General features: G+C 45.4%; 2 protein-coding genes and 2 pseudogenes across 7 annotated transcripts; 1 reads left to right on the top strand and 3 right to left on the bottom strand.

Annotated features, from left to right (window-relative positions):
• Positions 1-20,647: 20,647 nt before the first annotated feature.
• LOC136460872 (uncharacterized) lies at positions 20,648-28,333 on the bottom strand (annotated as a pseudogene).
• A 595-nt stretch (positions 28,334-28,928) lies between these two features.
• On the bottom strand, positions 28,929-31,185 carry LOC136460871 (uncharacterized; annotated as a pseudogene).
• A 4,736-nt stretch (positions 31,186-35,921) lies between these two features.
• LOC136458742 (uncharacterized) lies at positions 35,922-38,812 on the top strand. Of its 5 annotated transcripts, none has more exons than XM_066458678.1 (9): positions 36,012-36,254; positions 36,353-36,439; positions 36,514-36,900; positions 37,335-37,406; positions 37,669-37,730; positions 37,841-37,976; positions 38,068-38,148; positions 38,243-38,350; positions 38,488-38,812. In XM_066458678.1, exons 3-9 carry the CDS (start codon positions 36,598-36,600, stop codon positions 38,557-38,559), a joined length of 834 nt encoding a protein of 277 aa, XP_066314775.1. In that variant the 5' UTR covers positions 36,012-36,254; positions 36,353-36,439; positions 36,514-36,597; the 3' UTR covers positions 38,560-38,812. The 5 variants fall into 5 exon arrangements, with proteins under 5 accessions (XP_066314774.1, XP_066314771.1, XP_066314772.1 ...); XM_066458676.1 differs by having other exon boundaries at positions 36,184-36,254; positions 36,506-36,900; XM_066458677.1 differs by lacking the exon at positions 36,353-36,439 and having other exon boundaries at positions 35,922-36,254; positions 36,506-36,900.
• A 1,200-nt stretch (positions 38,813-40,012) lies between these two features.
• Positions 40,013-47,439, bottom strand: LOC136456395 (uncharacterized). 2 transcript variants are annotated; one of them, XM_066456246.1, is made up of 7 exons: positions 47,040-47,439; positions 46,073-46,201; positions 45,176-45,364; positions 44,465-44,561; positions 41,458-41,561; positions 40,714-40,765; positions 40,013-40,583 (listed from the first exon to the last, which is right to left on the bottom strand). In XM_066456246.1, the coding sequence occupies exons 1-7, from the start codon at positions 47,312-47,314 to the stop codon at positions 40,371-40,373; spliced, it is 1,059 nt and encodes a 352-aa protein (XP_066312343.1). In that variant the 5' UTR covers positions 47,315-47,439; the 3' UTR covers positions 40,013-40,370. The 2 variants fall into 2 exon arrangements, with proteins under 2 accessions (XP_066312343.1, XP_066312344.1); XM_066456247.1 differs by lacking the exon at positions 45,176-45,364.
• Positions 47,440-72,089: the final 24,650 nt, after the last annotated feature.

Genomic DNA, 72,089 nt, shown 5'->3' with positions numbered 1-72,089 from the left:
TTATTTAATTAATTAGGGGAAATAGTAAACATATATGAAAACTATACCATTAAATCTACAAAAATTACAGTAGACACTACATGCCCTAAGTAGACTACCATAAAAATTTCACACCATTTGAGTAAGTATAACAGCCTACACAAAAATGATAAGGCATAATGGCTTAAAATGGCATAATTAGGAAACCTTAGTGAAAAGTGTCAAGCAATAGATTTCATATTGTTCCTAGCATCCTTAAGGTACTAAGATACTACCCACCAAGTTTCATGGTCATATGATTCCTAGATAATTTACAAAAATTCATACAAGTATCCATCAATAATAAAAGGAAAATATATAACTCAAAAACTACACATGCAATGACTCTTAAATTTTAACCAGAGCTTCTACTAAGCAAGACTAGCTTACCCACAAAATTGCACAATTTTTGGATCACAAAAACTCAAGATATGATTTAAACAAGTTTGCATGCATTCAAAAACACCTTTCAAGTTCCTATTTAATTCATCCAAAATTTCTACATCATGTGCTCAAGACATATTTTTATTAAATACTAGACCTCACTATGAGTCTAACAAAATTTGAATCACACCATTTGGATCTACACATTGGGAGTTACAAAATTTACAAAACAGCATTCAAAACTGAAATTTTGAACTATCCTATGGACAGGCAGTCGCTGACGTGTGGGACCCGGTTGTCAGCCGGACCCGCCTGTCAGAGAGACGAAACAGGGGAGGCGGCTTCGACGGCGCTGAACACGGCAAAGCTCACCGACGGCGACTCCTCCGGCGAAATGGAGGACACCTACGTGATCTATGTGACAAGACACATCGATCAATGCTACTATTGTGACCTAGGTTTAACCGAAGGTAGCTCGTCACCGGTGATGGCGGCACGGCAAAGCTCCGGTGTGAGCTACCAGCGATGGCAAGCCATGGCTGGCTTAACCGAGCACGGTATGAGCTATAGGAGGTCGCCACGGTGCTATCCCAGCAAAGAGAAGAGGCGGGAAGGTTCCTAGCTACCCCGACCACGGCGGCCTCAACTCCGGCGAGGACACGCTCATGGCGGCGGTGGCTAGAATGGTCACTACGACCTTACCAAAGCTCAAACGGTTCAGCTAGGACGTGGAGAAGGTAGAGGAGAACACGGTGAAGCTATTGATGAGCTAGCCAACGTGTTTTTGTAGTGGCGAGCGAGCTAGGCGATGGCGAAGCTCGGTCGGCAATGGCGGAGCTGCTGTGGCTCTGTCGATGCGCGTGGTGGAGGTGAAGGAGATGTAAATGGAGCTGACGAACTAGTCGGGCAGGCGTGCGGGGTGTTCACGTCATGGCCAGCAGCGCTAGGACAGCCATGGCGCGTGGCCGCATGGTCAGACGACCGGCGATGGGTGGCACCACGCGTCGGACGTTTTTTGAAAACGGTCATCACTGTAGCTTGCCTGAAACACTGATTCAGTGATCCATCAACCGACTGACAGGCGAAGTTTGACAGTGATTAGCTCATAAACCGTGATGATATAGCTCAAGGTACAATTGACAAAGTTGAACATCTACATGTGAACTACAATTTTCACAATTGGAGCTCGAGCTGGTTTGGCTTTGTTTGCAAACTACAGAGCTCTAAACTAGGGTACCTGAAACTGAAATCCAGTTATAACACTTAGAAAAATTCTAAGTGTCAAATACAACCCCAACACTGACTTGTGGGTCCTTTTTGAACATGTTGTGCACATTTTCATCACTTGACTCCTAAACAAAGTTTGTTCCTTATCAAATTTGCTACAACTTTGTTTTAGGTTGCTCAGACATGCAAACATCCTAAGCTACACTTTTTAAACAGTCAAACAAAAGGGGTTCAGGGGTCAAAATAAGTCAAACTACTTTTTTAAATCCTAATTAGGCAACATGATCAATATGAACAATGTTCCAAATGGCATTCTAGGTGTCACTAAGTTGTTTAAAAGAATTATTAGCCACACCACACCTTGGTCACACAAGAATCAAGCATTGTATGTATTGAAACAATGAAAAACACCTGAAATGTTATAATTGTTTCATAGTCATGTTTCACATGTTTCAAGATCTTGTTGCATAGTATTAACTAACCATATGTCACCAAAGTGAGTGGCACATGTTGCACTTAAGTGTTGCACACTTTTCATTTCATAATGGAAACAACACACATGAAATATAACGATACGTTGCAATGTTTCAAAAACATGTTTCAAGCAACACAAGCTTATGAATGGATGAATGATGCTCATGCTCATTAAATGCAAGTGCAAATGTGGAAGGCAAACACCTAGGGTGTTACAACTCAAGTTTGTAAGCAAGTTTTCCAATCCTCTTGCGGATCTTGTATGGCCCAACAAATCTAGGGGCGAGCTTTCCTTTCACATGGAATCTGACAATTCCACGTAGCGGGGATACCTTGAGATAGACGAAATCTCCCACATTGTACTCAAGTTCTCTTCTTCTTTTGTCAGCATAGCTCTTGTATCGACTTTGAGCAATTCTCAAATTCTCCTTCACTTGAGCAATTCCTTCTTCGACATCTTGAATCTTAGCGGAGTCAAAGAACGATCTTTCTCCCGGTTGGGACCACATCAAAGGTGTCTTACAAGGTCTACCATATAGAGCTTCAAATGGCGACATCTTGATGTTGGCTTGGTAGCTATTGTTGTAAGAGAACTCTGCATAGGGTAGGCATTTCTCCCAATCAGAGCCATAATTCAGTACACTAGCACGAAGCATGTCTTCTAAGATCTGATTCACTCATTCAGTCTGTCCATCTGTCTGTGGGTGATAAGCAGTACTGAAATCAAGTTTGGTTCTAATGGACTTGTGCAGGACTTCCTAGAATCGGGACATAAACTGAGGACCATGATCAGATACAACACTAGAGGGACCTCCATGCAGTCTGAGAATATGCTCAACATATATATCTGCTAACTTTTTGGCATCGGTATTGGTCTTAACTGGTACAAAGTGAGCAACCTTGGTCAAATGATCAACAATCACCCAAATGGAATCATTGCCTTTCTGTGAACGGGGCAATCCAACTATGAAATCCATGGATATGCTCTCCCATTTCCACTCGGGAACGTTAAGAGGCTTTAACAATCCTATAGTCCTTTAATGTTCAGCCTTGACTCTATTACAGGTGTCACATCGTGCCACATGTCCTGCAATGTCTGTCTTCATGCCTTTCCACCAAAAGTGTTTCTTTAAGTCTTGATACATCTTTGAACCTCCAGGGTGAATACAGTACTTAGAATCATGAGCTTCTAACAGAACTTCCTCTCATAGTGCTGGATCGGAAGGGACACATATTCTGTCCTTGAACCAGATGGTTCCTTATTCATCTTCATGGTGGTTGGTCTTGTAGCCTAGTTTCATCAGACCACGGAGATATTCGATCTCTTTAGAATTTTTCTGAGCTTGATGAATGCGATCTATGAGATCATACTATATGCGAAGCTCATTCAACAAGCCATGCGGTAGCATCTCAAGTTGGAAATCATCAATCTCTTCCTTGAGTTTAGGTGGTATGGATTCTGTGATCAGAGTGTGACAGTAACTCTTGCGACTAAGAGCATCTGTGACTACATTAGCTTTTCCTGGATGATAGTGAATTTCTAGGTCATAGTTCTTGATCAATTCTAGCCATCAGCGTTGCCTCATATTCAGATCTTCTTGAGTGAAAAAGCACTTCAAGCTCTTATGATCGGTATAGATATCACACTTGTTGCCTATCAAGTAGTGCCTCTAGATCTTCAAAGCATGCACAACTACTGCTAACTCAAGATCATGAGTGGGGTAATGGTTCTCATGTTCTTTCAACTGTCGAGAAGCATAAGCTATCACTCTTCCACCTTGCATCAATACACAGCCAAGTCCTTGACGGGATGCATCACAATAGACCATGAAATCTTTGCTGATATCAGGCAATGCTAGCACAGGAGTTGTGGTAAGCTTCTGTTTCAATCCCTGGAAGCTTTGCTCGCACTTGGGCATCCATTCAAACTCCTTAGTCTTCCTTAGAAGGTTTGTCAATGGACGGGCAATCTTGGAAAAGTTCTTAATGAATCGGCGGTAATATCCAGCCAATCCTAAGAAACTTCTGACTTCAGTCATGTTACGAGGTTGATCCCACTCTTTCATAGCTTCAATCTTGGCTGGGTCAACTGCAACACCTTCAGTTGATAGTATATGGCCTAGGAAGGCAACTTTCCATAGCCAAAACTCGCATTTGCTGAACTTTGCATAGAGCTGATGTTGGGCTAATTTCTCAAGCATAGTTCTTAGATGATGTTCATGTTCTTCGATGGTGGGTGAATAAACAAGGATGTTATCAATGAATACTACCATGAACTTATCTAGATCATCCATGAAAACTTTATTCATCATGTTCATGAAGTAGGCGGGAGCATTCGTGAGTCCAAAGGACACCATAGTGAACTCAAACTACCCATACCTAGTCACAAAAGCTATCTTCGGGATGTCACTCTCTTGAATCTTCATCTGATGATAGCCAGATCTGAGATCAATCTTGGAGAAATACTTGGCACCTCTGATCTAGTCAAGTAGATCATCAATTCTTGGCAGAGGGTACTTGTTCTTGATGGTGACTATGTTCAAGTTCCGGTAATCAATGCACATTCTCATCGAGCCATCCTTCTTCTTAACAAACAGAATAGGGGATCCCTAGGGTGAAGCACTAGGTCTGATATACCCCTTCGAGATGAACTCATCAAGCTGTTTCTTGAGCTCGGCTAGTTTGTCAACTGACATGCGATAGGGTCTCTTGGCAATGGGTCCTGTTCCTGGCAAAAGATCAATGATGAACTCTACATCACGGTCTGGTGGCATACATGGTAATTCTTTAGGGAATACATCAGGATAGTCTCTGACCATAGGCACATCATGAACTGTCTTCTCCTTTTTTTGTGATTCTGAACTAGCTTTAAGGGCACATAGGATAGAAGTGGACTTTCTGGACTGAGGTTCACACCTAATAACTTGGCCTGATGGGTGGGTCACTTGGACATATCTAGGTGAACATGATATGATACCTCGGTGAATGGTTAGCCAATCCATACCTAAGATGACATCTAGGCTCGTGGAAGGTAACAGGGTTAGGTCGGCTTCAAAGATAAGACCCTCAATGGTAAGACTCACTCCCTTACAGATGTGGGTGCACTTTAGGTCTCCTAAAGGTGAGCTAGTGATGATAGGCTTTCCACATGGGGTTATAGGCAGGTCATGCTCTCGTGCGAACTTGGATGATATGTAAGAACAAGTTGCTCCAGAGTCAAATAGAACTGATGCAGTATTGCCATTAACTAAAAACATACCGTACATAATGTCAGAGGCAGCCTATGCTTCCTCAGCGTCCAGATGGTTGAGACATCCACGAGTAGCAGATCCCTTGAACTGAGACTTCTGAGCGGCTAAGTTCTGAGGGCACTCAATGGCTTTGTGACCCGGTTGGCCACAAGCGAAGCAGGTGAAAGGCGCACCGCCTATAGGGGTTGGCGCAAGTGCCTTCTAGTTTCCAGTGCTTGGTGTAGAGCAGTTCTATGCTGGGCATTCATTTGCTGAGCGGGGACAGTTGGAACGGTCCTGAGTGTTGCGGTCCTAAGCATAGCGGTCTTGGGTGTAAAGATCTTGAGTAGGGCGGGAGTATTTGGTGGTGTAGCCTCCACCATCCCTACTCGATCTAGGGTTGTCATCCCTGTTGTGGCAAGAGCGTTCCCTAGATGGTGCATCTCTATGGAACCTCTTGCGATCATAGTCACAGAAGGACTCCTTAGGCTTACACTTCCTCTCCCTATACTCCTCTCCAGCTTCAGCATAGTCCTTCTTGATCTAGATGCAGCGATCCACTAGAGCACATAGCGTGCTACTCTCAATACCACCAAACTTCAGCTTGATATGCGGGTTAAGTCCCTTGCGGTAATAGTACAACTTCTCCTTCTCAGAGTTCACAACATAGGAAGGTGTATAGCATAGAAGGTTGGTGAAGTGAGTGGTGTACTCAGTCACCCTGTCCTTTCCCATCTTGATGTTGTGGAACTCCTCAGCTTCTGCCTCCATGATACCCTTGGGAATGTGATACTCAATGAATGCTTCGGCGAACTCATCCCACGAGATGTTGGCAGGGTCCTCATGGGAATCACTGAAACTGTCCCACCAGGCACGTGATGCACCTATGAGCTAGTGTGTGGCAGCTCCAACACACTCATCGTCAGTGAAGGTGGTGAGGTCGAGCTTCTTTTGCACCTCCTTGAGCCAGTCATCGGCTACAAGCGGGTCAGGGTCGGTGCCATCATAGGTAGGTGGCCTTAGCTTTAGAAATCCCTCCAGCTTCCTTTGGAAGTCATTCTGCTAACCTCCCTAGTGATGGTTTGCTCTGTCTACAAGAGCTACAAGAAGCTGGGTCTGCTGCGCCATCACCTTTGCCAGGTTTAGTGGTGGTGGTGGCAGAATGTTCTCCTCAATAGGCGGCAGGGTATTCTCCAAGTTGAAGGTTATCCCTCCACGTCCATGGCCATGGCCACAGCCACGGTTGTTGCCACCATGCCCCCCATTTGGTTCAACTGGTTCGGGGGTGGGCGCACGTCCATGGTTCATTAGGCGAGCAGATCGGCGGTTCGGCATCTACAACATGGATCATAGGAATTTTAGTGTTTGTGCCATAAGTGCTTATAATTCAGTATGATTACATAATTTTGACAATTTAAAGAAAAACATTTATACTATCCAACACTCATTACAAAGAAGTAATAAGATCCATAAGATGCAATAAGATCCAAAACATTCATTACATGGGTTTTATTACATAGCATCATCTCCAGTAGCTACACTTGGAGACTCATGAGAATCGTACTATGCATAGTGTCTCATATTACATCTCATAAGGGGTACATCATGGGGTACAACTTATGGAAGCCACTGACATGACTCATGACCATGCAGGGTCATCTACTCTAACTCGTACACCATAGCTGGGATACGACTGTTCTTGATCTCGATCTCCTCGTCAGACTTGTAAAGTCGGGACACGTACTTCAAGGCCTTGGCGAGCTCCTCAGCAGGCTTGGCTCTAGGTAGGGTAGGGTAGGCATCTAGGTTGAGGCAAGTTGGGGCTAACTCAAACTCCTCTATCCTAGGCTTTGTCTTGCTGTGAATCTCCTTGGGTAGCTAATCCCACATACCCTTCATCTCCCTAAGGCGCTTCTTGTCAGACTTCTACCAAGCCTGCCAAGTCCTCTCACACTTGTCCTGTAGGTACTCGTTCTACCTGAGTGCCTCGATCAGGTGACCCTGGTTGTGAACGGCCTTCTTCCTAAACTCATCTAGCTCCTGAGTCATGGTCTTGTTCTGAGATTGGATTTTCAGCATATCAATCCCCTTGGACCTCTCTCTATCTCCTCTATGGTTGAACTCAGCCTTCTTATCATCCAACTCTCTCTACAACTCCAAGACCTTGCTGTCGAGGTAGCAGTTCCTATTGCCTAGGGCGGCGGCTTTGTCCTATAGGTCAGCGACCTCTGCACTGTGGACTTCTTCACGACGATTGAGCTTGTCCTATAGCTTGGCAACTGTCTCAAGCAGACTAGCTCGCTCCTGTGCTCCCTACGAGTCTCGCTCCTGGTACTCCCATAGAAGGGCCTAGTCCTGATGTCTCCTCTACTCAAGCTGGGTCACGTACCTATCCTACTCTAGTAGGTGGATAGCCAAGACGCGAAGGCATCTGTCCTCCTCGGCAAAGATAACTCTGCCAGCTGTGAAACTCTACTCACTAGGGGTAAGGCTAAGGTTGAGGACCTAGGGAAGTAGATGGAACTCTGTCGTCTTCAGGTGCTCGTAGTGGTCCCTCATTACTCTATGAAGTGCCTTGTGTGAGACAGCTCGCAGTCCCTCCTCAACTGTGTCCTCTATAGTTGACTCGGTGAAAGCTGGGACAGAAGGTAAGGTAGTGCTAGCTAGGAACTTGACTGAGGTGACAACCGGTCCTTTGATTCCTCCTTCCTGAGCTGACTTTCCAGTGTAGGTGACCTTGACAAGCTCGTCAGGGACTCCTAACGTGACAAGAACTTGGCAGAGGGTCTATGCAAAACCCCTGAGCTCACGTAGGTCGAAGGTAAGCTTGGCGTGGTCCAGAGGTAGCGGTCCTAGAGGCGGCCATTCGACGTTTGTTGCCATCTGCATGTTTTAAGGAAACAGGTGTTAGCAGGTCAATAAATAGATAAGCCTTGCATAAAAGTAAATGTAGGGTCGGTATATAACCGAAAGAAGGGTTGTTCATGTCCTATTCTATCGTCCATTTCTAAGGGTTTCGTCCTAGGGTCAAGTATGGCTCTGATACCAACTGAAACGACCTGATTTTTGCGAAGGGAAATCCACAGAGTCGAAGTGTATTATGACCATTGTAGATCATATTACCCAAATTCCAGTCGAATACCACATCCATACAATGATAATATCAGAGTACATAAAGTGCAGAATAACATAAATTATTACATCGCCGCATCGGCGGAATCAAAAGTAGCATTCATCCAGAATAGCTTAGAGATAAGATCGCCAAAACTCGAGCGTAGGAACGAACCCCTCTGTAACACCCTAGGTGTTAGCCTTGCATAACTTGACTTGCATAGCATGAGCATGATCATCAAGCAATCATATATCAGCATTTACACTTGAAACATTTAATTGAAACATATGCAACATTTCTTATTATTTCATGTTTCCATATGTATAGGCATATGATCATGAGTGTAAACATGTACTTGGTGGATGTGAGTCACAAAAACATGTAGCAACACATAGGTTAGCAAATAGGACATTATTCATGAAGGTCACCTTTTATGACCAAACACTTAAGATTTCATGTGTTAACCTAGATAACACTATGAGTAGCTAATACATGAAATGATTGTATGACCTTGAAATTAGCTTAAACATGTTTAGAGTATCATTATGAACAACTTTGATATTCATGGTTAAGGGTAAATAGATCCTTAAGCCCTAGTTTGAAGTCTACCACCATTTAAATGTGACATGTTTGACCAAATTTGAACTATATGTTAGAGACCTTGCATGGAGGTGGTCACTAAAGCAAAGTTGTAGTGTTTGGCAAGAGGAACAACTTTTATTTTTGGGTTATTGACTAATTTAGCTCCTAACATGCTTGAATTTGGATCACAAAAATCAGCAAATTCACCTTTTCAACACTTATCGAAATTTTTCTAAGTCCTATTAACTGATAGCGCTGACAGCCCTACTTTGGGAAGACATAACTTGGTTTTGGTCATGAATTAGCATGAGTTCATTGAATACGAATTGGAGCTGGTACATAGGACTACAAAAGTCGTTTAAATCATTTACGTTATGGAGCTACAATTTAGCAGTTAAATCACCTTGAAAACTCATTGTCAGACCTTACCCTCGAATGACTAACGAACTAAATCTGTTGATTCAGTGGCTGACCACCGGTAGGCTTCGTGCACTGTGTGGAGGTCAACAGCGGCCGCGCATCGCCGGCGTCCTACCCTGCACAGTAGAGCTAGGCCCAGGCCGGCTTTAACACCCCCAGCACCGCTCGCACTGAGATGTGCCCTCATTTCCAAATTTCTACTTCTCCTTCGCCTGTGCACGCAACCGCAGTGGCAGCGCAGCTCGCCGTCGTCGATTGCCGATCACCTACTTGCCTTGCCTCACTTCTCCACCACCGCAACCCCTCCACCATCACTCCTGTGATTCACCGCATACTCCCATGCTCGCTGACCACGCCCGGTAAGCCATCGTGTCGCGCTTGAGCTCACTGGAGCTCCACCGCCAAGTCCATCACCATGGCTAGAGAGCCACAGTCCACCATTCTTGGTGCTATCGTATGTGCTAGGTTCCCCGTAGTTTAGTGATGCTCGTTTGAGCTTTAGGTTGAGCCACCGAGGTCGTTGCCGGCATACCACTGCCATCCCGCTCCTTCGAGCCGCCATGGCCGCCGCCATCGTCGCTAGCGCCGACGATAGGGCCAGCCAAGAGGTGCAATCAATGCGCTAGGTCGAGAGGGTCATGCCGTGAAGATGTCACCGCTGGCAAACTCGCCGTCGGCGAGCTCTGGCCACACCAGCAGCGCGCAGCACCGCTGCTCTGCTTTCGGTCACTTACTAGTGGGGCCGACTGTCCAATGGGTCCCAGTCGTCAGTGACAGCAGTACAAAAGATAGTTCATTTGAATTCTAGATTTCATGTGTTTTGTAATATTTAGATCTCCAGTTGTATAGCTTTAAAAATTGTGAAATAAATTTGGTAGTGTTACTTAGGAAGTGTAGTATTTAAGAAAAATATGATCTTAACACTTACAATAGAAATTTTGGCAGATTTAAATAGAAATTTGAAATGTGTTTTTGAATGTATGCAAACTTGCTTATTTTATATCTAGAGTTCCTGTGCACCAAAAATTATGAAATTTTTGTGGTAAGCTATTCTTGACATGTATGAGCTCTGGTAAAAATTTAAGGATCTGTGCATGTATAGATTTGTAGTTATAGATTTTTCTTTTATAAATGGGTAATCCTTGTATGAATTTTTATAAATTATTTATGAATCCAATATTCATGAAATTTGTTGGAGGTTATCCTAGTACCATAAGGATGATAAGAAAAATAGGAAATCTATTGTATGAGCTCTTGTATGAGGTCACCGGCGAACCCCCGCGGTGGCGCTAGCGTCCGATTAGGGTAGGCAATAGCTTCCCCATGCCATGGCGACTGCGATGGTGGGGTCGAGGCGACGGCTAGGGCTTCCTAGGGCTCTGGCCATGGTGAACGGTAGCTCGGCATGGCGGTGCCCGTCGACGAGGCATCTAGGGGCAATTCTAGGGGTCCTGGTGCCCCATCTTCCTTCGGATAGTTAGTAGGGAGGCATAGTGTAACATCGACGACGACCATAAGGCGCAGTGGAGTCCGCACGCGGTGGTGGTGCACGGTGGAGCTCCGCTCGAGGTCCGATGAACGTGGCCAAGGCACTGTGGCTGGCTAACAGCTTCTTGGTCTGCACGGCTATCATCCAGGTGTCACGGTGGTGCTCTACGGCCACTCCTAGTCCAACGAGGCGGTCGGATGCGCATGTAGTGGCCACGCCATGGCGGCGGCGTTCCATGGTATAGTAGCTCTGGTGTGCCCCATGGTTAGGGTCTCTCCCATGCTCTCCTCAACACTAAATGGGTGCATCACATGTTCGCGGGCTTGGCGAAGCTTGGAGTGAGGTCGGTGTTGGCCGTGATGGCACGTAACCACACCGTGGTGGCCTCACCATGAGGTGTTGTGAGCACAGCGAGCGCGTGCCTTGCGATGGCGTTCCCGATGGGCTTGGAGAGGTCTCAACCAAGGTGCTCACCGTGGTGTGCTTGGCGGTGCGGAGTGGTGGTGTGGTGTTGACGGTGCGGCCATGTAGCGGTGCATGGTGCTACATCAGCTCGCGGAAGAAGACAGTGTCGTCTTCCTCTACTTCGACGGCGGCGTCCTTCTCCGCGCCTCTCCTTCTCCTCTTGTCCCTCGGCTTAGTGTGCTGGTGCGAACCGCATGGCGACGGCGAGGTGAATGGAGGGCTAGGGCTCGGGGTCCTCCTTTTATAGGCCGAGCTCCATGCTCATCCATGGCGGATGGCAGAACGGCTGGTGATGCGCCGAGCGCATCAGATGGCTCTCACATGTGGGGGTGGTTGCATGGGCACGGCGCTAAGGTGGGGGACAGGGTCATGCGATGTGCGTGACCCTGGGCCCACTCCTGCTCCACGGTCGGCTCCAGGTCGTGTGGTGGAGGGAGCATGGGGAAGATGATGACGCTATAGCTGGGCGGCTAATAGAGGGGGCCTGTTTGTCAGCTTGCCCTGATGTGGCGACGTGCTGTGCATGATGGCTGACGGGCGGGTCTGGCTCATCAGCGGCTTGTGCGCGCAGGAGCGGTAGGGTGTTGCTAGGCCAGCTTCGTGGGCCGCGTGCGCGAGTGGGAGAGCAGGCGGGCTCGGCCGGGCTGGCTCGCAAGGCCGAGCAGGCCTGGGCTGCTGCTGCTCCCTCTTCTTTCCTTTCTCTTTTTCTTATTCTTTTTCTATTTTGTTTCCTTTCTCTTTTATTTGTTGCCAATTTGGTTAGGGTTTGATTTATTTAGTTTCATGTACAAGTGTGCACCTTGATTAAGGGTGGAGCTTAGGGCTGGTTGGTGGGGCCCACATACTTAGGTGGTACTTAGGTGACTAATTTATTGCATAATAAATTAATTATAAGTGGTCACTTTTATTTGCACAACAAAAGATCAATAAAAGGCAACTCACTTGTTTAGAATTAAAATGCATGCAAGAATGTATGTGTTAGGGATTTTAAACACACACATATACAATAAGTGACATGCTATGCTTATGAGTTTGTTTAGTTGGATTACGACTAATGCAACACTTAGGGTTAGCTCCTACAAATGTCACTCATCATCACATGGGCTTTTGAAGAAAAAATTTTGTAGTTGGGATTTTTGGTGTGTGGATTTTTGGGTTGTTACACATACCTTTGCCTTGAGCCCACAAGAATACCACTAAGAAGATAAACAGCATGATGATCTTCATGTTGACCTCAATTGCCAAATAATCATGCTAGATACATTTTCATCTAAAGAACTACAAAGAATGCTAGATAAATTTGTTAGTCCACAATGGTGAAAAATAGAAACTTAGCTCCCCCTAAATAAGTGCCTCATGTAATTTGAATGACTTTCAACAAGCACTTTATTTTATTAAGAATTTGGGAGTCAATTTTCTATTCTGAATCACAACCAAATAATTTGCCATAAGTAAATTTGAGTATAAGAGATGCTCACAATCCACTTAGATTTGGTATACCACAAGCTTCTGAGTAAATTGAGGATATATCAAAATATACGGATCAAAGACTCAGTTGTAATTCAAATTGTGTTCTGGTTGCTGTAATTCAAAATATATGGAGCAAACTTCATTCATATATGATCGAGAGTTGAAAGTGAATGGAGGGTCAAATACTGACCGGACGCTGGCTCTAGTGTGACCGGACGCTGGCTTAGGGTCCGGTCAGTTCATTTGACCAATGTGAAAGCATCTGGAAGTGACCGAACGCCGAGGGCCAGCGTTCGGTCGACTCCAGTAAGGTCCTAGAGAGGGAGAATCCTGATCAGACGTGTCCGATCAATGCTAACTGGACGATGATTAGGTTTTGGCTACTTACCGAACGCTGCTCAGCAAGTGACCGGATGCTGAGGGTCCAGCGTCTGGTCAACTTCAGTAAGGGTCTAGTGAGGAGAAAACGTGACCGGACACGTCCGGTCAGTGCTGACCAGATGTTGGCCAGCATCTGGTCACCACTTAACCACTAGAGTTCGGGGTGTACTGACCGGAGCGTCCGGTCACCCCGCAGAGGCACATAACGGTTCGTTTTTCAGCTAGTGTTATAAATACAACCTCCACTCGTGTGTGGGGGTACTTTTGCTCATTCCAATAGCTGAGAAACATGTTTGTGAGTGCCAAGAAGAGCAAGGTCCTAGTGAGGTGATTGAGATTTGAGAATCCCAAAGAGAGCCCTCATTAGTGAAGATCAAGAGTAGCAAAGTGTGCATCCACCGTTCTCATTAGGCTTGTCGTGGCAAGTGAGAGTTCGTGCTTGTTACTCTTGGTGATCGCCATCACCTAGATGGCTTGGTGGTGATTGGGAGCTTGGTGATCATCCGGAGAGTTTGTGGATGACCCAACTCAAGTTATGAGCGGTTGTGGGTGATTCACCACGACGGAGTGTTGAAGAATCAACCTGTAGAGAGCACTTGATCCTTGCGCGGATCAAGGGGGAGCTACACCCTTGTGTGGGTGCTCCAACGAGGACTAGTGGGGAATGGCGACTCTCCGATACCTCAGCAAAACATCGCCGTGTTCCTCCTTCTCTATTTACTTTGAACAATTCAATTCTTGTCTTTACATTCATAGAATTGCCATGCTAGAGTAGGATTGGAACTTAGGTTGCAAGTCTTTTGTGTGGTAGAACAATTAGAAACACTTTCTAGGCACAAGGGGTTAATTGGGCTAATCATAGGATTTAATTATTTCAAAAGAAATTTAGAATTAGCCCAATTCACCCCTCCCCCTCTTGGGCATCTTGATCCTTTCAACCGCCACCGACAAGGTCATGCATGGTGTGCCCATGCAATGGCACGAGCACGCATGCGCGACGCCGCACACCCAAACACGGTGACCGCGCACAGTCTGAACGGCTACCCTAGGTGAAGTGCATGCATTTTGAAGCGCGTTTAAAAACTAACCTAACATAGTTCAAGCTAAACTACCCTGACCATGCTAACGAGGGTACATTAGTCTACCATAAGTAGCAAAAACATAGCATTGACCTTTAGCTAGATTTTTTAGAATTAATTCACCAACATGGCATTGTCACACTGTTTCTAAATTTAAAATTTCTTCCAAATCTTGAGCTGAATTTGACTTCAAGTTTCATTTCCAAGCCATTAGAAATACTAGCTAGTCATATTATTTTTCTACAGCAAGAGTTGCATTATCATCTACTATGGCAGAACCGCCTAATCTAATACCTCCTAGGAGTGCTCATATTTCCTTAGACACTAAGTACTCAGGGGAGAACACTAAATTACTCGGTTTCATCGGGTGCACCCCAGGGAAGAACAAAAAAATCCACATTTTTCATCAGGATCACAAATGAGAGAATAAAGCCTACATCATTCTTAATCATTTCTTACATCACTTTACATGTACATCAGAGTATAACATTTATTATTATAACAGCATAATGTAATCATATTATTAGAGTTATGAATAATTTAATGTAACAACGGAATATAAACATGTGATCAGAATTACAGCAGAAACAAACATCTATTCATGTCATGATGAAGCATTGATATATAAACTATGATAACAGATTATAGAACTTCCATTTATAAAAATATTTGATAAGAGTTATAAATAAAACTATAATCGCAGCATAAAGGAATCCTCTCTGAGCCCACTAGGAGGAGTCCACACACAAGAGTCAGCTCTAGCATCCACCTGGCACCTGCAACAGGGGAAATAAATCCTGAAGCACCCGATTGTACTCAGCAAAACTTACCCGATAGGAGGAAAGAAAAGACTCCAAGGACATGCAAGGCTATCTGGCTTGTGGATTTTATTGCATTTGCAGAAAGCATTACTAAGCGTGTGTCCTTATATTTGATTTTTACTAATAGCCGCATTGGTTCATTAACTAGCCATTCTATGTAAGCACCTGTGCTACTTTCAAGCAGGTGGTAAGCAATCAGATTTCCTTTTTCCATCTTTCATCTTTAGTTCTTACTACAGTGCTAGAGTTAAGACAAGTCATACCGACTCAGTGGCGATTCGCGAACCAATATCCCCAGCTGGGTACCCCAAAAACACATGCCCCGCTTGTACCCCGGGCACAAGCAGAACCAACCCATCACCCTCCTATCCTAGGTGTCCAGGTCCCCATCCAAACTAGGACTCCAAGCCCCCATCGTTGAGTCCTGGACTCAGTACGGTGCAAGGACCTCCTAACCCAAAAACCACCAAGACAATCGGTCTGGAAAGAGTTGGATCCATGACAAGAGAGCAACAAGTCTTCCCAGCGCCCATACACAAGTATGTGCTTGGGATAATAAGATCTGTGACTTGCCTAGCATCCATTGCAATGACCGGTCCTTAATCGACACAGACAAGAAAGCAGCGTAACCAAGCTATGCCCCGCGTCCACGGTGACACAACCTCTTACACCCACCAATACCCAAACCATATTCCTGCCTGGTCACCATTTTTATATATTCCAAGTGACAGTAATCCAATAATATATTTCCTATCTCTCACGAGTGACAACCATCACTCGACTTCTACCGGAGTCCTATAGCATAGCAATCTACATGATTCTGGCATACTAGTAAGACTCATAGGACAAAGATATATATGTGCAAGTGGGTTTCATTCAACTCCTTAAAACTTAATGCACAAATATAATTTAAACTGCAGAAAAGTAGGGGTTATGCACCAGGGCTTGCTTGGGTAAGATATATATTAAAAAGTTAGTATCTGCATCTTCAGATCATCCACCATCAACTAAATAGAAAGCCCATTGCATCATCTCCTAGAGAGAATACCATTACACCATCTTCGGATTCCCAACCATCCTTCACTTGATCCGTTGATCCATCATCTTACCTATATGATATGCATTGATGTAAATGCATAGATGTAAATAACCAACGATAACCGAAACTCTTAGAAATCTAATCATGCCTCACAAGCTAACGTGATAGCTCTAACGCTGGTCTACGTATCCATGTTGTCGAATAAGATGTTACTTCCCAACCAATGTTTCAGCTATACAAACCCAAGTTGTTTCGTTCTTCTATTCTATCAATTTAATATTTATTCGCAGTAGGACATCATTATCTATTTAGCAACTAATTATTCTGGAGCTACAAAAATTACAGTGAGTATCTAATATTGCTAGGAGCCTACTGTAAAAATTTTAGATTCAACACTATTATCAATTTATCACAACAATTCCTACATGTTTATATTTTTAGAATATTAAGTACCTTAAATTAATTACATAGCTTCCAAGAATATTATCACACTATGTGAACAAAATATACTAACAGGTAGATCATGACTTTTGAAGACTAACAAAATTGGTTTCACAATTTTTAGATTCCTATACCATTTTATATTGATGTTACAATTTTATTCCCGAGACTAAATTAGCAATCATTTTATAAGACTAAAGGACCAGCAACCACCAACTCGGCCCAGCGGTCAAGGCGGCCCAGGCGGGGCACGGCGTGCGTGGCCCAGGCGTAGTGGTCGTTCCAGCAGCGCGGTTCGGCTCACGACGCGCGCAGGCAAGAGCGGCCCAGTGGAAGCGGCACTTGGCCGGCCCAGCGGGGCAGGTGACGACCCAACGCGGGGCGACCGGCCCAGCAGCGACGACAGTCCAGTAGCGCGGCTTGGCAAGGCGTAGCAATGGCACGGGCGGCCACATGGGAGCGGCACTCGGCGGCAGGCCGGCCCAGCAAACCGCGCGCGGGCAACATGCCGGCCCAAGCGGCGTGGCCCAGTCTCGGCGCACGTTTATGCAGAAAAGACCTTAGGTTTTTAACTAATCAACCTACGATCTAGCTCATTATTCAAATGAGTCACGTATTTCGTAATAAAGACCTTGTATAAAACTTCTTCTTGGATTTTCACCCTTCGCTTTATCCTAAAAACTGAGCGGCGGAGCCCCAAGGGAGCGAGGCGGCTCGACGAGGCATAGACGTCGGACCGGGACGCGGGGAAAGTGGAGGCAGCGCTCGCGCATGGTGGCTGGGCGACAGCCGAAGGCTCAACAACGGCGGGGCACTATGGCCCGGACAGGTGGGTGGAAACACGCATGGCGCCGTTGAACTGCGGCGTGCAGAGGCAGCGAGAACGTGGCCGCTACGGAGTGCAGGGCACGCACGGGCAGCGAAAAGCGGCAGTAGCAGCTCGGCCTCAGGGGCAGAGGAAAAAGGGAGGGAGGGAAAAGCAAGGATGGCAGCCTGGCGACAGCAATGCTCCAGACACGGCACACTAAGCGGGGAAGAAAAAGAAGGCAGCGCTGCGGAGCGGGAGCAGCAGCAGCGACACGGAGGTGACCCAGCCTAACTTTGTCTAGGCGTGTCGTGACTAAGAAGGACAGCAGGGCAGCGGCGGAGCGTGACCCAATATCAAGGAGGGGCTAATCCGCTAGCTTACTATTCTATGCGGCCAGTATTTTATAGAGTTGCAGACTAGTATGACTTTGCACCAGAGAACTGAGTACAAGAAGCTAGCTAGAGTAGGCAACATAACAAAATAGGTCCCGACGTGACAGGCTTCATCTGCTGATAGGTTAGGGAGCTAGTTGATCCTTCATAATCTATCGCAGGCAAGCAGGGGTAGGCAAAAGTAAGGAGAGGCAGCAAGATACAATCAAGGCTGGCAGACAGAGGCAGAGACCAGGAGAATAAAAGGGAACAGAGGTGAGGAGGAAAAGGTCTGCTGTAGCAGTGAAGGCTCGGCTACTTGTGCTGTAAAGTGCGTTGTCCTTATCTTGACTCGACGCGACTAAGCGGCACACTTGCTGGCACTGCGGACACGTCGGGTGCTCGGCATAGAGGCAGACAGCAGTGGCAGGCAAGGCAAGCAACAGAGGCAGCAGAAATAGAAAATATACGAAGAAAACAACGAGAGTGACCAGCCAACTTCATTAACGCCGGGACAGCGCAGCATGCGACGGCAGCATTGTAGATCGACGGGACGATACGAGCAGCAGGCCGGCCATCTTTCTTAAGGGCAAAAGACAGCAGCAGCGTAGCAGCAGTAAGGACGCTCGCACACGGCGTCGGGCGTAGGACAACAGTGGCATGGACGAGACGGTGAATAATTGCCATGCAACCAGTACGCTTAATGCCAGGAAAAATAAATGAGGCTGTTGCGCTCTCTCTCTCTCTTCAATTCGTGCTTTCACACTAATCACGTCAAGTACGTTTTAAATAAAAATTCGAGAAACTCGTTTCGAAAATTTTACGTAGGCCTAAATCGCGGTGCTAAACGAGCCCGTAACATCAGGGGTGTAACATCTACAAAGTTTGTACTTCAAACCTTATTTAGGTGTCCCACACATGTTCTATAACACTTTTGCTCAATAAAAATTGGTTTTCCACCCTACTTGACATAACATGAGTTATTGAATAATTTCTATTTAATATTTTTATTGGTCATTTTAGGCTACAAAAAATTTATCAATACCGTATATCACATGCATTATTACATAAAAATGATGCTCATGACATGATTTAGTAGTTTGTTTAATGTGTAACACCCAGGGTATTACAGTAAACTTGTTGGGCTTTGATCTATTATCTTTGCCTACGCTGCATCAAATTGAACTGTTCGGTAGTGGTAATCGATTATTTCTAGCTAGTTTGTAGATTTATTTGTATTAAATGCATGGGTGATTGATCACATGTTATACATAATCTATACCGCATCGGCTCTACAGACGACAGCCGACGCTTCCACGTTTATCTTGTCTCATATCCATCGGCTATCTGATATTTTCTGAATTAGCCGATGGCTTGTGCTTTCACTTCATAACATGCTTGTAAAAATCTATTTCGATATGATTAGGTCTGTGAATCTCATAGTTTTATTTTATTGTCTTTATCGACGCTGCATCATCTTTGAAATGTTTGATAATAATGATGAATTAGATCTAGATGGTTTATAAATCTATTATGTTAGAATAAATAATTACTCTCATGTTATGCTCTTCAAATCAAACTTGTCGGATCAATGCTTTTATAGTAATAATGATCTGTTTAGTTGATGATGTTTACCTCTATTACTTTATTGCTGGATATCGACTCTTTAGTCGATAGCCTTACTTGATTGGCTTTGATTTTTCTCTCTTTGTCAATTGCAGTGTCAAATTGACCGGCACACTTTATGAACTCGAAACCGACTTGTCCTGCTTTTGAAGTTAAGCAGATCTTCCAGGCTTGTCGTGTGTCCTGCACGGTGACCAAGTTTCTGTGTCGACACAGCGACGTGGTGACAAGTGCAAACCCATCTCGATCTTTCTCTTCACTTAACTTGGATCAAATTTTAGCACAATATTATTTTGACCAAGACAGTGAATGACTCAAAGCATGAGACATAGCAGCCTAGCATACTAGTGATAGCAAAAGGATTTCAACACATCCTAGACATGCTAGTTGCCTATCTCAGCGGTGAACAATTTTTCAGATTTAGCAAGTATTAAACATGTTCACAATTCACAAAACAAGCTTAGCTCAACAAGTATGTATCAATATGAACAAAATGAGCCTAAGCTTGCCCAAGCACCATCATGTACAACATGGAACATACTACAAAGAGCATAATAACATTCTAACAACTATACACATGAAGCTCAAAATGCTCTATGTTACATGTTTGGGTTGTTGCCCCCCTCCTAACAATAAGAAGGTACGGTTATTTCCATATGAAAGTAATATCTATTCAGAGTTTGTTTTGTGATGCACTTGCATATTTACACCGAAACTAACTTGATGAAACAAAGTAAAAAAATTAATGGAAATTTTATCGCAATAAACTTCAGTCTATTTCATCTAGGACCTTTTTGGTGTCGACTACAGTGGAATTATAGGGCAAAAATCGCATTACAAATACTACCAAGTTACACTGGTGCTGTTCAACATTGTTCAAGGAAGGATAAAGGCACGCTTGTTTATATCCATTAATATTACAATCTTGTGTTTCATGGAACACAAAAGGAACTTCACAAAAATTCAATGCATCATACAGCCATTATACTACAATTAAAAGAGGCAAAAAAAGGACGAAGAAACTAAATAGCTAATGACTAAATAGCTAATGACTTCACAAACATGATTAAAAAACACATATTCTCACTCATGGTAGTCACGGTTTGACAGTTATATTAGTGTAGCAATCTTTTTACCCGTAGATATCTGCTGACAGGCGAGAACTAAATAGCTAATGCGCAGAACAAAGATGAGCACACTTTCTCAACTGTCACAGCCCCCGTGTCTTCCACGCTACCGAAGGGCCCCTTTTCTGAAGTTCACACGGTCGCAGCTTGTTCATTGCTCGCCCCGTCATTGCCATTGCAGCAATGCTTGGAAACTGACCTTCAAGACCATCAGGTGGCGTATTAAACTTCAGTGTTTGCTTTTCAACATTTGAAGCAGCATGGTAAATAGAGGCACTACCTTGGCACCATCTTCCTATCCAACGGTTAAGATTTTTTGCCGAAATGAGAGAGCCTTTTAGGTTTTGTTTGTTAATCAATCTTCCATACCTTAGCTGGACCTCCTTTGCCTGGTTGATCACGTCGGCTTTTTTAATATCAAAATTAACCTCTTGACCAAAGACGGTACATGCTCCTTCCGGTGGCAGTCCATCCCCAACCTTTGATCTCTTGGAACAAGGCAAATGATGACCTAAGATATCATGTTGCAGACGTTTGAGCCACTTGTCACTTGGCTCCAAACATGCTGCTGACTCAATTATGATAGATTTCTTAAGACTCAATCGAGTCAAAATCCCAGTAATCAAGATCCTAACACACGATCTACAGAGAGTTAGAGAGAAGGGGAGTGAGAGGTCGTAGACCATCGAAGGCCGTAGTGGTTGAAGCACCGGCCGGGGTCTCGTTGACGGACGCCATCTGCGCGCCGGCAGCGATGTTCGGTGGAGAGGGAGAGTCGGTGCAGTGGCATCCTCGGCGGCGGCGTGGGCGTCGGGGAGGCGTTGCCAGCGTCGGTGGTGCTTCCCGTCGCTGGCAGCGCCCCTTCTCCAGATCGGGTTAGGGCTAGGATGTCGGTGGGGTTACTGGCGGCGCGGTGAACCTCGTGTTGCGAGCCCCGGCCCCCACCTTTCCTTTATAGCGCTGTGCGACGGGGGCCCACCAACCATATAGGGTTGGGCGCCCCCGATCAGGGCACGAGAACAAGGCCCAAAAAGGCCGTTGGGCCTAACTGGTGGGAGATCAAACCTAACATTCTCCCCATTGATCTCTCATCTATTCTTCGTTCTTTAATTTCATACTCAAAACTTTCAATTCATATTTTTCTTGCTTCCATCCTATTTCATCACAGATTAGTGCATAGAACTGTCCCATCGTCACAGCAATTAGTGCCGTTAGACTAACAGCCACAATATACTTCTCCGTTTTGAAATGTAAACTTCCTTTGGGCCCTTCGTATGTTCGGGAATCATAGGCTTTCCCTTAAACTCATGCCGGCTACGTGTTCTCTGAACACGTTGGGTGGTAAGCCCTTTGTGAGCGGATCCGCGAGCATTTTCTCTGTACTTATATGCTCAAGATTTATTATATGATCCTGAACTTTATCTTTCACAACATAATACTTTATGTCAATGTGTATGGCAGCACCACTTGACCTATTGTTGTGAGCGTACTGTACCGCTGGATTGTTATCACAATACAATCTCAGTGGTTCATTTATATCATCAATCACTTTCAATCCGGGTATGAATTTCTTAAGCCAATTCACCTGCCCCGTTGCCTCATAGCATGCTACAAACTCGGCATACATTGTCGAGGATGTAGTTACGGTTTGTTTGGAGCTTTTCTACGATATAGCCCCTCCTACGAGAGTAAATACATATCCTGACGTGGATTTTCTTTCGTCTCCCGCATAATCAGAATCTAAATACCCCTCTATCTGCAGGGTATCAGATCTTCTATATGTAAGCATGAGGCCTTTCGTACCCTACAAATAACGCATGACTTTCTTCACTAATTTCCAATATTCAATTCCTGGATTCTTTTGATATCTGCCAAGTAACCCGGTAACAAAAGCTAAGTCAGGGCGTGTACACACTTGAGCATATTGTAAACTTCCAATAGCTGAAGCATACGGTACCACTTTCATTCGGTCAATTTTATATTGGTTCTTGGGACACTGATGTTCCCCAAACCTATCGCCCTTGACTATAGGAGCAGGTGAAGGACTGCACGCATGCATACTAAATTTCTTCAGGACCTTTTCTATGTATGCCTTTTGCGATAATCCTAGAACCCCTTTTCTCCTGTCTCGGTGAATCTCTATTCCCAAAACGAACGAGGCCTCACCAAGATCTTTCATATCAAAGTTTGAGGACAAGAATTTCTTCGTTTCCATTAGTAGATTGATATCACTACTAGCAAGTAAGATATCATCCACATACAAAATTAGGAATATGTACTGTCCATTCTTGAACTTTGCATAAATGCAATTGTCCTTAACATTTTCTTCAAACCCAAAACCTTTTATTGTTCTATCAAACTTCAAATACCACTGTCTTGAAGCTTGCTTCAATCCGTAGATTGATTTCTTCAGACGGCATCCCATATTTTCCTTTCCTTTTACGACAAAACCTTTCGGTTGTGCCATATAGACATTTTCTTCCAAATCCCCATTTAGGAAAGCCGTCTTTACATCCATTTGATGTAACTCCAAATCATAGTGGGCTACAAGTGCCATTATAATTCTGAAGGAATCTTTATATGAGACTGGAGAAAACGTCTCATTGTAATCAATCCCTTCTCTTTGCGTGAAGTCTTTCACCACAAGTCGTGCTTTAAACCTTTCTATATTCCCTTGGGAGTCATATTTCATTTTGTAGACCCATTTACAGCCTACTGTTTTGGTTCCTTTAGGAATATTTTCTAAGTCCCAAACTTTATTGGTACTCATTGATTTCAATTCATCTTCCATGGTCTTAAGCCACTTTGATGAGTGGTCGCTTCTCATGGCTTCTTCAAATGAGGTGGGGTCATCCCCCATCTGACATTCTTCTGTTTCATAAACTTCATAGTCATCAGTAATAGCTGATCTTCTTATTCTTTGAGACCTTCTAGGTGCCTCCGGCACTTGTTCCACATTTGGCTATTGTTGTTCTTCCTCATGTGCAACATTTGGTTCTATAGGTTCTTCAAGGATAGGTTCCTCAAGGACAGGTTCCTCATGTTCATTCATTGTCGCCACGGGAGAACTTGCAACAGGTGTTGGCACTACAGTGTCCTGCACTGTCGGTGCAACAGCAGCAGGTAGCGTGAAGAATGGTTCCTCAACCATCAGAGTGGGTACATGTACCCGCTTCTCCTATAGACTAATTTCTCGTGCTACCATGCTCCCCCTGATCATGTTATCCTCCAAGAACATAGCGTGTCTTGTTTCTACAATCTTCATATGTCTGTCAGGACAATAGAAACGATATCCTTTTGATCTTTCTGGATAGCCAATAAAATGGAAGCGGACTGTCTTAGAGTCTAACTTTCCTATGTTTGGGTTAAACACTTTTGCCTCAGCTAGACAGCCCCACTCACGCAAATGGTTAAGTGAGGGTTCCCTTCCTGTCCATAATTCATACGATGTTTTAGGCACCGATTTATTTGGTACTAGATTAAGTATGTGAATGGCGGTTTTCAGTGCCTCCATCCATAAACTAATCGGTAATGTAGAGTAACTCATCATGCTTCTTACCATATCCATTAAGGTACGGTTACGTCTTTCAGCCACTCCATTCTGCTGAGGCTCCCCCGGTGTGGAGTACTGAGCAACTATGCCATTTTCCTGTAGGAACCTTGCAAATGGTCCACGAATTTGGCCATATGGGGTATGTCGCCCATAGTACTCTCCACCTAGGTCTGATCGTACTATCTTGATTTTCTTATTATGCTGATTTTCAACTTCAGCTTTAAATATTTTGAATTTATCCAATGCTTCCGATCTTTCTTTAATTGGATAAATATTGCCATAACGAGAGTAGTCGTCTATGAATGTTATAAACGAGTCATAACCATCCACACTTTTCACAGGAAAAGGACCACATATGTCTGTGTGGATTATTTCTAAAATTCTTGTGCTTCGTTTGGCATCTTTCTTAATTTTCTTGACATACTTTCCTTTGATACAATCAATACATTGTTCTAAATCTGAAAATTCTAAGTGCGGGAGAATTGATTCCGTGACCAATCGTTCCATTCTCCCCCTCGAAATATGGCCCAAGCGACAATGCCATAATTTCGAAGAGACAGTATCAATTCTCTTCCGCTTCTTAGTTACATCCGTAGATGGGGAATCATTCACATTCTCATCGCATACATTGTTCGCATTCTCAGCAAGAGATAATAAATAAAGCTTGTCTTGTCGGAAGGTAAGACCAACACATTTATTATTAACCAGTATCTTACACTTGCCATCACCAAAATGGCAATCAATTCCATCATCATCAAGTTTCGAAACACTTATCAAATTTCTACGTAAAGAGGGAACATAAAGTACTTCTTTAAGTCTAAGTACAAAACCATTATTCAATTCTAAAGAAAAAACTCCAATGGCTTCAACATTGGCTTGTACTCCATTTGCAACTTTAATCGTTCTTTCTCCTCTTTGCAAGGTTCTCGTCCCACTTAACCCCTGTAAGGAATTTGCAACATGAGTAGTTGCTCCTGAATCAACCCACCAAGTGGATTTATCATAACATAAATACAGGGATTCATCTACAAATGTAATAAATTCATCACCTTTCTTTAGCAGAGATTTCAGGAAGTCTGGACAATCCCTCTTGTAGTGTCCCTTCTTGAAGCAGTGTTTGCACTGATCTTTTTCAGCTCCACCATACTGCTGATTCTCAGAATCCTGGGGTTTCTTTCCCTGTGAACTGGAGGAAGAGGACTTATCCCACTTAGGTTTCCCTTGTGGTTTAAAATTCTTGCCATTAAAGTTCTTTCTTTTGTTATCCTTCACAAAATGAGCAGATTCACCTTGTGAGGACTTTATCCTCTTCTCTTCTTGAGCACACATTGAGATGAGTCTTTCTATGCCCCATCTTTCAGGCTGCATATTGTAATTCACAATAAAGGTGTCATATTCTTTTGGCAAAGAAGCAAAAATCAAATGAATCAGGAAATCCTTCTTCTTCAAATTCATTTCTTTTAGCTTAGATGCCGTAGTGTTCATCTTCAAAATGTGCTCTCTTATGCTACCACTAGTGAATTTCTCATTCACAAGCTTCTTAATCAGTGAACTTGTTGTGGCCTTAGTAGACCCAGTAAACTGACTCTTGATTTTCTCAAGATATTCTTTGGCAGTAGCACATTTAGGGATTGAGCCCCTTATCTGTTCTTCTATGGTGGCTTTGGCTACCAATAGGCATTTGCGATTGGAGAGAGTCCATTGCCTATGTTCAAGGTCATATTTCATTCTTATTTTAGCATGATCACGCTTTCGAGCAGCGAAATCAACGTCAGATTCATTTTCACCTCTCACCGGGTCCTCTGACTCAGTAGGACACGGTGAGGTGATAGCAAAATCGAGCTCTCCCAACGCAAGTTCCAATTCATACTTCTCCCGCCACACACGGTGATTGGTCCCATTAAGTGTCGGGATGTTGGCAATGTTCACAATGCATTTGCCTCCTGAAATCACACCAGAGTAAGTAAGAAATATTTATACATAAAATTTCATGCTTTTAACTCAATGTTGGTCAAATTAAAACTTATAATTCATCCATGCAAAACATTTTACATCACCGTTGGGCAGAAGTAAAATTAATGCACAATTTCTCATGGATCAAAAATTATAATATTGTTATTAACAACGTTGGTCAGAGAATAACAATATCATAATCGCATCAAAATTATCAGAAATTCATTTCTCTTAAAATTAAATTATCCCGTTGGTTCAAATTTAATCAAAGAGAACAATAATTATCATGCACAGCGGAAACATTAATAATCTTTTCATATTATTATTTTCCACAAGCACTAAAAATTTACTGTTTTTCTGAGCAAAATATCGTTGGATAAAATTTGCACAGAAAAATTGTATCAAAATCATTCAAATTCATCAAAATTATGCATTAAAATTGCTTCTGGAAAATAACAAAATTTTTCTTCTTTCATTTCAGCCCAGCGCGGCCCAAGACGGCAAAACCAATTCGGCCTAGCTGTTCTCGCGCGCATAGGCCGACGGCAAAAGCCGGCTCGGCCCAGCTGTCCTCGAGCGCACAGGCCGCACCTAGGCCGCAACCTGGGCCTGGGCCGGCAAATTGCCACGCGCGCTCGCGCCCGCCTGGGCAGGCTACGGCCCGAGCATCCATGGCCGTTGGTTCTGATCGGACGGTCGCGCGCCGTCTTCGGCCGGATCAAAACCATCGCCGCGCCGGTGCCGTGGAAACCCTAGTGCATTCGCGCCTGCTCTCTCTCTCTCTTCTTCTTCGCCGCACTCTCTCTTCTCTCTTCAGCGCAGCACAGCCGAGAGCGAGCGCGACGAGCGAGCAGGCGGTGGAGCGAGCCTCGGCGCCGTCGCCGGCCCCCTCGCCGGCGCGCGTGCTCCCCAACGGGTGAGCACGCCACCGTCGAGCGGCCTAGCCGCGGCGCTTCCTTGGCCGAGCCCGGCGAGCCAGCGCCCCCGGCTTGGCTTCTTCTCCCGCATCGGCGAAGGTTCATCCGACGCGCCCTAACCCTAACCCCACTTTCCCCTTTCTGATTTGAGTTGTTCTTTTTGGGTTCATCCAAATGGGAAACTAGGGTTAGGGTTAGGGTTCGTTCTTGCCAATTCGGTTTTCTGTGCTTTCGATTTCTTTCTTTTCGTTCATCCGAATGGGAACTGGGGTTAGGGTCAGGGTTTCGACCCTTCTTTCTTTCTTCTTCCCCTTCTTCCCTCTTTCGGATTTGGGTCTAGGGTTTTCGGAATCCGACCCTCCCCTTTTCCCTTCTCTGATTTGATTTTGGGGAATTAGGGTTAGGTCTTAGGGTTCGGCTTCGTGAGCCGAGGGCCCTATCTTTTCTCTGATCCGAATGGATCTGTTCTCTTTCCTTTTTCTACCCGGTTAGGGATACACAGAAGCACCTGGCTCCGATGCCATTGATAGATTTCTTAAGACTCAATCGAGTCAAAATCCCAGTAATCAAGATCCTAACACACGATCTACAGAGAGTTAGAGAGAAGGGGAGTGAGAGGTCGCAGACCATCGAAGGCCGTAGTGGTTGAAGCACCGGCCGGGGTCTCATTGACGGACGACATCTGCGCGCCGACAGCGATGTTCGGTGGAGAGGGAGAATCGGTGCAGTGGCATCCTCGGCGGCGGCGTGTGCGTCGGGGTGGCGTTGCCGGCGTCGGTGGTGCTTCCTGTCACTGGCAGCGCCCCTTCTCAAGATCGGGTTAGGGTTAGGATGTTGGTGGGGTTACTGGAGGCGCGGTGAACCTCGTACTGCGAGCCCCGGCCCCCACCTTTCCTTTATAGCGCTGTGCGACAGAGGCCCACCAACCATGTAGGGTTGGGCGCCCCCGATCAGGGCGCGAGAACAAGGCCCAAAAAGGCCGTTGGGCCTAACTGGTGGGAGATCAAACCTAACAAATTAGAGCACTGGAAATTGGATTTCTCATTCTGCTCATCTAAAAAAGAACTAGATCTAGGTTCATGCTTGATGTCTTCGACAAGCTTCATTCTTGCTTATTGGTGCATGTTTCTTTCAGACAAGACTTGTAATTTCCTGCACTCACATTCAGAGTTTTATTTCCTCCACTGCAGCTTGAAACTCCTTGGATAAATGAAGTTGCTATCTGCTCAGATTTTGCCATGTTTGGACAACCAGAGTCCTGTGGAAAAGTTCTAAGCTGTTCACAATACAATAATGAGAACTACAGTACAAGTTATGACATGACTCTTTACAATGTCGATCTTCATGATGAATGTGGAATGAGTGACATGGTATCCAACATATCATAAAGCAAAGCACTGTAGAGACTGAGGTTATGTTTTGTATTATGCACGTTTTAAATTTCAGGCTTTGGTTATGTTTTGCATTATGCACGTTTAAAATTTGAGGCTTTTTTTGTGTGTGTAAGAATTAGTTCCATGATTTTCTATATGCAGGATAGCACAATGACTTGGTAAAATTACAGAAACTAAAAGAAGATTGCATGGAGGAAAAGAAAAGCACTATCTGCCGTCATGTGTACTGTATGCATGAAGTTAAATAAAGTTTTATGATTCCATGGTTTGTGAGGACTACCCACTTGGTTGCAAACACCAGGCTGGTATAATACCTTGTGTGTTGACGATGACGCAAAGCCTACAAAGAAGTAAGAACAAATATATAAATAGCATTACAGTAAGAACAAATATATAAATAGCATTACAGTGAGTAAAACTATTACAATTTTGCATTGAGACTGAATCTATTTTTTCTCAGTGGTATTATGAGGTAAAACTTTCAACACAAACACCCTGGTAAATAAGTTTGTGCATTTTGCAGCAGAAGAGTAAGCTCTAAGATAGATTATCTCATAATAGCCTCACCTGATGCATGATTTGTACCACTGTACAAAGTATCAGTTTTAGTCGTGAACTGTTTCTGCGCACCCAACGAACAAATGCCCGGAGATATGGAATCATTGAAATATGTGGCTTGTGATTTGGAAGGCAGTGTTAGCATTTCAAATAAGCAGGGAGCCTTTCGTTTGCCATCTGTCAATATGCCATGTGGTGGTTTCCCAAGAGCCAACATTTCACCTTTGCTCTTCGTTGCCACCATGTTTTCAATTTTACCATTTAAGTTGCAGGATTCTGTCAACTTCATTGTAGAATTCACTATGTGTGTGCGCAGATTCTCATTTTCATTTTGTAATAGATTAGCAAAGACCATACCATGATCACCAGTCCCCACATCATTCCCTTTACTGGTGGTAGAAGCATTAACTGGTTGCATCTCACATTCTCTACCAAATGCTGGCCCATGATGTGCTACTCTCTCAGAGTCTTGTTGCTTTGGGCATCCTCCTGCTGTTCCTAATTTCATTTCCAGGAGTGTACCTTCAGCATTTTCGTTCTCTGTTCTGCTTGCTGAGAACATGTTGTTCTCGGTAGACCAAAGAGGTGCTTCCTTTGAATTCGCAAAAAAATTGCTAGCGCAGAGGTTGTCCGTCAATGAACATGATGAATTAGTTTCATTCTTGCTGCAAGAGCATGACTATTCAATTGATAAATGGCCCCTCAATTTTTTCCCAGAGTGATCAAAACTGAGACCAATATGTTCATCTAGGTGAGGCAGGATGCCACCAGCAGATCAGCACTTATATCCTCATCAGCTATTTGATGTGAGTGGAATTGATATTCCTTTGATGAAAATGCCATCACATTGGATGTAGACATGTTTACCTTCAAATCTTTCTGCGGAACAAAAGACTTATCAGGTGAAGTACCAACTACCAAATGCAGAGCGTCTTGGGTTAAGTATACTGTCAATCTTACGGTTGATTTCAAACATAGGGAAGTGATTCCACTCCAAACTCATTGTCCAAGCTCAAAACTTTACGAGAATTCATGAAATCTTATGAAAAGAAAACCTTTCTGATACAACTGTATTAGCACCATATAAGTTCACATTTTTCTGCATCATGGAACTTTCAAATGGTCTACCGGCCTGATCAGCATTCTTGTATTCAACTCCTTGGCAAACATTATGAGTTATGCCCCACATCTTAGAACTAAACTGTTGTGTATTCCCTGCAGATATACCTCCACTGGTCACACCCAGCATCAATCGTTCAGACAATCTAGCTTTAGTAACATCAAAAGATAAACCAAGATCACTCAGGCCGCAGCGGCCGCAGATGAAGCGGAGGCCGCTTACTACAAGCGAAAGGCAGGTCCGAGCAACGCAGTTGAGCCTAGCCACAGCAACAGGGTTGTAGTAGAGAACTAGGACTTGGATGATGAGTTGCTTACTCAGTACGTTTCAGACTGAGGATTTGGAAGTACATTTGCCCCTATGTCTACTGTCGGCATGTAGTTGTAGTATTAATATGTTGTGTAATGTGGCATAGTATTGAACTTTTCATTATGTGGTTGTTTTTATTATCTATGGTCTTAACATTCCGCTTAATGATACGGACGTATTGAAATGTGAACACGTGCTGCAACAAAACCTAACGACGTACGGCATTATATAAATCAATACACGAATACATCAAATGGCATGTGACTACATATACCGAACCTGGGTACATAGTTTCCTTCGACTAAACCTAACATGCCTTAGGTAATTAAACCTAACATGCCTTAGGTAATTAAACCTGGGTACATGTGAAAAAGATAAAGTCATCCTAGTAGTGTGGCCACATAGCAAATTGTGTTGCACCTTCTCTATAGTAGGCTCCCATTGTTGGTGATGGTGGTGGCTGGGGTGACGGGGGAGGCCCCTTTCTTGTGGTTAGGGCAGGTGCAATATGGATCGTTGCAGAGTGTCTCCTGTGAATCGACACCATTGTTGTTGTCGTCCTGTCCGTCGTCTTTGTAACCGCTGCTAACTTCCCTTTCTAGATCGAAGATATGGTCCTGTAGGTAATAGATGTACTCCGCATGCGGATAAATAGGTCGAGGATTGACCCACCTACTGAACCCATAATTTTCTTCGGTCAAGGAAGACTACAATAAGTATGTCGTGTAAGTTATATATAAGACAAACTTATTGAAGAAACAAATAGTAATAACAATTACCCATACTCACGGGCATTTGAAGAAACGACGACCTCCATCTATTCCCTCGGTGAACATCTGCACTAGGCAGTCCTCACCAAACATGTATTTTGGCCACTCTTCTTTTCTTTCATCGTATCCTCTCAGTGGTGCCTCTTTGGTAAAATCACTTTTGCTCTCAACTAGAAACCTCTCATAAAGAGCTTCCTCAAAGAAATCGCGACCAAGAGGACCCTCCCACCCCCAGGTAGTTCCCTTCCCCTTTTCTCTCCCTCTGGACGACCCTTCAGACATTGGTACTGCAACAAAAGAAAATGTTGAGGAGTGTTCTTCCTTGTGTGTGTGAATGAGAGGGAGTGAGTGGTTATTTATAAGTTGAGAGGAGGAATGGAGGCCTCTCAGTGTGCCATGTCAGCGATCCGTGTGCCTCTTCACCTAAGCCCTTGGATCAAACAATAATAAGATGGATGGTGGAGATAGAGTGGAGTTGTGCTTCCTTGCATGCCAGTACTATGTCAGTGATGTGATAAATCGTTGTTGTCCCTGTATCTGAAAAGTCTATTTTTATTATCTGAAAACCATAGAATCATTCACTATTGCTTGGTAACCCTAGATTCATCTACAAAGCGTATGTACGATACGTTTGGATTATACACTTTCTAATAAATTTATAGTTAATATGTGTATTATATTTGTGCCTTTTTAGCAGTGTGGTATGATTATTGTTTCATGGAAAAAAATCACAAGAGTTTGCCTTGTTTTAGGAGCATCCACAGTTACAAACAGAGACATCATTATATATTTCAAACATTGAATCATCCAAGGAGCAAAATGCAACCACAACGAACATCACAACCAATATAATATGTCCTGCGCAGTCCAAATAGTCCACAATGTCCTCACAGTCCTAAATAGTTACACAAAAGTAAATACAAAATCTATAATAGTGCATACTAACAACTACCACATCCTCACTGCCTCCTACTCTTGCCCTTACTCTTGTGACCCAGAGCACTGGTGCCTGGAGTGCAAGGGTCACACGGACGGCGTCGCCTAGTGCCTAGAGGCGGTGTAGGATGAGTCGAGGGAGCATCATGGAGCTAAGAGGGGCCAAGCTCCTCATGCCTCTTGTCCATGTCGTCGTCGTCGTTGTCTTCCTCGTCCTCGTCCCCTGTAGCTGCTTGACTAGAGGAACCCAAGCCTCCTCTTCCTGCGGAAGGAACATACACGTCTTGCGTCGTGTCTGTCCTGCAACCACAACGACCAGCCGCACGGCGTAGACGACGTGATAGCCTCTATTGTATAAAACTATGTTAACTGAAAGAATATAACGTATTAATGATATGTTTGAATGAATATTTTTAATCTTACATCCAAGAAGCCAAGTATGTAGTCATCATTCACTCTCGGCCGAACGCGCTCGATCTCTTCAATTGAGCATTTGAGTGTATTGCCCTGCAACAAAGTTCTCAATAATAATACTTCTGAACAAATAGCAATAGGTTTTGTTTTCTTTTGTACAAGAATCTAACGTATTATAAGGGTTATATGGCTCCAAGGTTGCACTAACTACAATAGATAACTCCTAATGTCGATCCAAGAACGCCTAATGTATTGTTATACAACTTAACATACAAAAATAAGGCAATTGGCTTACCACTCTGTCCAAGATCGGTCCTGCCTCCACCTGCCTTCCTGCATGAGTCGACTGGTCGTACGCCGTGTCTTCATCGTCGGAGGACTCGATGTCGGCGTAGTCACCTTCGGTCCACTGTAGCCTCAGCCTGCATCATGTCGCACGCTGGTACCAAGCTTGGTACCGCCTGAACTCACGGTTTGTGTGCGGCTCGTTATTGTCGTCCACGTTGTCGTGCATCTCCTCCCATTCCTCAATGAAGGATTGGTGGTGCCTCCCCCAGTCAAAAATCTTCTTGTTCCTCTGACGATCCAACCTGCACGTATGTCATCGTTACATGAATCCATGTACGTGTCACCATATTAATAGAAATGGATCATCATCATGAGACATTTGAAATATCAAAACACTTACTTGTGTAAGTCAATGCCAGTCGAGAATAGAACCGTAGGCCAAAGCTGTCTCACTCCAAATTGGTGTGCAACCCTATCTGGCGGGTGAAACTCGACAGCATAGAAGCAGATTAGAGGGCACCTCATCCTATAGAAGTCGTCGTCAGCCCCACAAATGTTGCTCAGCTCAAAAGGAAGTGTGTCCTCTCCACCATACGGCTCCCACTCATCCTACAACATGTCCAAATAAGATATTCTCAGCTGAAAAACAACTTTGAAAAGGATTAGTATACCATCTAACATCTTATTTGGGCATGTTGCAGGTAGAGTGGGAGCCGTATGGTGGAGAGGACGCACTTTCTTTTCAACTGAGCAACGTTTGTAGAGCCGACGACGACTTCAATAGGATGAGGTGCCCTCTAATCTGCTTCTATGCTGTCGAGTTCCACCTGCCAGATAGGGTTGCATGCTAATTTGGAGTGAGATAGCTTTGGCCTACGGTTCTATTCTCGACTGGCGTTGACTTACACAAGTAAGTGTTTTGATATTTCAAATGTCTCATGATGATGGTCCATTTCTATTAATATGGTGACACGTACATGGATTCATGTAACGATGACATACGTGCAGGTTAGATCGTCAAAGGAACAAGAAGATTTATGACTAGGAGAGCCACCACCAATCCTTCATTGAGGAATGGGAGGAGATGCACGACAACGTGGATGACAACAACGAGCCGCACACGAACCGTGAGTTTAGGCGGTACCAAGCTTGGTACCAGCGTGCGACCCGGTGCAGGCTGAGCCTACAGTGGAGCGAAGCTGACTACGCCGACATCGAGTCCTCCGACGATGAAGACACGGCGTATGACCAGTCGACTCGTGTAGGAAGGCAGGTGGAGGCAGGACCGATCTTGGACAGAGTGGTAAGTCAATTGCCTTATTTTTGTATGTTAAATTGCATAAAAATACATTAGGTGTTCTTGGACCGACATTAGGAGTTATCTATTGTAGTTAGTGCAACCTTCAAGCCGTATAACCCTTATAATACGTTAGATTCTTGTACAAAAGAAAACAAAACCTATTGCTATCTGTTCAGAAGTATTATTATTGAGAACTTTGTTGCAGGGCAACACACTCAAATGCTCAGTTGAAGAGATCGGGCGCATTCGGCTGAGAGTGAATGACGACTACACACTTGGCTTCTTGGACGTAAGATTAAAAATATTCATTCAAACATATCATTAATACGTTATATTCTTTCAGTTAACATAGTTTTGTACAACAGAGGCTGTCACGTCGTCGCTGCCGCTATGCCCACACCCACCCTTTGTGCCACTGCTGCCACGCCCACCCGTCCTCTGTGTCGTCACCACCGCCCGTGCCGCCCCTACCTCGCCCTCTGTGCGCCGTTGGCGAGCTCCATACTAGTGACCTCCACGTACCGACGAGCCTCCATTTGCCGAAGCAACAAGAAAATGTTGCGCTGAAAGCGCATGTTGCAAACGTATGTTTCAAGTGTTTTAGGTGTTTCAGAGATATGTTGCAAGTGTTTTATATCGGTGTTGCAAAAATAGATTGGGATGTTGCACATGTTGCAAATGGCTATACATGTATGTTTCAAGTGTATGTTCCAAATATTTCATATATTTCAGGCGTATGTTGCAAAAGTAGATCTAGATGTTGCATATATATGCTTGTTGCAAGCGTATGTTTCAAGTTTTTCAGGTGCTTCATACGTATGTCGCAAGTGTTTCATCTAAATGTTGCATATGTTTGCAATGGCTACACACGTGTTTTTAAGTTTTTTCAGACATATGTTGTAAGTGTTTCAGACGTATGTTGCAAGTGCTTTAGCTGTTTTGGCGTACGTTGCAAGTGTTTCATCTGGATGTTACAAAAGTAGATCTAATATTGCACATGTTGTAATGGGACCCCATTGCCGCAGCCGCCTATTGTAACTGCTCGGGCGTCGTCGTGGGTCACCGTGCGAGCGCCTAAGGCCGGCACATGCACCCACGACGCGCATCCACAGACGGGGCAGGTGACTGGGACCCACGTGGGGTCCCGAGTGCACACGCGGCGGTCAGGTGAAATAGAGCGAGCACAATGGTAGGGCGGCAAGCAGCGTGTGATCCACGCGGTGGGGCGCGCAACAACAGGCAGCACGGGCTCCATTTCTATTGCTATGTTGGTTTCGAAAGCCCCACTCCTCCTTAGGCGCAGCGTCCAACGCTGGCGCTCCGAAACGGACGTCTGGACGCTAGCAAGTTCGATACAACTTGTATGATTTTTTCTTCTTCTAATAATGCCATCATTCGGGAAAGAATCAGACGTCGTTATCCTGATGAATCAATCAATCAATTATTATCATCAGTATATAAGACAGTTACGGGGCCAGTGTGATTCTATCGCACGAATCGTGAGGCAGGGTCGGAATCAGATTGTTCTCCGGAGTAAGAAAGGCCAAATGCCGAGAGGGACCAGTAGGATGCGGCCAACTAATGTTAACCCGAATCTTTTGTTCTCTCTTCATATCATCCAGGGTGTTTAGGAATTCATTCAGTTAGGGCTCGTTCGTTTAGGGCCCGTTCGTTTAGCCTTGATCCTGGCCGGAACTGTTCCTGCTGCTGTTTTGCTGTATAAAATAGAGCTACGATCCTGGCCGGAACAATTCCCGGGCTTGATTCCAGGGTGGTTGAGAACAGTATATATAAATTAGATAAGTAATATTGATCGGAATAGTTCCTGATCTCAGAACCCCAGGAACCGAACAGGCCCTTATCCTAGTCCCGCCTCGCAAGCCTCCTCCTCCTTGGCTCGTCGTCTGGTCGCCTTAATTTGCCTCTGCTCTTCCTTGCTTGCCCTGCTCCTGCTCCTGCTCCTGCTCCCTTGCCTTCTCCGCGGCCTTTGCAACGCATCCTTCCGTTTCTTTCTTCCTTTCTTCTCTGTTGGTGGAGAAAGCCAGCAGGATCTTTCCGGCGGCCAGAGACAGACCTGATGCGTGCTATAACGCGTCCCGTGCCGTGAAAACCGCCTCGCGCGTTTTCTTTCTGCATCAGCTAGTCGGCTGGCTTCCGTTCTCTTTGCCCAGGACCCAGGTAGGTAGCCCTTTTCACCACCTCCACGCCTCCTTCTTCCCCCTTTCTACCCTGAGCGAGTTCAGCTTAAAAGATGATCGAAAGGAGACTCTTTTCAGCGGCCCTCGTGCCATGTCCGTGCTCCCGTGTTCGTTGATAGCAGTAGCACGACGTTTTCGTACCGGAGATGGTGGTTGTCCCTGCAGGTTCAAAATTCAATTATGAAAAGTCTGGCGGCGTTTGTTCTGAACTCTGAAGAAACTTTGTTTCAGCGTTCCAGCGATCGCCGCCGCATGCCGACCACAGATTTGTGCTGACTCCATCTCCAGCGTCTGCGTCTCCGGAAGCTAGCAGCAGCTCGAGGATGGCGGACCACTTCGCGCTGATGACGGGCCGGCTGCTCACGGAATCGACGCTCCAGTCCGCCGTCCACGAGGCCTTTGCCGATGCCGTGGCTTCCACAGCCGCCGGGTCCGATCACGACCAGACCGATCCCTCCGCCGTTCCTGAAGATGTTCAGCTGGGCATGGGCATGGGCATGGGCATGGGCATGGGCATGGGCAAGGGCAAGGCCAAGAGTGGTGTCATGGTGGAGTGCAGAATATGCCAAGAGGAAGGTGACGAGGCTTACATGGAGACCCCCTGCTCCTGCAAGGGCAGCTTGAAGGCGAGCTTAATTTCCTCTGCTTCTCTTTTCGGTGTTCCAGTTTCATATTTGGCTACACTATGAATTGAAGCTAATTTGCATCGGCATATGGTACATTTTGCATTGATTGAAAATTAAGAAAAAAGAACACATAAAGAAACTAGCCTTGATTGATGCTGCACAGAATAACCAGCCAACAAGTTCGAAACCTGTTTGAAATTCATTACTCCATGCTCAATCATGGATATTGCACCCTCTGGTAGTATTGTCTTAAACTCCAGCAAATTGCTGGTTACTTACTATTACAATGCAATCAGGCATTTCTTGTGTTATCAGTTATCGACTTAGCAAGTGATTATTTTCTTTCCGTTCTATTTCCATCATGATGGGCAACAGATTTTTGTACTGCCCCATAAACGGAAGTTTTACTTGAATCAGTTTGTTGCTGGTTGCAGTATGCTGACCACAGATGCGTCCAGCGGTGGTGTAACGAGAAGGGAGACACCATATGTGAGATATGCTTGCAGGTATCGCTTTCCCAAACTTTCTTATCGTAACCAATCATTCTCAACAGAATTACTACATGACAAGAAGCAGCTGAATATGTTTTAGCATTTTTCTTTCCATGATAGCAATTTAGGTTTTATTTTCCCTTAATCTGAAAATGTCCATTTCAGATTTACTATGTAGTCATAAAAAGGATGAGAAAAAACCACTATTGAGTCTACGGTGCTGAATGACAGAACACTACTGTTGTCTGACTTCTTTTTTCTGCTCATGATGCCACAGCAACTCAAACCAAACTACACTGCTCCTTTGTTTCGGCATGGAAGGAACCTAATAAATTTAAGGTATCACTCGGTGCTTTATGCCTCTACCTCTCTGACAAAATGGACACTGCAAAGATCTGAAAGCTGATCATTCATGAATCACCTAGTAAATAAAGTTAATCCCATTGTAGGGCAGCTGGAGAAATACGAGAAAACCCCAGTGCTAGTTATGGTCACACCTCGGATCAAGCTGATGGTGCATCAAGCGTTGATTCTCAAAGTCCCAACCTGAAAGGCGTCATATATTGCCAAGTAGTTGCCATTGCTGTAAGCGTTACAAAGGGCAAATTTTCTACTTTATCATGAGTGTTCATTCTGCAGTCAACTGTTTTTTTTTTGTTGATTAACACACTTGCAGTTGATGGTTTTGTTGGTGCTCCGTGACGCAATCTTGCTTATACTCCACAACCATGAAGTGTGCTCAGTAGAGCTAATCACTGTAAGGCAGTAAATCTGATACATTATTATCTTACTAATCCTTATTTATATGCAAACTGAACACCTGAACTGTGCAAATTACTCTGCCTATATAGCTGCTGATGTTCAGAACGGCCGGAATTGTCATACCAATCTACATCATCTTGATATCAATTACCGCATTGCTTCATTCGTGCAATCAACGACAGATCTTTAGAATCCAGGTCCATTTTGCATTCCAATTCCAGCTTCTTTAAATGAATCGCACAGCAGAGCTGCCGTCTATATTGATAAAGAAGAAGAATTCCAATGCCAGCTTCATTTACAAATAATCACAATGTGAACTTTCATGAGAATGCAGGCTGTGCACGAGACGCCGGTTCCAGAACCTCGTGGAGCAGGGGGTTTGCAGCGTATCATAAACATTTGGTAGGAAGCTGCACGGTGATTCCTGGTCAGGCAGGCTCTGTAAATATCTGAAAAATATTTGGGCTTCAGGCTTGTCATAATGGGGTTTGGAAGTTACAGAATCATTGCGAGATTGTGTAGTGTTTCATAGTAGTTTCTATGTACAAAAGAAATTCTGAGAATCTGCCAGTGCACTTATGTCAGGATCCCTTATTTTCAGGTAAACGGTGCTAAGAGTGTAATGTCCACCTCATATTTGAAAATATATTTCTGGTTAATTGTTGTGCTCTGCAATTTCGGAATATCAAAATCACTACCTCTGGATAGAGAGATACTTTTGGACATTAAAGGCTATCTGAAAGATCCCACAGAATTACCTACACAACTGGGATGAATCCCATTCACCGTGCCAATTTTACGTGTTACATGTGACCACAATTCTGGTGATGTCATTGGGATATCACTCTCAAATATCTCACTATCAGGCACTATATCATCTTTTTTTTAACGGTCAGCAGGGGAGTCCCCTACCTATATATATATATATATATATATATATATATATATAGGGAGAGGTTATTCAATAGCCGGCTACAAAATAAGTTATTCTGTAGCCACCTCCATTTACTATAATTTTATATACTAATTTACCATAATGTCAATACATATTTACGATAGTTGGGTTACTATAACACATGGGGATATTTACCATAACATTATATTAAACCACTTAGTAAGGAGTTACTATAATCTCATAAATTAACATAGTAATTATCATAACTCAAAGTGGCTACAGAATAAGTTATTCTGTAGCCAGCTACAGGATAGTAGTTCTATATATATATATATATATATTTCGAACTACTACTCTGTAGCTGGCTATAAAATAACTTATTCTGTAGCCACTTTGAGTTACGATAATTACTATATTAATTTATGAGATTATAGTAACTCCTTACTAAGTGGTTTACTATAACGTTATGGTAAATATCCCCGTGTGTTATAGTAACCTAATTATAGTAAATATATATTGACATTATGGTAAATTAGTATATAAAATTATGGTAAATAGAGGTGGCTACAGAATAACTTATTCTGTAGCTGGCTAATATATATATATATATATATATATAATGGAGCCAAACAGAAGTTAAGGCACTATATCATCTTCATTTTCTCTTCTTGATCAATTACGCACTCTGGAGCTTGGGGCAAACTCCATCTCAGGTATTGTTCCTGCTGCGCTCGCCAACTGCACAGATCTGCAGGTTCTTAATCTGTCAATGAACAGTTTAACATGCCAATTGCCTGATCTTTCAGCATTGGTCAACCTACAAGTTCTTGACTTGTCGACCAATAGTTTTAATAGGGCATTCCCAACATGGGTCAGCAAATTATCGGGCCTAACTGAATTAGGCCTTGGAGAGAACAGCTTCGACGAAGGTGACGTTCTGGAAAGCATTGGAGACCTGAAGAACTTAACATGGCTATTCCTGGGACAATGCAATCTTAGGGGAGAGATACCAGCAATCCACTGGTAGCAAGTTGAAACCTCTTTCTTACAAGAAAGAGTAATAAATTAAGACTAGTATGTATAAGAGGAACGGAAATACGAGGAAACGTTCACGGTGACAACTGACAATACAGGACTGACTCGTCTCATCGTCTGGCATCTAAAATCACACGACCATCCTGGATAGATGAGCTAACCACAGAAGACCCAGTTTGGTAATACAGTAGGAACAGTCCCACAGGTGAAGCACAAAATTTTTATCCATTTCTTCTGGATCCAACGTGAAACATTAGGCCAAGAACTATGTGTGCCTCAGTTTTCAGTCACACCCGCTGAAAGGCTACTGTGCAGACTTGAGAGCCCTCAATTCCTCCAAACATTATAGTAGGATATGTTCGGACATGGTCTATGTACCGGAAGATCTCAGACACATCTCCTGCACCTTCATCCACGTTCTCCTTGCCAAATTTTCTCCTGGTGAAATCTTCTACTTCTTGCAGAAGCTCATCCTTTGTGTGATTACATGATGTTATGACCTGAAGAGAGATGCAACGGAAAGTTCATGCCAATTTACAGATGATGAGGGTACAAGCATAAAGATAAACTTCAATCACTGACGAAGGAATCTTGATATAATTTAAAAAGCCTATAGGAGAAAGTACTGACCACAATACCACCAGGCTCAACCAAGTTTGATACAGATTCCCAATATATTATTCTGAATAAAGTAGGTGCAGAGGAGAAATGTTAAACCAACAACATATATTACTGAACTATTTCTTCAAATGTAAAATTACTTTCAAATATAAGTAAAAGATCCAACATGCAAAGCCTCATCATTAGTGATCAGAAACTACAACGCCAGATGAAAGTCAAAAATGACCACACAACCTTGCTTGTTAAGATAGCTTAGAAAAAGAAGCTTTGTGCAGCTGCTTTTGGTTGCTTAAGCCTATTTGTTCCTGGGTGTAACATTCGCTTTAAGCCCATGCGATGTTTTGAAGCTAATCACAAAGCCCTGGGTGCTTTTGTGGTTGTTTCAGAGTTTGGTATGGTGGTTGCTGTTGTGGTGAACTCTTAAACTGATGGAATGCTGTGATTTTGTTGTGTTTAAATAATAGAATTTGAGTTTGCCCGCTATGGGGGGGAAAAGACCACAACCTAAAGCCTACAGCTATTCACTGTCGCAGGATGGCTTGTCAACACCTACACTAATGCATATAGTTATTCCAACACTAGCAACATTGACAAGTAAATGTGCTAAAAATTCTCTTCCAGGTTACCAGCTCACAGTTGTACCTTTTCACATGACCGTCGGATTGCCAATGTGTCAAGTTATTCCAGTACTAGCAACACTGACAACTAAAAGTGCTAAAAACTCTCTTTTGGGTATCCAGGTCACAGTTATACCTTTTCGCACGACCATCTGGATGCAATCCGATGGCATCCAATGTCCCTTTGTCTGTAATAATTTTGAATTTCCTATCTAACTTTGTCTCAAGTATATCATCAACCTGACAAAAACACAAAAATACAAGGGATTACAGAGACGAAAGTGCCCCATCATGAAAACACTAAAGGCAAATCATTTGATAAATTTCAAGGTCCATGACCCCAATGTATGTGAGGTAAAAAAATAAAAAATAAATGTATATTATTGAAACAACAGCTGTCCTAAAGCATTAATAGTACTCGGCTGCATTTAACTGGCTGTGACAGTCTAATTCTTCGAAACTATCGAAATGATACCTATTCTAAATTAACGGAGAGTATACTGAGCTGAGAATTTGTAGTGCATAATTTGACAAATGCAAAGTTAGATATCATTACAAATGTACAAGGTAATGCTTCAATAACATGTGACTATTTTACATTATTGATTTCTACAGTACATCGACTCATTCCTGATAATTATGCTTGCTTAACACTTTAATAGTGGTCTCTGGGCTAAAGTATTTTTTTTTCTTGGGAAACTGCAGTTTTGGTTTGATATTTTTCCACAAACAATGGAAGGTCCAAGTTTTATTTTGACAATTACTAATGGGAATATTGTGTTCTTGCCCCTACTTTGATGTCCAATTGTGATTTTACCCTTGTTTTTGTCATCGTTGTGATTTTACCCCTGCTTTGTAACTACTAAGGCTCAGTTTATCCCTACTTTTAACTCTGTTAGTTGTTTCCGGATTAAAAAAAATTAAAAAACAACAAAACCCTTCATAATAAGACCAAAGGACAATAATACCCCTTATCCAATCATACCTTCCCCAATTCCCCATTCTCTCTACCGTATCCTCTCTATCTCTCCCGTTCTTCTCTGAAACCCTAGCGGGTGCGGCTGGGTGACGAGGGCACGGGCACGGCCCCGAGTGGCCAGAGCGGGGCACGTCGCGGGCGGCCAGGGCGGGGCGCGTTGCGGGCGGCCGGGCAGGGCGCGTCACGGGCGGCCAGGGCGGGGCGCGTCGCGGGCGGCCAGGGGCGCCGTGCGTCGCGGGCGGCTAGGCGCCCCGTGCGGCGCGAGCGGCCAGGCGGTGCGGGAGCGGACAGGGCCCAACGTGGTCGGGGAGCAGGCGCCCCGAGCGGGCAGGCCTCCAGGCGCTACACCACGTGAGGACAGGAGCAGCGACCCCGGCGAGATGGATTTATGCGACGTTGGTGAAGAGACTAGGTAAGATTTGGAGCTCATGTGATTTAGTCTGTAGGAAAATTAGTATCAATCTGTAGGAAGAATGAGTTTCTGTTTGTAGAGCGATTTAGCTAACTGTGTATTCGGTGATGTGATTTGTAGGCCAAATCACATGGATATGAGCCTTATTGTTAGAGTTCTGTCATTTTTCAGTTTGCCTGATGGGGGACCAAAATCATGGCGACAGGGTAGAACCTTGCCTACTCAAGTTGTTGACATGCATAGCTTTGACCTACTGCAGCTAGTTAATTTCATAGCTGAGCACTAACAACAGTACATAAGTTTGTGGCGTGCATTGGATGAAATTTCTAGAGGACCTTCTATTGAGGTTAAAACTGATGAGCAGTTGCTTGAGTGGTTTGAACTCAATAAAGATAAGGGAAAGGTGTACATTAATGCCCAAATTAATGATTTTGAGGGTCCATTGCGATATTCACCAGTAAAACGTAGGTGCCACCCTTCTGTAAGGAATAGAGTGCCCACCAATGAGACAAACACTGCTGAGAGAGCCATATCCACAAACAAAAAAGAGAGAGCCACCAAATCCAAAGCAAAAGGCGCACATCATGATGAGGGTGTAGGAGTTGATGAGGAGGGCATATATTCTGACACTGATTCACTTGTGGCAGCAAGTGATAGCAGCTATGATAGTGACTTGGCTGCATCTTCTCAAAATGAATCATCTTCACAAGAAATGTGAGTCATGCTCATTTGTTTTTTTTTTTTTGCTTCTTTACTCATGCTTATTTAGTCAACTTGTTTACTGAACCATTTTTCTCCATTCATGTGAAGTGCAAGTGCAATGGGAAGGGGAAGAGGAAGAGGAAGTGCAAGTGTAGGACCTGGAACAGAAGGAGCAGAAGGGGCTGGAACAGAAGGAAGAGGAAGAGGAAGAGGAAGAGGAGGGAGGTTGGGTGCATTGTTAGGAATAGATGCATGAATGTGATGTATGACACTGAACATGCAATATCTCACTATTAGCTACCGCTTTTGTTGGACTTGTATGTTGGATGAGGCTTGGTACTGTATGGATACTTTTGCTACACTTTCATTTGATGTGATATTATCTATCTATATTTGCATGCTGTGTGGAATCATATGTAACAAGTTGTGCAATGATGCTGCCAAATTTTAAAAAAAAAACAGAGGTAAAATCACAATGTATTCAGATAAGTAGGGGCAATTTCGCATGGGCAAACTTGTCCTTACTGAGCCCATTTGACACCGTTACCTACTGTTCCCGGAGTAGAGGTAAACTTAAGCTTCGTTTTCAAAAAACTGGGGTAAAATCACAACGATGACAGAAGCAGGGGTAAAATCACAATTGGACGTCAAAATAGGGGCAAGAACGCAATAGCCCCATTACTAATATTCAATATCCTAAATGCTGCAACTAAAGAATAAACCTACCTGCTTTTCTTATAGACACATTAGCAAAATTAAATAACAAATCCAATTTGAATAACACAACTATATAGATGCGCATTAACATAATTTTAAACAGAGATGCAAAATCACTTAAAAAAAAAGAATTAGACTATTAAGAACAGCTATGTTGTTCTCAGATAAGCTTGCTCCTTGGTGTTATTGGCCATTAGATAATCGTAAGTCACATATGATACCACTAACAACAAAGCACAGGATTTCAAGGAAAAAACACAGTTGGACAAGTTCAGTTCACATATTTGTAGCATGCATGGAAAGAAAGAGTTTGATCTGAACATATGTGCTAACCAAAAAGTTTATTGAAGCGAAGCCATCACGAGCAGCTAGGTTTCTTGCAAGTTCAACAGCTCCTTTACTGTAATCCGTTCCGGTTAAGTCTGTAAACCTGGAAAAACAGCCAATACCATTTGGTGACAAATAGAGATGCGATCCTTTTCTATGGTTGTGTCGACCCGAATTCATCAAACTGAATTAATATGGATTTCAAAGCAAGAACAAGGAAAAGAAAATGAACCAAAGGAGCGACCCAGAAATAACACCTTGGTACCCACTCACCTCTCAACTAAATTCTGTCTTATGCAAAAAAAAAAAAAAAAAAAAAAAAAAAGGAAGAAGAAGAAGAAGAGGGATAAAGGTAGTTTTTCTCAATAAAAAGATGTTCTAATCAGAGGTGCCTAATCAAAATCTCTAACATTTCCTTCTAAAATACAACTTTTAAACTAAAAAGTGCCTAATGAAAGTATCTCATAGGTGGTTAAGGTATGATGGTCCCTTAACATTAAGGATTTCTGTCAGAGCCATTTTTAGAGTAAAGGACAGTCACAGAAATGTTTTTAATACAAAAAAAAAACCTCATATAAACAAGATTGTAGATCAATTGGCACAAGCACAATCAGTTGAAGAAATCTTCAGCAGCCCAAGATTTTGTGGATTACTTTACCACAATACATTATTTATTGGGAAGCTAATTAAACATCATTGAGAAAATTTGGGTAGTACCCCTGCTTAGCAAGTGCTTGCAAAAGAAGGCCATTCCCAGTTCCAACATCAAGAACAGGGTAGTTGGAGAATAAATTTTCATCGACTTCATTTTTTATGCTGTCTTGACCAAATGGAATCCTGCCTTCAATAATGCTACACAAACTTTTGGTCCAAATAGCAACTGTGTCCATTACATCTGCACCAAACCTACAAACAGGAGGTTCTATTAACAACCTAAAATAGAAAATCCCCTTGCACTCTCAGTATTCTAGGGAAAATGCCAACAAGTAAAGAAAAAGGCGGTAGATCATAATTGCCTAGAAACAAAGAGTCCACCTTAATAAGTGAAGGATATAATATTTTGTCATGTGAATTCTGAGTTCAGTGTGCCAAAAATGGGAATGCAAGTATCCATGCCCAGTGACTCAGTTGCATTTTCTTGAACATATACATGGGCACATGGCACCAAAAGAAATTTATTGAACAAACCTAACGAAACAGTAGCTAGTGGTAAACATAATGAACAAGAATAATGATACATCATCTCCAAATATTTTAAGCTGACCATTCAATACTTGGACAGCTCAAAGTTCAAGTAATGTCCCTAGTAATAGCAAGAAATTAGTTAGCATAAACAATTTGGGCTTCAAAGGGCGGGCCTGGTACAAGCGGTAGAGTCTTACGGCCTATGACCGGAAGGTCCCGGGTTCGAGTCGCGGCCTCCTCGCATTGCACAGGCGAGGGTAAGGCTTGCCACTGACACCCTTCCCCAGACCCCGCACAGAACGGGAGCTCTCTGCACTGGGTACGCCAAACAATTTGGGCTTCATTGCAGCAATGAACAAAAATACGCCACTTTTTTTCTTAAAGCTGATATTTTGATAGTTGATATCAACAAGGATATGATGTGGTTACCATATTTCTCCAGTATGCCCATGTTCTTGAAAATTTGCAAGATCTTCCATATAAGAAGCATCCCAATAACTTTGGAGACCCAGCATTGATCCTTCAACATCACCAGGATCTTCATCATCCTTATCAGAGCTGCCTCAATAAAAGGGCATTTTAGAACACATTAAAAAAGGAAAATATCTGTTAACTATTTAAATATACATGTAAAAAACATCTAAGGATAAAAATAAGCAGGCAACAGACCAGGTTTTCCATTCCTGCCATCTGCACACAATTACAGATTCAGAGTATGCCAGATCTAGGAGGTTCATCTGACCTCTAACAAGAGATTGTAACTATAGGAATCCATTATCTGGACTCTGGAGAATTTGGTGTATCTATTAAAGAGACCAGACATATGCCACATAGATTAAGTGTGGTGGAGTGGTACACCTCAGCCTCTTGGTCTCAGTCCCCCTTGTGATAGTACTAGATGTCAAGTTGACAATCTCAGTCCCCCTTGTGATAGTATTCAAGGGACTCTCTTTTAATTTTTCCCGGGGGGTTATCTGTTAGTTGAAGGAAAGGTATGGTTAATATTTTTTCATTTGTTAGTTGACATCATCCATCTTTTATAATTCTGTACTAATCAACTCTACTTGATAAACACGGAACATTAAGAGCAACAGTACCTAAGATCGGGCATGCATCTGTCTTGGATGATACTAATGGGCAAGTTGCGAAAAGGCATCCACCATATTCCCTCCTTTTTCCACAGATTCAGTGCTAAACATAACAAAACATTGTGCACAAAACCAAAGGTGCTGGCAGCAGCCACAAGAGACCACAACCCGTACAGTAGCTAAAGGAACAGGCTCTCTACGATATCAAGCATTATCGGGTCCCCCGCAATTCGCTAGATCTATATCTCGAGGTCAATAGCATCCGGTTCGCACACGAATGAGGCCATTCGGCAGAAAATGTTTCGTACCAGTAATCGGAGGCGGCGGAGGGGAAGTTGGCGGAGGCCGCGGAAGCGGCGAGCACCTCGGCGGCGTCGGCGTAGCGCTGGTCATCGTCGAGCGTGCTCCCGTACTCGCTCCGCACTGACCATGAGTCCGCCGCAATGGACCGCTCGTCGTCCGACGCCATTTCCAGCCCTCCGCTGCCACCGCCTGCCCCGGCGACGGAGGGTGGGAGCTGGGGGCGGGGTGGCGTGCCAACGGGCATCTCGGGCTCCTCGGGCGTAAGCCTTATTCCGGCCATGGCGGATCGGGTATTTGGGTCGGAGGTCGGGACGAGGGCAGCGCGCGGCGGCTGATGCCGGGAGGGGATCTCTGAGTCTGGGACCGGGGCGGGCCTGTTTGCTTGTTTACCGGCCAGACGCCAGAGTGCCTGGTGCTGGTGCTGTCAGCATTCTCATCACACGTGTTGGATTTCAACTAGCTGGAGCTCACTTTTTTTTTTCCTCAACTCTTTGAGTACAAGTTGTACCATCTGAACTTACACACTAACCCACAACACCACACGCACACAAACTCACTCACACACACCCTAATATGCAAGCTAGACTTATATCTACACAAAGAGGTTGCACGTGGCTGAGAGATATCCGAAGTCCTCCTAGCTTCGTACGTGACGGGTGTGGCAGAACCTCCTAAATTATAGGACCCACATGCATCTGTCACTGTCCGACGACCTTTGACATTTGTGCATATGTTTCCGGTAACTTAAGAAGACTGTCGGGTGTCCTCGAGGAACCCCGAATCATTCACGATTTCCGAGCAGAATCACGTTACAGAGTCATTGCAGTATTACAACATTTATTCAAATATTTACACCAGAGTAAATACAGCGGAAGTCTTACAATAACATAATTTACGAAACAGTAGTTTCAAAACCTCACAACTAAGTTCGATGTTTATTACAAAACGAAATAGTAGAGTGGCATTATAATATAATACAAAACACACAATGAAACTGCCATGCCCAAGGGCCACACATTCACTTCTCATCGTCAGAACGAACGATAGTCATACAGCACAATCCAAAACAGATCTGCTCATGAGACTCACCTGCAACAAGGGTCAACGAACCTTGAGTATAAAAGTACTCAACAAGACTTAACCGAAATAAGAACTGATAAACTCAGAAATGCAGGCTCAGTGATTCATATCCAACACTTTCTCAACCAGCCTCAAGTTTCAGTTATTAATACTACGATGATGAATAGTGAGTTGAGTCTCCATAACCGAGGAGCAACGACGATTCGAACCGATTATAAACCCAGCTGGGAATTCCAAACCACACGACATATGCAGGTCTCTGACCTCCATATACCAACCTACCCTCGAATCCTCTAAAACAAGAACGGGTCCGCGCCACCCGAGAATACAGTACTCCACCAATCCAGCCCATTGTCACGTGGGTACACGCTATTCTCGCTATCTCTCCACTTCCAGTGCGCGAGTAGCCATTCTTATAATAGAATAGCCGAGTAAAGGCTTATCGGAGTATGTGGTTAGTACTATAAATTCTCACCTCATGCAATTCAACAACGGACGTGCCTTAATCGACACAGACGGAAAGAACCCGCTCACAAGACCTCCATGTCTGGTGGCTCACACACACCGAGTCCGCCCGGTCTAGATTTATTACTCCACATTCCCATATCACATGATAACATAATTAACCAAGGTTCCATTTAAAACTTGTAGGTGGCAGGTAATCACCCGACTTTCATTGTTCTAAGCATAGCTAAGCAAAACTAGGCATATACGAATTTAAAACTGGTAATATGGTAAATATGGAATAACAAGGTTGGTAATGCACCAATTTGTTTTTCACTTGACTCCTAATCACTTAATGTAGTAAAGAGAAGCAAAAGCGAAATCAATTTGTAAAATAAAAGGTAGGGTTGTATGCATCCGGGGTTTGCCTTCGTTGACGAAAAAGTCCGGTTCCAGCGACGTTTCACAAGTATTCGATCCGACCTCAACAGATGGATTAACCTCCTCAACAACTTGATTAACTACCACGTGTTCACCTTCATTCACTACACGTAATAACAATGCCATGTTTAACATGATGCAGAATACGGAACGTGATGCTCGATGATGGATGCAAAATTAACAATTTGAATACAACTTTCCTTCGCGGTACAGTTGCAAGTCAAACAAACTAAATCTTTTTCGTAACACATACATCAATTGCCAAGGATCATTATCAACAAATGACCCAAGGTCATCACTCAATCAAAATTTCAAACAAAACCTAAATCATTAAAGGTTACTATTTGTTTTTATGAATTAATTATTTAATTTAAAATTATGAAATAAATCAACTTATTCTAATTGAGCTCAAAATTTTAGTATATGTTTATTACATGAAAAGTAAGTGGCAAAACAAATTTTATAATTTTTGGACAATTAAATAAGCCTGGAAAAATCATGAGAATCCATTTATTAATAAATTGAGCAATTTTTATCACATTCAAAAAGTGCTGAAAAACAGTATTTCATATTTTTCTTAAATAATATACATCACAGAGGAGTCACACAAAAATTTTCATAATTTTTGAAGCTATAAATAAATCTACACAAAAATAACAAAACAGACACTGTTCATTCTGAAACGACCCCAATTTCCATGAAGGGAAATCCACAGCGTCGAAGTGTAATAAGATCGTTGTAGATCATATTACCCAAATTCCAGTCGAATATCACATCCATACAACGATAATATCAGAGTATAAGTAGTGCGGAATTACATAATTTATTATATCGCCGCATTGACGGAATCAAAAGTAGCATTCATTCAGAACAGCTTGAAGATAAAATCGCCAAACTTGAGCGTAGGCACGAACCCCTCATCCGTCAAACTCCTCGGAGCTATACTCCTCAGTAGAATCTGTGTGCCAAAATTTATCAGTACGATTTGTACTGGCCACTCCCATCCCTATGAGCATTGCTTTGTGGAAATTGGATGCAAGTTGGATATAAGCAAAATAAACCTATAAGGCTGGGGTTTCCTATGCAGTAGCATATCAAGTAAATAATAGTTTGTCAAGTTTTAACATCATTCCCACACACATTCCACTCCCTTCCCTTTTTCGAGCCAGGTTTTGATCCAGAGATCGACATACCACCACCTCCATACCATCACCATACCATACCATCGCTCAGTCGACAGGCCAACTCCCTCTCGGCACTGTCTCAAGGCCCATAGCCCCTAGCTACGACCGACACTCTCTCACGGGGAAAGAAGAGAATGACTCATCTCACTATCTAGTTTAAGCGAAACCCAGGAAAGGTCCATAGCCGACAAGTCGGCACATGTATCGATCGATCAACCATACACTCTACAGAGGTTTTACATAACCATAAGATCCGCCATCCTCGCTGACCATCGTCAACTAGGCTGATTTCAGCTGCTTGCTAGCCTAGGATAATGCCACTCTACCATTTAGCCTTGGTTCACCCCAAGTCTAATCTAGGGTGGCTAAAACTGTGAGTCATGAGCCGGGTCCACAAGGTCTCCATGAAGTCTCGGAAGGGTGTGGGGGGAAAAAATCCTCCGCGCCCCGTACCTCCTTATACTGTCCGCTATCAACCTAGCAGTAGTGGCAATATCCTATCAAGTAGTCCAGCCGTCCCGCACCATATAGGGCGAGTGGTACGTAAGGCTTTCCGGTGAATCTGAGTACTAGTAAGTCATTAGGCATGACCAAGCCAGAATGTCTCCATCAGGGTTTCCATTCATCGTGCCACCATAGCACCTCCATCCCGGGCTTCACCCGTCGCAGGTTCACACCCAGGTCCACCCATATACCATTTACCCACTACAGGTATCCATTTCCAGGGGTGCCCAGGTAGCATCCCATAGCAAGACTTGCCCCAGGCTCGTCGTATACTCCAACTTGGTCGACACAACCCTCACCCTCCACACACCCAAGTCACACACGCAGCACTCTCCCCATAATTCAGGTAACACCAGTTTCCACCACGCACGTAGTATAAGCGTAGTAGAAGTATAAGTAATGAAATATATAGCAGTAAGCGTGTGTCTAGCCTAATAGCAGGGTATGCAGGGGTAAGGTTGCGTCAAGGTAAAGGCTTTCAAGCAAGCATACTACCATGCAAGTCCTAGCATAATATAATTGTAGCAGTAAAGTAAAGCGATAGCAGTTCTATATTAGCCATGCGTAATAGGTGCTATGAGATTGGGTGGGATGTGGCACCTTCAGTGTAGTCGTCTCCGTTCTCCTCACGGTACTCACGGTCCTCGTCTGTCAGATTCTCCTCCGAGTCTGCAAACGACCGTATTATAGTCACGTTAGCGACGTCTATAGAATAGCACAAAGAAGCAATGAAATTTCAAAAGAATCAAATGCACTCAACATGGGTCCATTGCGTAGGGCTTGATTTTAGATGAATTTTGGTCCTGATTTCGTATTTTTCCAAGGTCGTATGAATTAGTTATGAATTTCCGAAGATTAAATCTATTTCTGAAAATACAAAAAGGCTGAATTAATCTTGGGCTGTCACATGTCACGGTGTCACTGGTCAACATGGCATGCTGATGTTTAGCATGATGTCAGCATGATGTCATCATCTTGGTTCTGAGCTGACAGGTGGGTCTAGGGGCTCTTGAGTTGCAGACATGTGGGTCCCTCGTGACGTCATCATGACGTCAGCATCTGACGTGTGGGTCCAGCGTGTCTGTGCTGCTGACATGTGGGGCCAGGTCAATGGTCAACGTTGATCGGTCAACGGTCAATACGTGCTGGGTCTCGAACGGGCTTTGGTGGGCTCGGGTCGGGCCGGTGTGGGCCAGGCCAAACACGTGGCGTGCTGTGGCGCAGCCACATCACGGCCGTGGGCTCTTATTGGGCTTCGTCCGCCGCATGGCTCACACCGTGTGGCTCTCGATGGACCAGCGCTCCTGGTCCATGGTCCTAAGGCAGGGTTCATGGTGGACCGAGCCCATCGTCATTTCTCCTCGGCTCGGCTCATGTGCACCGGGTGCAGGGCTGCGCTACTCACCTTGCCCCTTCTCCTCTGTTCTTCCACGGCATGCTCCCACCGACGATGTGCTCACCGGCGAGCTCCCACAACGGCTCAGGCATCCAATAGAGGTGGGAAAAAGCCTCCCTGTGCCATGGCGACTGCAATGGTGGAGTCGGGGCGACGGATGGTGCATCCTTAGTCTCTAGTCACGGCGAACGACGACTCGAGCACAACCAACACGTGGGAATGGCGCGGGTGCAGTGGCATTGGCTGGCTCTGTGGTGCGTATGGGCGTCACAATGCTCCAGCGGGCATGTTGGGTAGGTTGAGGGGTCCTCTAGGGCATCCGGTGGCTTTGGCCACGGCAGACGGCCTTCCGACCATGTCGGCGGCGTCGGTGTGGTGGCTATGGCCTCAGAGGGCGTCATAGTGGGGCGTGTAGGCTCCTACGGATCCGTGTGGATGCGGCGAGGGCGTCCAGAGCTCAGGGCAGGACTTCTAGTTTCTAGGTGGCCGGTAGGGTCTTCTCGGCGGCCATGGCGACATGGTGACGACGGCGAGGCACGTGGGCCACTACGGTCTCCTGTGGGGTGGTCATGGCATGCACGTGAGTTACCCATGGCTTCAGCGAACAGAACGGGCGAGTCAAGGAGGCACCAGGCGCTCCCAGCAGTACTAGCCACGATGGTCGGTGCTCGGACCGGTGGTCGGGTGTTTGGACCTATGGTCTAGTGCTCGGACTGGTGGTCGGGTGCTCGGATCAGTGGTCATGTGCTCAGACTGGTGGTCGGGTGCTCGGACCAGTGGTCTGGTGCTCGGACCAGTGGTCTGGTGCTTGGACCAGTGGTCGGGTGCTCGGATCAGTGGTCGTGTGCTTGGACTGGTGGTCGGGTGCTCGGACCAGTGGTCTGGTGCTCGGACCAGTGGTCGGGTGCTCAGATCAGTGGTCGTGTGCTCAGACTGGTGGTCGGGTGCTCAGGTGGTGGCTGTGTCATGGCGGCGGCGTTGCGAGCGTGGCATGCGTGCTCGGCTACAGCGTCCGGGGAACCTAGAGAGGCCTACAACGTCCAAGGGCTCGGGGATGGTCACGGTCAACGTGAGTGTACTGTGCTGGTATGCCTAGAGGCCGAGGATGGCCTTGGCCTACGCGCTCATAGTATGGAACACCATGGCCAGAGTAGCAAGGTCCGGTGGCGAGCAGGGAATGAACTGGGGCTCACCGTAGGTGTTGTGGAAAAGAGGATAGCGGTGCAGTGACGAGTTGTGGCCGTGTAGCTCCAAAAGCAGTGCCGTGCAGTGCCGACCCGCGATCGTGATGACGACGACGGCGTCGCCCTCGGCTCCGACGACTTTGGCAGGGTGCGGGGGCTCCGATCCTCCTCTCACGATCTCCTTCTCAGCCCTCTACTCTCAAGGTGGTGCAGCTGCTGGGCCACCAAGCGGCGGCAGAGGCTGAGGGAGAAGCTAGGGCGCTGAGCGTGAGTGGCGTGTGGGCTGGCTTTTATAACCGAGCGCCATGCCTCCCAAGGTGGATGGCATCATGCGGTGGAGGTGGATGCATCACATCAGACGGTGGTGCGGGGTTGCGTGGGCGCAGTGCAAGGGGGACAGGGTCATGCCCCGGGCGTGACCCCCCTAGCCCGCCCCTGCCACAGCTGTCGGGCGCCGGTCGCGTAGGCGGTTGAGGCGTGGGTGAGGAAGACGACACTGTAGACAGGGGGTGTGGCTGACATGCGGGGTCCAGTGGCCAGTGGCTGCGAGCAAGGCAGACGGGTGCACGGGCGTGGGCAACGCGCTGGGCCGGCTCGTGGGCCGCGTGCGTGCGCATCGGTGCAAGGTGGGCGCGGTTGGGCTGGCTAGGCCACGAAGCCGAGCAGCCTGGGCTGTGAGGCCTTCTTCCTCCTTTCCTTTTTTCTGTTTTTCATTTCGTCTCTTTTGTTTGAATTCGAATTTGGTTCTAAAATTTGAATTCCAAATTGGTGCACCTAATTTATTGGAGCATATCATAACTCAAATGGAAATCCAAATCACATTCAATGTATGCAACACTTATTTGTTAGAATTTAAATAAACGCAATTAACTAATGACATGCCATGCTTATGTGTCAACTTGGATTGGGGTTAGACCTAATGCATTTCTTAGGTTGGGTTACTATACATGACACTCATTATCACATGGAAGTTTTTAAGAAAAATTTTGTAGTTGGTATTTTCAGTGTGTGGATTTTTGGGTTGTTACAGTCCTACCCCCTTAACAAAATCTCGTCCCCAAGATTAAAGCATAACGTACTCTTCAAAGAGGTAAGGATATCGTAGCCGGAGGTCAGGCTCTTTTTCCCATGTTGCTTCTCTCTCAGTATGATTACTCCATTGAACCTTGCACATAGGAATAGTCTTGCTACGGGTCTCTTTGGTATCTCTACCCAGAATTCTGATAGGATGTTCTTTATACTCGAGTGTGTCTTGAATGTCAAGTGTATCAGTTTGAACTACTTCATCGGGCACTCTCAAACACTTGCGTAGCTGTGAGACATGGATTACGGAGTGTACACCCCTCAATTCCTCGGGTAGCTCAAGTTTGTAGGCGAGCTTTCCAATTCTTTTGCAAATCTTGTATGGGCCAACAAACCTAGGGGCAAGCTTGCCTTTCACATGGAATCTGACCATTTCATGTAGCGGGGATACCTTGAGATAGACGAAGTCCTCCACATTGAACTCCAGTTCTCTTCTTCTTTTGTCAGCATAGCTCTTGTATCGACTTCGAGCAATTCTCAAATTCTCTCTTACCTGAGCAACTCCTTCTTCTGCATCTTGAATCTTAGCGGAGTCAAAGAATGATCTTTCTCCCGGTTGGGACCACATCAAAGGTGTCTTACAAGGTCTGCCATATAGAGCTTCAAATAGCGACATCTTGATACTGGCTTGGTAGCTGTTGTTGTAAGAGAACTCTGCATAGGGTAGGCATTTCTCCCAATCAGAGCCATAATTCAGTACACTAGCGCGAAGCATGTCTTCTAAGATCTGATTTACTCGTTCTATCTATCCATCTGTCTATGGGTGGTAAGCGGTACTGAAATCAAGTTTGGTTCCAATAGACTTGTGTAGAGCTTCCCAGAATCGGGACACAAATTGAGGACCACGATTAGATACAATGCTAGAGGGAGCTCCATGTAGTCTTAGAATGTGCTCTACGTACAGATCTACTAATTTTTCGGCATTGGTCTTGGTCTTAACTGGTACAAAGTGAGCAATCTTGGTCAAACAATCAACAATCACCCATATGGAATCATTGCCTTTCTGTGAACGAGGCAATCCAACTATGAAATCCATGAATATGTTCTCCCATTTCCACTCGGGTACGTCAAGAGGCTTTAGCAATCTTGTAGGCCTTTGATGTTCAGCCCTGACTCTATTGCAGGTGTCACAACGTGCCACATGTCCTGTAATGTCTGTCTTCATGCCTTTCCACCAGAAGTGTTTCTTTAGGTCTTGGTACATCTTTGACCCTCCAGGGTGAATACAGTATTTGGAATCATGAGCATCCGACAGAATCTCCCCTCGTAGTACTAAGTCAGATGGAACACAGATTCTGTTCTTGAACTAGATGGTTCCTTGTTCATCTTCCTGGTGGTTGGTCTTGTAGCCTAGTTTCATCAGACCACGGAGATACTCAATCTCTTCACAACTTTTCTAAGCTTGATGGATGTGATCTGTGAGATCGTACTGTATGCGGAGCTCATTTAGCAAGCCATGCGGTAGTATCTCTAGTTGGAAATCATCAATCTCTCCCTTGAGCTCAGGTGATACTGATTCAGTGATCAAGGTGTGACAGTAACTCTTGCGACTAAGAGCATCTGCGACTACATTAGCTTTTCCCGGATGATAGTGAATTTCCAGGTCATAGTCCTTGATCAACTCAAGCCATCGGCGTTGCCTCATATTCAAATCTTCTTAAGTGAAAAAGTACTTCAAGCTCTTGTGATCGGTGTAGATGTCACACTTGTTGCCTATCAAGTAGTGTCTCTAGATCTTCAAGGCATGCACAACTACTGCTAACTCCAGATCATGGGTTGGGTAACGGTTCTCATGTTCTTTCAACTGTCGAGAAGCATAAGCTATCACTCTTCCATCTTGCATCAACACACAACTGAGTCCTTGACGAGAGGCATCACAATAGACTACGAAATCTTTGCTGATATCAGGCAATGATAGCACAGGAGTTGTGGTAAGCTTTAGTTTCAGTTCCTAGAAGCTTTGCTCGCACGCAGGCATCCATTCAAACTCCTTGGTCTTCTTCAGAAGATTGGTCATTGGACGGGCTATCTTGGAGAAGTTTTCGATGAATCGGCGATAATATCCAGCCAATCCCAAGAAACTTCTGACTTCTATCACATTACGGGGTTGAACCTACTCTTTTACAGCTTCAATCTTGGCTGGATCAACTACGACACCTTCAGCTGATAGTATATGGCCTAAGAAGGCAACTTCCTATAGCCAAAACTTACATTTACTGAACTTTGCATATAGCTGATGTTGGGCTAGTTTCTCAAGCACGGTTCTCAGATGATGTTTATGTTCTTTAGCGGTGGGTGAATAGACAAGGATGTCATCAATGAATACTACCACGAACTTATCTAGTTCATCCATGAAAACCTTATTCATCATGTTCATGAAGTATGCGGGCGCATTCGTGAGTCCAAAGGACACCACGGTGAACTCAAACTGCCCATACCTAGTCACAAAAGCTGTCTTCGAGATATCACTTTCTCGAATCTTTATCTGATGATAGCCTGATCTGAGATCAATCTTGGAGAAATACTTGGCACCTCGAAGCTAATCTAGCAGATCATCAATCCTTGGCAGGGGGTACTTGTTCTTGATGGTGACTGCGTTCAAGTTCCGGTAATCAATGCACATTCTCATTGAGCCATCCTTCTTCTTAACAAACAGAACAGGGAATCCCCAGAGTGAAGCACTGGGCCTGATATATCCTTTCGAGATGAGCTCATCAAGCTATTTCTTGAGCTCAATCAGTTCATCAACTGACATGCGATAGGGTCTCTTGGCAATGGGTCCCGTTCCCGGCAACAGATCAATGATGAACTCTACATCATGGTCTGGTGGCATACCCAGTAATTCTTTAGGGAATACATCGGGATAGTCTCTGACTACTGGCACATCTTGAACTGTCTTCTCCCCTTTTTGTGATTCTGAACTTGCTTTAAGGGCACATAGGATAGAGGTGGACTTTCCAGACTAGGGTTCACATCTAACGACTTGGCCTGATGGGTGGGTCACTTGGACATATCTAGGTGAACATGATATGATACCTTGGTGAATGGTTAACCAATCCATACCTAAAATGACATCTAGGTTAGTGGAAGGTAGCAAGGTTAGGTCGGCTCTAAAGATAAGACCCTCAATGGTAAGACTCGCTCCCTTACAGATGTGGGTGCACTTTAGGTCTCCTAAGGGTGAGCTGGTGATGATAGGATCTTCACATGGGGTTATAGATAGGTCATGATCTCGTGCAAACTTGGATGATATGTAAGAACAAGTTACTCCAGAGTCAAATAGAACTGATGCAGTATTGCCATTAACTAAGAACATACCGTACACAATGTTAGGGGCAGCTTGTGCTTCCTCGGCATCTAGATGGTTGAGACATCTATGAGTAGCTGATCCCTTGAACTGAGACTTCTGTGCAGCTGAGTTCTGAGGGCACTCAGCGGCTTTGTGACCTGGTTGGCCACAAGCAAAGTAGGTGAAAGGCGTACCGCCTGTTGGGGTTGACATGGGTGCCTTCCAGTTTCCAGTGCTTGGTGCGGAGCGGTTCTATGTTGGGCGTTCATTCACTGTGCGGGGATGGTTGAAATGGTCCTGACTATTGTGGTCCTGAGCATAATGGTCCCGGGTGTAATGGTCCTGAGCAGGGCGGGAGTATTTGGTGGTGTAGCCTCTACTTCCCCTACTCGATCTAGGGTTGTCATCCCTGTTATGGCGAGAGCGTTCCCTAGATGGTGCATCTCTACGAAACCTCTTGTGATCACGACCACGGAGAGACTCCTCAGGCTTACGTTTCCTCTCCCTATACTCTTCTCCAGCTTCAACATGGTCCTTCTCAATCTAGATGCAGCGATCCACCAGAGCACGCAATGTGTTGCTCTCAATACCGCCAAACTTCAGCTTGATGTGCGGGTTAAGTCCCTTACGGTAATAGTACAGCTTCTCCTTCTCAGAGTTCACAACATAAGAAGGTGCATAGCGCAGAAGGTTGGTGAAACGAGTAGTGTACTCAGTCACCCTATCCTTTCCCATCTTGATGTTGCGGAACTCCTTAGCTTTGGCCTCCATGATACCCTTGGGAATGTGATACTCCGTGAATGTTTTAGCAAACTCATCCCACGAGATGTGGGCAGGGTCCTCATGGGAGTCACTGAAACTGTCCCACCAGGTGCGTGCTGCACCTGTGAGCTGGTGTGTGGTAGCTCCAACACACTCATCATCAGTGAAAGTAGTGAGGTCAAGCTTCTTCTCCATTTCCTTGAGCCAGTCATCAGCTACAAGCGGGTCAGGGTCGGTGTCATCATAGGTAGGTGGCCTTAGCTTCAGAAATCCCTCTAGCTTCCTTTGGAAGCCATACTACTGACCTCCTTGGCGATGGTTTGCTCCTTCAACAAGAGCTGCAAGAAGCTAGGTCTGTTGTACCATCACCTCTGCCAGGCTTGGTGGTGGTGGTGGTGGTATGTTCTCCTCAGGCGGCGTAGTATTCTCCAGGTGGAAGGGTATCCCTCCACGTCCACAGCCACGGCCATGACTACGGTTGTTGCCACCATGTCCCCCATTGGGTTCAACTGGTTCAAGGGTGGGCGCACGTCCTTGATTCATTAGGCGATTTGAACGGCGGTTCGGCATCTACAACGCGGATCATAGAAAGTTTAGTGCTTGTGCCATAGGTGCTTATAATTCAATATGATTACATGATTTTGACGATTTAAAGAAAAACATTTATGCTATCCAACACTCATTACAAAGAAGCAATAAGATTCATAAAGATGCAATAAGATCCGAAACATTCATTACATGGTTTTTATTACATAGCATCATCTCCAGTAGCTACACTTGAAGATGTGCGAGAAACGTACTACGCATAGCGTCTCATAATACATCTCATAAGTGGTACATCATGGGGTACAACTCATGGAAGCTATTGACATGACTCATGACCACGCAGGGTCATCTACTCCAACTCGTACACCGCAGCTGGGATACGACTGTTCTTGATCTCGATCTCCTCGTCAGACTTGTGAAGTCGGGACACGTACTTCAAGGCCTCAGCGAGCTCCTCAGTAGGCTTGGCTCCTGGTAAGGTAGGGCAGGCATCTAGATTGAGGTGAGTCGGGGCTAACTCAAACTCCTCTATCCTAGGCTTCATCTTGCTGCAAACCTCCTTGGGTAGCTGATCCCACATACCCTTCATCTCCCTAAGGCGCTTCCTGTCAGACTTCTGCCAAGCCTGCTAGGTCCTCTCACACTTGTCCTGTAGGTACTCGGTCTACCTGAGTGCCTCGATTAGGTGACCCTGGTTGTAAACAGTCTTCTTCTTGAACTCCTCTAGCTCCTGAGTCAGGGTCTTGTTCTGAGATTGGATCTTCAGCATATCAATCCCCTTGGATCTCTCTCTGTCTCCTCTACGGTTGAACTCAGCCTTCTTGTCGTCCAACTCACTCTGCAACTCCAAGACCTTACTGTCGAGGTAGCAGTTCTTGTTGCCTAGGTCGGCTACTTTGTCCTGTAAGTCAGCGACCTTAGCTCTGTGGTCCTCCTCACGATGGTTGAGCTCGTCCTATAGCTTGGCAACTATCTCCAGTAGACTAGCTCGCTCCTGTGCTCCCTGCGAGTCTCGCTCCTGGTACTCCCACCAGAGGGCCTGGTCCTAGCATCTCCTCTACTCTAGCTGGGTCATGTACCTGTCCTGCTCCAGTAGGTGAATAGCTGAGACATGAAGGCATCTATCCTCCTCGGCAAGGATAACTCTACCTGCTGTGAAACTCTGCTCACTGGGGGTAAGGCTGAGGTCGAGGGCCTGGGGAAGTAGATGGAACTCTGTCGTCTTCAGGTGCTCGTAGTGGTCCCTCATCACTCTACGAAGTGCCTTGTGTGAGATAGCTTGCAGTCCCTCCTCGACTGTGTCCTCTATGGTCAACTCGGTGAAAGCTAGGACAGAAGGTAAGGTGGTGCTAGCTGGGAACTCCGCTGAGGTGATAATCGGTCCATCGATTCCTCCTTCCTTAGCTGGCTTCCCAGTGCAGGTGACCTTGACAAGCTCATCGAGGACACCTAACATGACGAGAACTCGGTAGAGGGTTTGTGCAAAACCCCTGAGGTCACGTAGGTCAAAGGTAAGCTTGGCGTGGTCCAGAGGTAGCGGTCCTAGTGGCGGCCAGTCGATGTTCGTTGCCATCTGCATGTTTCAAGGGGACAGGTGTTAGCAGGTTAATAATAGATAAGCCTTGCATAAAAGTAAATGCAGGGTCGGTATATAACCAAAGGAAGGGCTGTTTACGTCCTATTCTATCGTCCATTTCTAAGGGTTTCGTCCTAAGGTCAAGTATGGCTCTGATACCAACTAAAACGACCCCAATTTCCATGAAGGGAAATCCACAGCGTCGAAGTGTAATAAGATCATTGTAGATCATATTACCCAAATTCCAGTCGAATATCACATCCATACAACGATAATATCAGAGTACAAGTAGTGTGGAATTACATAATTTATTACATCGCCGCATTGGCGGAATCAAAAGTAGCATTCATTTAGAACAGCTTGAAGATAAGATCGCCAAACTTGAGCGTAGGCACGAACCCCTCATCCGTCAAACTCCTCGGAGCTATACTCCTCAGCAGAACCTGTGTGCCAAAATTTATCAGTACGATTTGTACTGGCCACTCCCATCCCTATGAGCATTGCTTTGTGGAAATTGGATGCAAGTTGGATATAAGCAAAATGAACCTATAAGGCTGGGGTTTCCTATGCAGTAGCATATCAAGTAAATAATAGTTTGTCAAGTTTTAACACCATTTCCACACACATTCCACTCCCTTCCCTTTTCCGAGCCAGGTTTCGATCCAGGGATCGACATACCACCACCTCCATACCATTACCATACCATACCATCGCTCAGTCGATAGGCCAACTCCCTCTTGGCACTGTCTCAAGGCCCGTAGCCCCTGGCTACGACCGACACTCTCTCACGGGGGAAGAAGAGAAGGACTCATCTCACTATCTAGTTTAAGCGAAACCCAGGAAAGGTCCATAGCCAACAAGTCGGCACATTTATCGATCGATCAACCATACACTCTGCAGAGGTTTTACATAACCACAAGATCCGCCTTCCTCGCTGACCGTCGTCAACTAGGCTGATTCCGGCTGCTTGCTAGCCTAGGATAATGCCACTCTACCATTCAGCCCTGGTTCACCCCAAGTCTAATCTAGGGTGGCTGAAACTGTGAGTCATGAGCCGGGTCCACAAGGTCTCCATGAAGTCTCGGAAGGGTGTGGGGGAAAAAAATCCTCCACGCCCCGTACCTCCTTACACTGTCCGCTATCAACCTAGCAGTAGTGGCAATATCCTACCAAGTAGTCCAGCCATCCCGCACCATATAGGGCGAGTGGTGCGTAAGGCTTCCTGATGAATCTGAGTACTAGTAAGTCCTTAGGGATGACCAAGCTAGAATGTCTCCATCAGGGTTTCCATTCATCGTGCCACCACAGCACCTCCATCCCGGGCTTCACCCGTCGCAGGTTCACACCCAGGTCCACCTCATATACCATTTACCCACCATAGGTATCCATTTCCAAGGGTGCCCAGGTAGCATCCCATAGCAAGACTTGCCCCAGGCTCGTCGTATACTCCAACTTGGTCAACACAACCCTCACCCTCCATACACCCAAGTCACACACGCAGCACTCTCCCCATAATTTAGGTAACACCAGTTTCCACCACGCACGTAGTATAAGCGTAGTAGAAGTATAAGTAATGAAATATATAGCAGTAAGCATGTGTTTAGCCTAATAGCAGGGTATGCAGGGGTAAGGTTGCGTCAAGGTAAAGGCTTTCAAGCAAGCATACTACCATGTAAGTCCTAGCAAAATATAATTGTAGCAGTAAAGTAAAGCGATAGCAGTTCTATATTAGCCATGCATAGTAGGTGCTACGAGATTGGGTGGGATGTGGCACCTTCAGTGTAGTCGTCTCCGTTCTCCTCACGGTACTCACGGTCCTCGTCTGTCAAATTCTCCTCCAAGTCTGCAAACGATCGTATTATAGTCACGTTAGCGACGTCTATAGAATAGCATAAAGAAGCAATGAAATTTCAAAAGAATCAAATGCACTCAACATGGGTCCATTGTGTAGAGCTTGATTTTAGATGAATTTTGGTCCTAGTTTCATATTTTTCTGAGGTCGTATGAATTAGTTATGAATTTCCGAAGATTAAATCTATTTCTGAAAATGCAAAAAGGCTGAATTAATCCTAGGCTGTCACGTGTCATAGTGTCACTAGTCAACGTGGCATGCTGATGTTTAGCATGACATCATCGTCTCGGTTCCGAGCTGACAGGTGTGTCTAGGGGCTCTTGAGTCGTAGACATGTGGGTCCCTCGTGATGTCATCATGACATTAGCATCTGACGTGTGGGTCCAGCGTGTCTGTGCTACTGACATGTGGGGCTAGGTCAACAGTCAACATTGATCAGTCAACGGTCAATACGTGCCAAGTCTCAAATGGGCTTTGGTGGGCTTGGGTCGGGCCGGTGTGGGCTAGGCCGAACACGTGGCGTGCTGTGGCGTAGCCACATCACGGCCGTGGGCTCTTATTGGGCTTCGTTCGCCGCATGGCTCACACCATGTGGCTCTCGATGGACCAGCGCTCCTAGTCCATGGTCCTAAGGTAGGGTCCATGGTGGACCGAGCCCATCGTCATTTCTCCTCGGCTCGGCTCATGTGCACCGGGTGCAGGGCTACGCTGCTCACCTTGCCCCTTCTCCTCTATTCTTCCATGGCACGCTCCCGCCGGCGATGTGCTCACCGGCGAGCTCCTACAATGGCTCAGGCATCCAATAGAGGTGGGAAAAAGCCTCCCTGTGCCATGGCAACTGCAATGGTGGAGTCGGGGCGACGGATGGTGCATCCTCTGTCTCTAGTCACGGCGAACGGCGGCTCGAGCACAACCAACGCGCGAGAATGGCGTGGGTGCAGTGGCATTGGCTGGCTCTGTGGTGCGCATGGGTGTCACAATGCTCCAGCGGGCATGTTGGGTAGGTTGAGGGGTCCTCCAGGGCATCCGATGGCTTTGGCCACGGCGGACGGCCTTCTGAACATGTCGGCAGCGTCGGTGTGGTGGCTATGGCCTCAGAGGGTGTCATAGTGGGGCGTGTAGGCTCCTACGGATCTGTGTGGACGTGGCGAGGGCGTCCAAAGCTCAGGGCAGGACTTCCGGTTTCTAGGTGGCCGGTAGGGACTTCCCAGCGGCCATGGCGACATGGTGACGACGGCAAGGCGCGCGGGCCACTACAGTCTCCTGCGGGGTGGTCACGGCGTGCGCGTGAGTTACCCATGGCTTCAGTGAACGGAACAGGCGAGTCAAGGAGGCGCCAAGCGCTCCCGGTGATACTGGCCATGGCGGTCGGTGCTTGGACCAGTGGTCGGGTGTTTGGACCTATGGTCTGGTGCTTGGACTGGTGGTCGGGTGCTTGGATCAGTGGTCGTGTGCTCGGATTGGTGGTCGGGTGCTCGGACCAGTGGTCTGGTGCTCGGACCAGTGGTCGGGTGCTTGGATCAGTGGTCGTGTGCTTGAACTGGTGGTCGGGTGCTCAGACCAGTGGTCTGGTGCTCGGACCAGTGGTCGGGTGCTCGGATCAGTGGTCGTGTGCTCGGACTGGTGGTCGGGGTGCTCTAGTGGTGGCTGCGTCATGGCGGCGGCATTGCGAGCACAGCATGCATGCTCGGCTACGACGTCCGAGGAACCTGGAGAGGCCTACAGCGTCCAAGGGCTCGGGGATGGTCACTGTCAACGTGAGTGTGCTGTGCTGGTGTGCCTAGAGGCCGGGGATGGCCTTGGCCTATGCGCTCACGGTATGGAGCGCCATGGCTAGAGTAGCAAGGTCCGGTGGCGAGCAGGGAATGAACTGGGGCTCACCATAGGTGTTGTAGAAAAGAGGATAGCGGTGCAGTGATTAGTTGCGGCCGTGTAGCTCTAGAAGCAGTGCCGTGCAGTGCCGACCCACGATCGTGATGACGACGACGGCGTCGCCCTCGGCTCCGGCGACTTCGGCAGCGTGCGGGGGCTCCGATCCTCCTCTCACGATCTCCTTCTCTGTCCTCTACTCTCAAGGTGGTGCGGCTGCTGGACCACCAAGCGGCGGCGGAGGCTAAGGGAGAAGCTAGGGCGCCGGGCGTGAGTGGCGTGCGGGCTGGCTTTATAACCGAGTGCTATGCCTCCCAGGGTGGATGGCATCATGCGGTGGAGGCGGATGCATCGCATCAGACGGTGGTGCGGGGTTGCGTGGGCGCGGCGCAAGGGGGGACAGGGTCATGCCCCGGGTGTGACCCCCCTGGCCCGCCCCTGCCACAGCTGTCGGGCGCCGGTCGCGTAGGCGATTGAGATGTGGGTGAGGAAGACAACACTGTAGACGGGGGGTGCGGCTGACATGCGGGGTCCAGCGGCCAGTGGCTACGAGCGAGGCAGACGGGTGCGCGGGCGTGGGCGATGCGCTGGGCCGGCTCGTGGGCCGCGTGCGTGCGCACCGGTGTAAGGTGGGCGCGGTTGGGCTGGCTAGGCCACGAAGCCAAGCAGCCTGGGCTGCGAGGCCTTCTTCCTCCTTTCCTTTTTTCTGTTTTTCATTTTGTCTCTTTTGTTTGAATTCGAATTTGGTTCTAAAATTTGGATTCCAAATTGGTGCACCTAATTTATTGGAGCATATCATAACTCAAATGGAAATCCAAATCAAATTCAATGTATGCAACACTTATTTGTTAGAATTTAAATAAACGCAATTAACTAATGACATGCCATGCTTATGTGTCAACTTGGGTTGGGGTTAGACCTAATGCATTTCTTAGGTTGGGTTACTATACATGACACTCATCATCACATGGAAGTTTTTAAGAAAAATTTTGTAGTTGGTATTTTCAGTGTGTGGATTTTTGGGTTGTTACACATTCAAATCTGAAAAACAGAAATTCATTTTGAACTACGCAGTCACTGACATCCTGACCCCACCTGTCATCCCTAACCTCGCGCGTTTGACCACACCGGTGACTGCGCTGACCGACAATATCTCATCGACGGTGAGACCAACGGTGATGGCCAAAGCACCAAAACACTCCCCTCGACTAGGCGCATCATTCTAGGGTACAAGCTAGACTAGCTACGGACTAGACCGAGCACTACGTCGGCCATGGCGGACGTGGTGACACGGCAGCGCTACGCCGGCGACATGAGACCTGTAAAGCTTAAACAGATGGCCCAAGAAGCATCAACAGCTCACCCCAAACGCGACTGAGTAGAGCACAAGGCTGGAGGAGCAACGGAGAGGTGGGTCGACATTCTGAGCAACCACGGCGGAGCAGACCGTCGTCGGTGGCGATGCTCCGGTGGCTGTGGTGCTCAAAATGAGAAATCAATGGGTCATAGAGTACCACAGCATCGTGGCGAAGCTGAAGCAAGACTCAACAGGGGCAGAGGCACACCGTGGAGCTCTGGCCATGGCGAAGCGCTCGCGACAGGGACACTACCGGCCGCGAGGAAGAAGAACGCGCACCGCGAGTTTCCGATGAAGACACGCCATAAGGACTGGTTTGCTGGACGCGCAAGGAACTAGCGGAGCTAGGACACGCTTTGCTGTGATGGCACGGGCACTGGTTCGACGGCAAAAGCTCAACGGAGCTATGGCAATGGTGGCGGTGGAAACAGAGGAAAAGAGCGGGGGCAAACGGCGACGGTCAGGGCTAAATAGAGCGGCCCAGAAGCACAAGGAAGCCACACAGGAGACTTCTCCACGCCAGCGCAAAGCCGAGGACGTCCACGCGTGCGTCTGGAAGCGAACCGAAGGTCACCGATGGTGTAGCTACGGCGGTGAACAATGTTCACAGTATTTACAAGTTTGCCATTCGCCAAAATTCACAAATTACTCTCAAATTTTCACAACAACTCAAAAATCTCCAAAAACAAAAGTTGTTCAAAATCAAAAGTTCTACAGCTTAGCTTTTATAACCAACCCCTAATTCAGTCTAGATTTTGAAATGAACTTTTGAATTCGAATGGGGGAAATTTAACGAATTACGCCTTTTTGAATTACTCCAAATTTTACTAAACAACTTGAAAAACTCTAAAAACAACTTTGTATAACTTGTCAAGCTCTACACTTTTGCTTTAAGGCTCAACCCCAAAATGTGCTTTGATTTTGAAATGGATTTTCAAGGTAGGGTTTAAATATTGAAAATCAGGGTTTTCGGAATTTCAATTCAATACAAAGGTTTCAAACTTGATTTAAACAATACCAAGCAATACTTATAACATAAATGTAAACTTGTTTTAGTGAATGCATATCAAAGTTTGCAATATGACCAATGCCTTGCAATGCATATGATGACATGTCAGGTTTTTAGTATTTAAACACCCGAGGTGTTATAACGGGCACGTCACTCTGACTATTGTGGCACATCCACGCGTGAGGCTGCAGTCGGCTTATAAGACATGGTACGGTATTTTTCTCTCCTAACAAACCAGCTGTACAAATCAGCACAAGCGGCTTTACGAGCAGCCCATGGAAGAGAAATGAATTATATTGTTTAAAAGTTAAAACTAAGACTAAAAAACACTTATAAAACATACATAAATTCTATTTAGATTTTCTTTTTAAATTACAAAAGGGAAGAGCTTATATTTTCAGTAGTTTTTTTCTAAGTAGTGCAATCGAGTTTTGCATTTAGGCTCCATATCTATCAGCTAACCTATCAAGCTAGACCATGAAGGTAAAGCAGGTACCAGTGAAAGAGGTATGATGAAAGCACATACCAGTCAAAAGAGGTATGATGATATGAGAGTCACTCGTAGACCCAAAAAATTTGCTACACATGTTTTCCCCATAAATATACTAGCTTTACCTTCAACATTGAATACAAGGTTAGGGCGTCTCCCTCTGTTGATATGACGAGGACTATTTTGTTGCCTCTAATCGAAGCTACCTCAAAGCTCATTAGAAATTGGTGTGGATCTGATTGGATGTTGTATTTGTTGGTAGTGCTATGGGCTTGTAAGTCATTGCCAGGAGGATGATTAAGGCCTTCGGACAAATGAATTTAGCACTGCACCAAAGGCCTGTATGGCGCTAGGATTTATGGGTTGGATGGGATTCGATTAAGGTTGGGGTTGTCTAGTAGTTAGATCCGATTGGTGGGTATGTGAATTGGGGTTGTCTAGTAGTTAGATCTGATTGGTGGGTATGTGAGTGAGGGGCTGAGGTTAATTGTATGTATGTATATGGTTGGTTGGTTCTAAGGATTTTGATCTCTGCTTGGACTAGCATTAGTTGTTGCCTTACTTCGATGATCTGCTGAGCTGTAAGGGTTGCTCGTTGATTAGCGGTTGTTTGATCCACTAGCTTGTCTCTTTCTTGCTAAACTCTCTAGCATTAGCGGAGCCAAGATGAGCACCTCGGGGGGGGCTAATCAATAGAGATTTAGAACAAATGTTGAAGATTAACGGTGAAATCACGTTTTTTCTACAGTAAATACAAAGGAAAATCACTCTCACAGGGGGGCTGCTGCCCCCCTAGCCCCCCCCCCCCCCCCCCCCCCCGTGGATCCGCCACTGCTCTCTAGAGTCCTTGCATCTGTTGTAGCTGTTGTCTAGCGTGAGTGGTTCTGGGGCTCCGTTGGTAGTGGGGGCTCTATGGTCAACACTGGGTTCTGATTGATCGTCTATAGTTTCTTCTCCCTCTTCAATGGGGCAGACGCTTATCGACTTTGTATATCGCGACAAGTTCCAGTGGTTGTTGAAGCAGCTTTCTTTTACGTGGCATGATGGGTTTTTACTCTTAGCTGAGCATCGTGGATACCAATGTCGCGAAAGCAATTCCAGAGGCTTTGCTCTCACAGGTGGGAATGGTACTCAAATATTTGATCGCTATGGTAGGTGGGCAAAATCATCTTCTTTTGTTGTTACAATTCTCTCTCCCTTTTATAGGTGCCTGGGCCCCGGGATCCTTTTATAGATCTCGAAAATACATCTTACCTGCTACAAGATATTCCTAGGATCGATGACAATGCACTCATAGGGTTACATAAGGATTTTTCCATGGGCAAACCGCCTTATAATTTGGGTCCGAATGGGCTATTAATGGAACTAGGCTCAATGAACCCCCTTCAAGATCGAAGGTTCTGCCTTCATCTTCTTGATCTTGCCCTGACTTCACCGCCCGGAGCCCAGAGGTTGTCTTTGGTCTTGATGCAAGGTATGCCTATCGCTCAAAGCCTCTGGGTCAATCTTGTCCTTTGGTAGAGATGTCATAGTTGAATTAATTGAAAGTGCAAACAATCACATTTACCATAGAGCTGATAGAAAACCATACAGATGATGTAGTTGAAAGTGTAAACAATAATATTTCTACCTTTGGTACAATTTCAAAATTTTCAAGGTATGTTATTTTATTAAAATGGTGCAAAAGGAATATTTTATTTTTTCCTCTATAAAGTACAAGACTTTGCTATACTCCCTTGGTCCCAAAATAAGTATCGTTATGCCTCGGTCAATTTTTTTAAAAGTTTAATTAGGTTTGTAGAAAATATTAGCAACATTTATATCTCCAAATAAGTATATTATGAAAATAGATTCAACGATCTATCTAATGATATTAATTATGTACTATAAATATTAATATTTTCTTATACATATTTGGTCAAACTTAAAAGAGTTTGACTTCTCTAAGAAACTAGAACGACACTTATCTTAGGACGGATGGAGTATACTGTAGTTTGGGAATGCTATCTTTTGTACCTAATTGCTACCTTGTGTGATATAGTATATGTCACGCCCGGCAGGATGGCCATCAGAAGTATCACCGGAAGTCGTCGCCACAGTGGCTAAGTAGTAATTAAATTAGGAAGGGATCATGACCCCATTGTAATAGGATTGGGCTAGATGAAACAACAAGGTTAATGGGCTCGAGCCCATTAGCATGTAAACCCCATCTATATATATATAGGAGGGAGAATTATTGAAAGAGGCAAGCTAGTTTTTGGGCTAAACCCTTTTATCCCTTCACCCTCCTCTTCTCTCTGCCGCCACTGTGGCCCCTCTTTCTCAAATGTAGACCTTCATATGCTTTCGGATTTGTAATAACCTTGTTGCTAACCTGAAAATCCTGACCTTCATCTCAAATGTAGCAATCATATCCTATAGGTACCTGAAAATGCAGATCTTCATCTCAAATGTAGCAGTCATATCCCATAGGTATCCTCTGTTAATGCTTCAGTATGCTGATAGACGATAGGTAACTCTGGTGTCCGGTGCAGTGAATAGCTGGCTACTCCAGAGTCCAGACCAAAGTGTTGCTGTCCATTTGATTCTAAGTTTGATTGTACTATTTATACATGGCCAAACGGGCCGCCCAGGCACTGGCACGTCGAGGCACGGCATGACAGGACACGGCACGACGGGGCACGACGGCGCTGTCGTGCCATGCCGCGTAGTGCCGCCGTGCCGCCATCCCGGCCCAGGCACGGCACTACGGCCTCACATCCGTGCCAAGCCGGCACTATGAGCACGGCGGCCCAGTGTGCCCGTGCCGGCCTGGGCGTCGTCGCCGGCACCGCCGGCGCGAGGAGCGAACTCGTCGACGTTGCTGTAGTTCGCTTGAACCGTCCGCGCCGCCGCCATCATCACAACGCGTGAGCGTGAGGCCGTGCATCCGCGTGAGGGGCTCCACAAGGTGGACGATAGGACGAGGTGGCCAGGCGAGGAGAGGCCGGCGCTCGGAAATGGAAGGAGCAAGGAGACGGCCACGCTCACGGGTGTCAGCGTGTCGAGGCTTCGAGAGAGAGGAGTGCGAGACAAAGGCGGCCGTCGACCGGGATGGGGATTTGATGGTAGGTTTTGGGATTTTTCTGTTATATATTTCTTCATCTACATCTAACAGCTCTAATATATCCAAGGCAATCCAACGACAGAGAATGATCGGGCCAAAATCGTGCCAGCCCATTAGTCGTGTCGTGCCCGTGCCGGCACTGGCACTATGGGCTTCATGCCAAGCCAGACCCGTGCCGTGTTTTTTTCGGACCGGGCTCGTGCTGGCCTATCGTGCTAGGCCCATCTGGCCATATATAACTATTTTCTATGGCCACTTTGTACTCAATTTGACACTGAATGATTCATTGGTTGCCTAAATTGTTAACTTACTATTGGATGTTTTTTTTGAAAGGCACCATTGGATGGTTAAATTTAACATAGTCACTAGTGAAGGGGGCATGTCATCGCGCCCATGTGATATGTAAAATTTTAAATAAGGAGAAATTGCGTGCGGTGACTATATAACAAAGTATATAGATATATATTTAGGATGTATATAAGCCTACCGCTGGATATTTGATCCCCGTATTCAAATCCATACCCATGATAATTGGGGTAGGGTATGGGTAGAAATAAATTATCCATTTAGATTTGGGTGTGGGTAGGGTAATACCTGCTTTAATCATTTAATATTCATTTACCCGCTCAGTTTGAGCTGCTGGCCCTGACGCGCTCAGCAAGCAAGTAGTACGACTACAAAGTATAATATGTGTTTGTGGGTATATGATTCAGATTATCCAACGGGTACGGGGAATTACGGGGAGGGTATATGATTCAACGGGGAGGGTGTAAGATTATCCAACGGGTTCGTGGGTATATGATTCAGATTAGCCTGTTCGTTTGGCCGTGGCTCGTCGTAAATAATCGTAAATTTTCAGCCGGAACAGTATTTTTCTCTCACACAAACCAGCCAGCAGTACTTCTTCACGAACCAGCAACGATATGAACCAGCCAACCAAACAAGCTGATAGAATGGATATCTTACAAATGGATTTGAATATGGGTAAGAGCGGGTTTGCTCATACCCTCCCCAACGACAGGTATTACACAGGTTGAAGCTTGAGGATGACGCATATATATAAATTATATGCATAGAGATATTACATGTGCAAATACTCTGTATGGTACATCCATGTAAATGCAGACCAAAGAGATATTTAATCCAAAGGTAGAAGGAAGAAGCAGTCAACCTGAAAAATGGAAGCAGAGGAGCATAAACCCCATACAGCACACATGTCTGACACAATGGACACGAAGTAAATTTGGGGGCACACACGCAACAGATAGACATTCTAGCAGCAATAACAAAGGGCCCTTCTTGCTCGATCTATTCAACATACAGAGGCAGAGGCAAACATGATAGCAATGTGCATCTGTCCCACATACAAAGGCCGTGCAACATAAGCACAACACTAAGGCTTATAAACGACAATGGCCACATCTAGGTCAGACCTTCAGATCAGAACATTCAGGGAGCAAACACAGAACCACGATCGACAAGTGCTTAAGAAGTACGTAGAAGTAGAACAAGCAGCGGACGTGCTAAACTGATAATGGATGAAGAGAGGCCATGAATGTAAAAAAAAAACCCTCGACCGGTGAGGGAGGAACCGCCCTCACAGCATTGTCATAGGAAGGGACCGTATGACCCCGGTCGAGAAAACCCCCGAACCCTGGTACATGCCTCAAAGGGCCGAGTGAACCGGGACAGATCATCAGGCCGGACACAGCCAGAAGGCGCACCATAGCCGACGCAGTCACCAGGCTCGCGTGCACAGCGAGAGGATTTTTTTGAGTGCGAGACCGGAAATTCGCTTCCCGTGGAAATCAAACTCCGGCCGGCAGCCTCCAACCGAGCAAGGCATGCCACCCGAGCTGAGAGGCCATGAATGTAGAACAAGC

Source organism: Miscanthus floridulus, chromosome 6 (assembly GCF_019320115.1).
Source record: "Miscanthus floridulus cultivar M001 chromosome 6, ASM1932011v1, whole genome shotgun sequence".
Classification (NCBI taxonomy): domain Eukaryota; kingdom Viridiplantae; phylum Streptophyta; class Magnoliopsida; order Poales; family Poaceae; genus Miscanthus; species Miscanthus floridulus.
This window is presented reverse-complemented; position numbering and strand designations above follow the sequence as displayed.

Excerpts from the sequence above, each read along its gene's own strand:
- LOC136458742 (XM_066458674.1), top strand. The coding sequence starts at position 36,366 with ATGTCCGTGCTCCCGTGTTCGTTGATAGCAGTAGCACGACGTTTTCGT. Across the intron at positions 37,731-37,840 it reads AGGAACCTAATAAATTTAAG|GGCAGCTGGAGAAATACGAG; the intron begins GTATCACTCGGT and ends ATCCCATTGTAG. Across the intron at positions 38,351-38,487 it reads GACAGATCTTTAGAATCCAG|GCTGTGCACGAGACGCCGGT; the intron begins GTCCATTTTGCA and ends ATGAGAATGCAG.
- LOC136456395 (XM_066456246.1), bottom strand. The coding sequence starts at position 47,314 with ATGGCCGGAATAAGGCTTACGCCCGAGGAGCCCGAGATGCCCGTTGGC. Across the intron at positions 45,365-46,072 it reads GGGCATACTGGAGAAATATG|GTTTGGTGCAGATGTAATGG; the intron begins GTAACCACATCA and ends TCCTGTTTGTAG. Across the intron at positions 40,766-41,457 it reads CCAGATGGTCGTGCGAAAAG|AATAATATATTGGGAATCTG; the intron begins GTATAACTGTGA and ends TACTTTATTCAG.